The sequence below is a fragment of the Saccoglossus kowalevskii genome, chromosome 12, assembly GCF_978046115.1.
Source record: "Saccoglossus kowalevskii chromosome 12, keSacKowa6.1, whole genome shotgun sequence".
Taxonomy (NCBI): domain Eukaryota; kingdom Metazoa; phylum Hemichordata; class Enteropneusta; family Harrimaniidae; genus Saccoglossus; species Saccoglossus kowalevskii.
The window spans coordinates 20,704,305-20,765,252 of record NC_140652.1 but is presented as its reverse complement, the minus strand read 5'-3'; the positions used below and the strand labels follow the sequence as shown (position 1 = coordinate 20,765,252).

Below are 60,948 nucleotides of genomic sequence, written 5' to 3'. Positions count from 1 at the left end.
CCCCAACACAACAGGATCACCATTTTCGTGTTTTACTCTGGCATATTCTTTCAAGTCTTTCACAGAGTCACTTGATGTTACAATTTTCACTTTAACCTTCATTTCGCTCACAGTCTTCCTATTGAGAAATCACCATGATGTGTTGCTTGAAGTGCTCCTCCAGTTTCATCACACAGCTTCTTATGCACAACAGCAGTGGAGGTCCATTGTGACAAGTATCCCTTTGCCTTAGCTGAAGTGGCCTTTCGTTTACTGTGAAATGGCTTTTTTCCTTTCCTCCATATGTAGGCACCTCAAAATCTACTGATGTTTCTCCATTATCAGTGTGGTATTGTAGAAGTGCGACTGGATTTACAGGTTTTTCATTCTTGTCTGTCATATAAAAGGATGATTTTACCAAATGAAATTTCTTTTTGAATTTATGTGAATCAGAATTTCATTATCCTTAACAGGGCTGATTTTCGTGTTTGCACTTAGGATATACACTTGCAACACTCCATCAACCTCTTCACACTCCACCAATCTACAGCCTATAAGCTGGGTATGTAGAAATGTTCCATTAATGTCACTTCTTACGTCCTCTATACAAGTGAAATAATTGAGGTCCATAAGAAATGCAGCATTCTCCCGACATGTTGGGGGTACCTGCTTACACTTAGATTATTGATGATTTACTTTCTTTAAAATTTGAACTGCTTCTGTTGACGTGTACCTCTGACTTTTACCCATGGAATAGCAGGGAAATTTACTGTCACTATTCCAGTATTTCTGAGAACCAATATCATCATCATCACTGTCGGAGATCAAAATTGCTCCAATCTGAAATGAAACATAGCAACAAAATGATTTTTGTAGTTTTAATCACAGCGTGTTCAAAAGCCTACAGACTAAATTCAAACTTGCATCTTGAAGCATTGTTAACCCCTCGGCAGACACTATCAACCGTTGACACCATTGACAAAATAGTTATTTATATGGCCTGCTCTTTTCCGTGTCAAACCCTTCGATGAAAAAAATAATACTAATGTCAGATTGTATCTGCCTGGTCCAAATTACAGAAAATGTGAAAATATTTGCCGTAAATTATAGTTAGAAAGAATATTTTGCCGTCAAGGGTTAAAGACTTAAATGCCTGCCACGTAAACATCATTGAATTCATTTCTTATATTACTAGTAGGGTACTGTAAACTGTTTTAGAAACTAGTCATTGTGAAAAAAGCATTCATATTCGGATAGTTAGAATACTCCTGTTGAAAATATTCCAGAAATGCTCATTGGCATATGCTGATTTTTGCAGGATAAAACCACAGTACCACATAGGTTAACAATTCTAATTACCATATTATCAGCTGATAAATTACAATATTTATATATATGCATATGTATAGAAGTTAATTGCTACATGCATACTCAAGATGTGTGTCAAAAACTGTCAGTCGGCCATCTTTGATCTGATTGTGAAAAAAATTGTAATGGACAAGTATATTAACATGCATACCTCATGTACCAAATTTGAATGAAAACTGACAAAGCACATCATGTTTTCAAAAAAACAAGATGGCCACCAGTCGGCCATCTTCGATCCAATCATTAAATCATTGCATCTGCACAAGTCCCAAATAAAGTACTATGTATGTACAAAGTTTGAAAAGAATCAGTCCAGGGATATTCAAGATACAGTTTCGGACGAATAGACACATGCATAGACAGATGCATGGATCGAGACAAACCAATAAGGCCCCGTTTTGGACTTCATCCACTAGTCTGGAATAGCATTCATTAACACACAAAATGACCATCAGTCAGCCATACTTTTTCATATCAGTAAGTAATTTGGCATGCACATGCTGACACACAGCACTTGAAAATTGTTTTTGGAATTCTTTAAATGTATACACACTCATTATTTCCAAATCACCTGAGTTGATGAACCACTTGGTTGAGGATTAGCCAATTCATCTAAAATTTCATCATCCATTTCCTCGTTTGGAAAAAGTTCCCTTTTTACAGTGGCTGGTGTATTTATCTACAAAAAGCAAAAAAAAAGAAAAAATAATTATGTCAATGATTCCATTACTATTTGAATGAGCTAGAGTTTTTAAGCTAGAAATGCTGACCATGAAAGTACTGCCTGTTTCTGACTTTGTCCGAATGTCATTGGTGAGGATGGATGCATTAAACTAAAGTGCTTAGACATTTCTGACTCACAATCAACGTCTTTCTGACATATTGGACACTTCATGTATTTGGAAGGAGAATGTAACAATGTCACATGTGTCCTCAGCGTATTCTCATCTCGGAATGATGAACTGCTACAACCTTTCATAGGACATGGATACATCTAAACACAAAAATGTCATTGACGTGCTACATTCAGCAATAACGTTTTTTGTATCCTTTACAATAATTGGTCGCATGATGTTGTACCAAATTTGAGCAGGCTATGCATATATGAATGTTTTTCTACCAGGGAGGGGTGTGGGGCGAATAGAAAAAATAACCACAATATGGAGTACCATAGTTGGGAATCAGAAAGTGTTGTAGCATTCCTTGACGTCAAATTTCCATGTACTGTATACAGGGAAATTTGTCAGCAAGGAATGCCATTACACCATCAATCAATGCTCCACCCTTGAGGTATTTACACATTGTTATGGCCCTTCCCTTAGGTGGTAAATTTCATATGCGCATGCCAAGAAAAAAATATATCAAATTTTCCTACTCAGCCAACACTCCCATAGTAGAAAACATTGATAGGTACTATTGAGACCTTGAATGCCAGAGATTTTGCCCTGGAAATTGATTCTTTTAATGCATTTTTGCCATTTTTAATGAGATAATTGAACAATTGTATGTGCACGTATTTTTAGTATTTGTCAAGATGCCATGTATTTATGAACATTATCAAAATCATCAGTCACAAAGTTTGAAGACCATAGAAAAACATATTTTCAGGACCTGGTTTCGGAAACCCCAATATGCTGAATTTGTTCACAACCCAGACAGCCATCTTTAATAAGATGACAACAGTATTACATATATACTATGTACAGTATATGAAGTGAAAAAATCCAGGCTTGTCTACGTTTTGTGTTTTAAACAGAAATGGTCAAAAAACAAATCACTATATAATCCTATTTGGTGAATAGGAATAAAAAGTAAAGTACAAAGTACAACGTAAAACGGCTAATGAAATTTTGAGATTTTTTAACACAAAATATTGTGGCTGCTAAATGTGACAAAATTTAACTCATTTGAATAAAAATAAAAAAAGTTGCAGCTAACTCAACAACATAAATTACTTATGCATTTAGTGAGAACCTTCGCATAAAATTAATCACTGCATGTATACTAGTCTTACAATGATTTGTTTGGTTATTTTTTCCTGTCATCAATGTATTGTACAAAATTGGACTGGACTGTGTATGTAATATATACTTTCCAGATCAGAAGAAATGTATAATTATATTTATATGACTGAATAAATGCAGAAAAATATTGAAATCTAAGTTGGCAATATAGTTACCATGGCAACCGGCATTAATTGATCTGAACAAATGGGGAAACCCTTTTATTTATAGTGCTACATAGGTAAAAGTATATCTGGACACTCTCTACTCTTAATGCGGAAAATGAAAGCACCTGATATGTACACAATGAAATTAACATATGGCCATGCTTTGTAGCGCTACCTCAGGATTATTTATGGGACAGTTTGTCAAATATACGGACAAGTCCTACCTTTAGAAGTGCATATGCTTATTTACAGTGTTAGGGAAGCAAAATATACATCAAGCAAAGTACGTTTTTCAAATCGAACGTGAAAGAGCATGTCAATTTGTCCACTCCAATTGGAGCATGTGGCAAAAAAATATTGACGAACATGCGTCTGCTTGCTTGCATTAAAATATTCTTGTCGGATCAGCATCAAAATATACACTGGTGTTCAGGGAGGCTGGCATAAATAGTGACACTATACAATTGGCAAACCTTGAACTCTTTGATGTACCTCTATGTGTGTGGGCTCATGTGAGCGTCTTCTGCCATATGAAAATTGGTGCTTACAAGTCTTAGTAGGGGATTTGGATTATAACACGATCTAAATCCAACGTTAAACCTATAAACGTTCCATTGTTTTTAGCGCCAAACCCCTTTGTACAACAACAAATATTTCGTTGGTGTTTGTGAGCAATGATTGGTCAATGCATGGACTGCTCTTCCACTTCTGTTTTTTACTCCCTATAAATTTGAGCCCTGTTTAACCATAGACAGTATAGTAGTATAGTAACACCAATGTCAAACGCCGTATGCCCAACGTAAGCAGCGCTGGAATATTATGATGAGCAAGTAAACAATGACGTCATATTTACTTCCATGCGATGTCACTACTTTCGTATCGAACTACAAATATCTTTCCGCAATGCGCATCTTCCGAACACACAATAGTTATCAGATGTTCTAGTGAACGTGGTTCACTAGTAAAAAATATGACTTTTAATATATATATTCCTGTTTAATTGAATAAAATTAAAAGTTAGTTTCAGACGGAAGTAATGTTTCCGTACATGTTATATTCAGTCTGTACCCCGTTTTCGACAAAATATTTGAATATTTTTGTTTTCATGGTGCATGAATCTTATTATGTTATTGTTTACCGACTATGCTCGTTTTTTATTTTTTTCTGCCACGCATTTTTTTTTCAAACAGACTTTGAATCCGTATGTTCTCTCGTCTGTCACCATCTTGACAATAGCTCACACTCTTTCAACCGGAATTTATGTCTAAGGTTGTACCCCGTTTTCGACAAAATACTCGAATATTTTAGTTTTCATGATGCATGAATCTTCTTAGTATGTTATTTTCCACCGACTGTGCTCGTTTTTTGTTGTTCTCTGTCTTGCACTTATTTTGAAATTAACTTTCAATCCGTCCGTTTTCATGTCTGTCGTCATCTTGACTACTTATTCACACTCTTTCAAACGGAATGCATGTGTAAGTTTATACCCCGTATTTGACAAAATGCACGAATATTTTTGTTTTCATGATGCATGAATCGTCAATTTTTTTTTATTTTCACTGACTACACTTGTTTTTTGTTGTTCTCTGTCTCGCATTTTTTTTAATAGACTTTAATTCCGTCTTCCGTTTTCACGTCTGTCGCCATCTTGACTACACGTCCAGTCTTTAAGCCTGAATGCACGTCTACCTACGTTATACCCTGTTTTTATTAATAATTTCAACAAAATAACTCGAATACTTGTGAATAAATGAGGCACGATTGTCTTTATTATTTTATTTTCACTACTTTCGGTTTTTTGCTAGCGTTTCAAAGGGTTTCTTTTACGTGACGATCAAGAAAACGCAAATCTTCGCTATTTTCGATGTTGATATCCGGGCTCTGAATCACACACACAGAGTTGTTAACATGAATTGCTGTGTCTACTGCGATTGTTTAGTTTGATAATTTATAAACATATATTCAGTGTGAGACTGTTGCTTTCAAGTTGTATTAATACAAAGATGATTTAAACTTGTCCCTTTCGTTACCAACGTATTCAATATACGGAAATAGCATGTGTGTGCGTTTGCGTGAGTGAAAGATGCAGGCGAAATTTCTCGTCAGTTCTATTTATTTCGAACGCGCGTGGTCGGCGCCTTTGATTACGTTTATTTTGTTCTTTCATTCGCGAAATCTATTACTGGCACCGTTTATTTTGTCATGTCTCACAACTGAATGTCCAAGCTGACTTTGTTTTGGCTGTATATAGCTTTGTGGACAAGGGAGGTCATCTTGGTTGCCTAATTATCTAATTAAAATACCTGTCAGTCATCTCTACCTTAACGAGAAATCGAAATAAATATTTAGTTTATGTTAACGGTTAGTTTAAATCAGCTTAACTTTTTTCCAGCCTACCCTGCTACAATAGAATCGCTGGAGTTGCTTGTCCTTCCTACTATATTGTCTATGGTTTAACTTCGGGGTTACGTCCAAACGCCACCCTCTTGACTGGAGATCTGTGTTAGAAAATAAACCTGTGTTGTTGCGGTGTACGCAAGAAGATGAACTACTTATGTTTTTAACATCACTTCACCTATTAACAATTCACCCCTAGACGTGATAATTTCATTTCAATAGTAAAAATCAGTTCTCAAAAATCCAAATAATCACAACCTCACCAAAATTCATTTTTTATTCTTACCCACAAGCCACACCCAGACCACTCATCAAAACGAGTGGTCTGGGGTATACTAGTACTCTGACCCATGCCGAGGACTTCCTGTTTTAATGCTATATGATAAATCAGATTGACTATCACGTGAATCCAAAGACAATTGTCTTTGGTGAAACCAAATGAAAATCATTCTAAAATAACGTACTTATACCCAATTGATTCTGGAAAAAAATGACATTTGCAATAATAATCGACGAGCAGGTCCGGGTAGTAACGTTCGGTTGACGAAATAGACGATACAACAGTACTGATTGGACCTACATGAATGCTACTCTATTTCACATAACCAAATGTTGTTGTTTTTTGCTGTTGTACATTATCTTCGGTAATAACTCTGAAAGTGAAGTCTTATATCTTCAGCAGAACGTAGCCGTTAAAACTTGCAAAACGAGTCTGTTTCGATTCATCATCGCTTAAGCAGCATATAATTTATTTATTTTTTGACTCATTTAAAATATACGAACGGTGTCAATATTTAAAACTGCATTCTCAGCGTGCCTCAGAATGATATAGATCTTGGCCGATCTTATTTTTACAAAGGACCTGAATGTACAGCACTAATTTCACCCAACCTCCTGCTCGCTTCTGCTTTTCGATTATCATTTTTAATCGCTTTTGCAACCGCCAGTTGAATAATTTTCGCTTATTTTTTCGAACGCGCGAACCCAGAAATATCGCCCGTCTGCATGCTCGCATTTTAAATACATGGCCGTGACATCAATATGTTCCTGGTGTATCTGCTCTCTGCCCTAAGGAGTTAGCATTGCCTGTATCACGTAATTGTCTCGATAATTATGTTGTTGAAACGATATAGCAGCCCTGGATTCAAACGGAACACAGTCCCGCTGTACGTTCGCGAACGAAACAAAGTATGATGGTTTGGAAGTGTCGTTCGAAATTAAATAATGGTTAATACTCATTGAATCCTCAAACTTTAGCACTAAAACAACCATTTCGACAACTCATGTGCCAGTGTTCAGTGTTTGAACAAGCGGTCAGTGTTTTTAATAAGTGTTTCCGGTCGGAAATTAAGTGATATGTTATAAAATGTTATAAAAGCGAAATATTGGGCGAAATGAGTATTGATGCCCATTTATAGCTTGACATGCGTCACCAAATAGGGACATGGTTACAGTTGGTAGTACAATGGAAGGTACTAATCCATGGTAGTACCAGTACTAGTATACGCGGGAAGGGAGTCCAGAGAGGGAACAGGCAGCATCCCTTTTACGGGAAAACGTGAAATCGTGAAATCTCGACGGATTTGTTTCGTTCTCACATGTAATATTAGGTTTTGCGGGCTTCTGAGTTCAAAAATGATGACTAAATCAGCTAAAAAGCAAGCGTTTAGAAACATACCTATGCAGAATTTGGTTTGCCAGTACTTAATCCATTTTTAACACCTAGGCTACTCTATTGACATTGGTTGTTTATTTCATGGATTTGGCACTTGAGGTGGCTGATAAGCCGTGTCGAAAACGTGCACAAAACGACCATTCTGTGCACGTCTTCGACACGGATTAAAAACCAGTTGTAAGCACAAATTTTCATATGGCTCAAACAGCAAAAAGCCGCGCAACGCGCGCATTGATTTACCAGGAAATAATTGTGAGTATCGTCGTCGTCTCGAAGACTCAAAAGTGTCACGACACAGTGGCGAGAGATGGTAGGCTTTTAAAAATCGCACATGAATTGATATCCAGCTGAAATGTATGCAGCAAGTATCTAATGATACACAAAATAGCTGCACAATGCAAGAACTACTTTACATGACCATAGTACATTCACCAAATACGCCCGCTACGATCGTTCATATACAAAATACATTTTACCCACATTTTATTTTTAAGTCAGTAGATCATTAAGACGTGGATTATGATGTTTCAAATATATAAAAATGAAAAAAAAATGTTATTCAGTAATATTAATATTATATATTATCCTTTGATACTCTGAGGCTCTGATCTCAGAAAAGTCAACCACACCAAGCGAGACACTATCGCAAACTACACAGATGAGAGAGATGTACTTGTCAGCATCCCTCTTGTTAAAAAAAAAACTCGTTTCGAAACCATGACTTTCAGTTGCCATTCCCTTAGAGGAAAATGTCTGAGCCTTTCCAATGACTCTCGCTTATTTTGTTGAAATTCTTTCTGAATGTTTTTATGCAGAGTCGACGCTCTCAGTCCACATATTCTGCACGCATACGAACTGACAAGATGTAGATCAATCGTCTCTGCCACAACAAATTCGATTTCTTCGCATGTCGTAGTTCTGTTGATTCTACAAAACAGTCTCTTCCAGTTTTCTATATTTTCTTTTGGACTGCCACAAACAATGCACGATGTTTCCTTGGTTCGAGGCTATTTAATTTTTTGCTTTGCTATTTTGGTTGGAGTGACTGTATTCATTGTGTTCACAACGTGAACAACCAACGTGGGTCATTTAGAATAAATTTCCAAACTTTATGTTAATATAATTTATTTCGAGACGTCAGCATCAACTATGAATTATTCATATCAACTAGAAACCTGCAGACGTGGACAGTCTCTCGGGACTAAAGTCCCTCGCGTGAAAGGGTTCGCATTTCTCACAAAACGCATTCGGTGTTCAAATGTCAAGAAAACACAATTACATTAGGCCCGAGGACTTTCGACAGTCTATTCGTTGTGCAAAAATACACCATAAAATGATTGTAATTTGTACACGCCACCGAGTAAAAATTAGCTCTTCATTGTCGTCGTCACTACTACTACTACTGATTAGCGGCAAGTTTCTCTTCTTAATTCTATTATTATTTGTTATGGCTTTCAAATCATAATTATCGTGATACTGACGCGTGTACTCGGTTGTAACGCAATGTGAAAAGATTAAAACAGCGTGACATTCAACGAAAATAACTATCGGAATTATCAGCTCGAAAAGTCCGTATATCAACCAGTCGGCAACCAGTCCGCAATGACTGCTGCTGACACCATCAGACTCCCCGTGAACGCTATAGAATATGTTAGGTTCTAACCACTGCGAAATATCGAATACGCGGTAAGTGAGGCCCGAATTAGCGACGATTTTTAAAGGTGTTATTTGATAGCCGGATAGAATTTCCATCGTAATGGAAACGTTGTTGTGGTCGCGACGATCATTCAACAGGGACACATGACCAGAACACTGTCTACTTTCTGTCTGTCTGTCTAATTTCACATTAGACAAGTACAAATGGTTCCATTGAGACATACTATCGAAATAAACCAGTAATGGGGGTATACTCGTCACGTTGTCGGTCTTGCTGGTGTGTCACGATATTACGGAACGTGATGTTACATAAAGTTTTTACACCAGTCACAAACACCGGGACTCCTTCTAGACGATAGTAAAAATGCTGCATATTACGTAAATTAGATACACATTCACGGTTATCGAAAATTAAATTGCTAAGTTCTAAATTACCCAACGTTATCACAAACACATCCAGTAACGTTGGCGAATTTTGGATCACTGTAGACTGGACCCCCTCGTGTATGAGTAGTTCATGAGCTTTCATAATTACAAGATTTGTAAACTTATGATGTGGAGGAAGTAAAGCAGGGAATTTCGTAACAAAGTCTAACGGTGCGTCGTGTATGCGGCGATCACAATGCAGGATGTTTTCGTTATCCAGAAACAAGTTCAACTGTTGAACAATTGGGGCATGTTTACGATCGCGTATTCGGAGAGAATGTACGACGTCCCCATAATTAGAGCGTTGTAGGTCAGTGGTTCATCTCTTCTCGGCAGACAGTTGAACTTTGTTATAGTTTGATGACCTCCTTAATTTGTTTACAAGTCAAAGTACGTATGCGGTTATTCGTAGTAATTTATCCAGTTTGTTATAGTTATTTACATCCACAACGTATGCAAATATCGTCCAAAACTGGGTCAGAACCAGTAATATTGTCGCCTGTAACAATATTCCGGTACGACGGAATATAATCCAAGCGTAAAATGACTACTTAAGCCCTCCATGGCTCATTAACGGCGGTTTCAACAGCGGAATGCAATATGAAAAGAGGTTGTTGCAGAATCCTTTTTAACGGCGCGGTGCGGTAAATAGTGTCCGATATCTGGATCGGGGTAATTGACCTCAGAAATGGAACCGCATTGTTTCTGTTCGCTAATAATGTCATCGTATTTTGCGATAAGTTCCGGGGTGAGGTGACGAATCATACTTCGTGTGCGGCGTGTTGTCACGTCATAGTTTGTCGGTAATGGTGGGTGATCTTTTTTCCAATGTAATTTGGCAGTGTATTTACCATTGTCGATCGAAAGATATGGGTCCGTATAGGTTTCCAAACAGTTCATCGACTTCCGGGTTGTCTTTTGTTCCAATAAGCTCTAGATCCCACACATTTTGGATATTTGCTTCGTTCTTAGGGTGAATGTCAGGAAGTGTCCCTCTGTTTTGCGATTGAAATCAGGAATAAGAGAACACTTTAGAGTCTCTGAAATATGATTCTCTGTGGTCATGACGTGTAGAATACGAACATTAGTCCACGACTCGGCTCACACCAGACGGGCTGGATAACAAGTAGCCGAATTTTGATGAAACTGCGGTTGGACCAGTCTTGCCTGGAATTACTTTTGAACCAACGTATGACAAATATAAGTCGGCCCAAAACAAAAAATATGATGAAACTTCATCCTATCATAGCCCAACTAGACTTTTTTTAGATTTTTGAAATCTCATAAAATGTATTTAATAAAGGCATACAAGAAGCGTGGTGTATTAGAGCTAATCACGTCTGGGGGTACATCACTCTTCAAGCCACAACTGTTTGTCGTTGATGGCAGTATCATGATGCGTGAGTAATTGTACTTAACGAGCAATTTAAAAACAAGCTGTATGAGGGCGCTATATACAAATTCGGACTAATTTTATATTTTGGCAACTCTTATAGCTAATGCACATTTTAAATTGTAAACGGTTATACACACCATGTACGGATAAATATTATGAGGCAGTTCCCGGAAAACATCAAAATAAATGTAATTTACAATGGGCGTACTCTGCGTACATGACGTGGAAGAACACAAAAATACGCCGGAAACGTAAGTTGGCGTGTATTTCTGCATTCACGTTTCTTCCGTCCAACTTAATCAGCGGTTATTTAGAAGAATATGTTGAACGAAAATCTGCGTTTTTTTTTCAGAAATTGTCGTTGATTTACGTTGAACTGAATGGACGACAAACGTAGCATTTCAGGCTGACGGTTACGCGACGGATATACCACCCTTATAGTCCGACGGTTACGCGACGGTTTTACGGCATAACAGCCATGTAGCACATGCAGCTCAGGGCGTGCACTGCAATATGAAGTCAGATGACGCGCCCGGTCACATGATCACCTCACTCACGTGACCAATGTTAAAGCAAGTATTGGTGTGGGGAGCTCAAATACCCATAATATTTTTATATATTTTAATTATATATATATCAAGTATAAATGAGAATAGATGTTTTGTCGTAACGTATATATTGATTAATTACGACACCACGATTATCTGGACTACTACATTTATTTTTTATATCGGTCTTAGCAAAGAACCACAAAATATCAGTACCGAGGATTCTGCTATTCTAATTAGTCCACCACTGTTCTATCTCCCTTAAAAGTTTGTTCTATGTCAAAAATTAACGCTGTTTCGTTTTTCATTACTTTGCACAAAATAACGACAAATGCGCAACCATATCAAGTACGAAGTCTAAGCAGGTAGTGTCAATAGATCTGGTGTCGTGGCCTGGGGTGCGAAAACGAAAGTGGCTCCCCAAGGAAGTAGTTTACACGAATCAGCTCCCTGCACGCACCTAAATCGGGAAAGTAGTGTCACGTGAGTGTATTGGTCTATTGCAAACTCATTTATTTTAGTAAAAACACATCCAGTTGCGTTTTATGTTTGAGAATATTACTCAAACACCTTTTCAGTTATCAATTTATTCGTTCGATATTTTTTCAAAAATCTGCCCACGCTCGCTGCTAGAATCCGCCATTCATAATTTCCGACCAGAATAAAAAAATGCCGACCGGCGCTATGCAATTTGTTTGCAACTTGAATGCAAGCGATAGTGCACCATCAAGTAAAGTCTATTACAAGTACACTAAAACACTTCTTGATACAATTCCAGACAAACAAACTAACTAAACAAAGACAAATGAAGTTGAAATTATTGGGTCCCACAAGGAAAATAACTCTTAAAGTGATTTAACACAGTGAAAGTAAAGAACAGATAACTAACACAATTTTGTTGCTACATACTATAAAGATTTAGACATGCAAATGATATATTTTAACAATTTTCAAATTTACAATTGTTTGCATACTGGAAAATATTTTCAGTACCACATATAAACATGCCAGTTTTTTGTACCCTAAGCCAAACCTACATATCAAATGAAAATACGAACAACTGGTAGCCTGATTTGCAATCCGTTTATGAATTCTAACAATTATTTTGTTGTCCGTTGCCATGTTAATGGTAAGAATGGATTTGTTGATAACTTTTCCCACATGTAGGTGTGAAGAATCTATCAAGTTTGAATAAAGTCGGTTGAGTCTCGCATTTCCAATTACAATGAACTAAAACTTGTATAAGAGCTATTTGAAAGCTATTGTTGCATTTTGTACATTTTAAAAGAAATTGCAAGTCACGTTTGTATTCTGTTTAATTTTGAAAAAAAAAAAACGTATGAATATGACCAGAATTATCAAGTAGTGTTCTAAAACCGTTAAATGATGTGGCTTAAATGAGCCACACAATGTATGCGTTGTCAATGATAATTGCTTAACATTGCCGATAATTGCCGCAGTCTGTGACAGGTCTTAGGCTATCAAGAATGATCAATATGAAATTACAGAATATTTATTTTCCATATTAAACTTGTCATCCTGCTATCTACTTTAACTTCACTGTTGTCAATCTCAAAGCGATTGACATAAAAAAATATTACACTCAATCAATGTTAATAATACTTCTCGGGGCATACATTTGAGAGTAGAAGATTTATCTCTTCTTTTACCACGTGTTCAGGCATATGCACAGTCTTATTCGCAAAGGAGGAATAGTTAAGTTCCCAAACATCAATAAATGTCAACCACAACTCGGATTTAAAGACATTTTTCAATATATCATTGACGCCTCTCAACAAAAAATCGCTATTGCCAAGGTTCTTTTCCCATCCATCATGTTCCCGCGCATGCGAACCACGAATAATAATCTTTGAACCTGGACATCTCTTTTTATATTCATACAAGTGTTGTTTAATATATCGCAGTCTTTCATCAAATGCAGTCACAGTCCAATGTGTGTAATGAGCCCATGTGCCAAGTACTATTATAGTGTTACATGTTTTAATATTTTCCAAAATCTCGTATTCTAATGGAAAATGTTCTAGTGATAACTTTTGTTTAGTTGAGGCCAACGGGTGGAATAAAAAGAACAGAGTCATACCGTCGATGACAGCTTTTCCGCGCGTTTTCTTGTAAAGGAATTTTCGGATTTTTTTCGGAGTATTTTTATAATGTTCATCCCACGTGACATTATCGCTTGGAATACCAAGTAATTGATATACCTCTATAAACCACTGCCTTGATGTTGAGTCACCAAGAAAATATAACTCACTATATTCATTCAAACACATTCTACTAGACTTTCTGTTAAAACGAGTAGTTTGACAAACCAACGAATGCCAAGTGTTGTTGTTCCAGAAACCAGTAGGCTTGAATTCATCCATATATAGTCCGTCACTGCATATTGGAATTTTATTTAATAAAGATTGTAGTTCGAACGATGAGTCTGTTGATAAAGAGCACACCATTGTGAGTATGTGCATGATTAAAAAACAAAAGAAAAACTCACATGCACGAAAAAAACATGATACCAGTTATGATAACAGTTATGATTGTGTTACTTCCCTCGACATTACATATAAATGATAGCGTACAAGTAGCACTACAGTTTTTGTTCCCATGTATATCGTTAAATCCCCACGGTTTCTGAACAATACGATTAATAAACTACAAAATTACCACGCAGATTAGTGATTAATTGGGTAACCCATCTATGTTTAAAAGATGTAAACTGTGGATAAGTACAATGCAATACTTGTATAAAACCACCACATGAAGTAAGTAGAAAAATATATATGTATTTCACAGTTTTTTCAGTTCACCATGTTTTATAGAATAATTTAAACACCACACTTGTTTACATGACTGTCGGGAATGGCGTGTCAACCTAATAGAAGAGCCCCATCAAAATGTAATTTTAACGGCGCAAACTAAAGTGACAAACTAAAGAGATGTATAGTAATCTACTCACTATGTATGATCAAATTACTTGGGTTGCCGTTAATCTTCTGATAGGACCTGTTGATTAATAGTTGAAATTAGAAATCAGCTGAAAGTTGTACAAAGCAAAATTAAGGTTACAATGAAGCCCAATTATCCATTTTGTCTTGCACTTATATTTTCGCGTGGAGTTTATAATGAAATGTAAGTGAAGGAGGTCAATATTCTTGAAAGAGGAACTGCTCTAAATACTTCTCATCTCAAGTTCAAATCAAATCAAGTAAAGTCGTTTGCCTCGGTTTCTAAGTAAATATCCGAGTGGATTAATATGATCATGATTATAAAAACAACATTATTGACAGGATTTACAGTTCAAGAACACAAAAACACAAAATCACAAAAACATGGGTAAGCGCATCCTGCTCTGAATTTGAAACCTGAAATATTTCATCCTGAACATCCTGAGTCCTAATCAAATAGTTGTTCAGTTGTCTGTTAGAAGCCCGAGCTCTACACAAGTCAATAGGCAAGAACTTATCTGTGATTAATCGTGTGGCAGTGGCATCATAGTTAAGTTTATTACACCTGCCAAGTATGAATTTATGCCACAATTAGAATAATATTTTGTCAAACACACCACTGATATGGCCCTAGAAAAAATGATGAATAGTCGGATAAATCTGATTTAGCCATCTTAATGGAGGATTTCTTAACAAGCTATTAAGATTTTCAATAGATTGAATTCTAAAAACCAAATGATTTTAGGAGCAATTAAAGTTATATGAACTAAAAATTTTCAGTTTATATACAGATAAATTGACAGCAACACACAACAATTAATAATATCTCATTAGACGGTATGTTATATTGCTAGCATATGTAAATACCTGTTAAACATGTCTTCCAGATGTTGCTTATTGTCCAATGATACACTTGCTGTATGAAAAAATTTTAAGTCCCCACATGTCAGATTCACTGGTTTTTCACACAAAATGAGCGTTCTACCAAAATGTAGATTTCTCATGTGTTCACATTGATTTGCCCACGTCCCCTCACGACGCAGGTGACACACACTCGTCTCTTCTAAGCCACCTCTGCTGTAGACACCTTGCCACATCATTTTTTCCGTTTTTCTGAAGACGTCCTCAATGTACAGTGCGGCATCGCGAGTATGAACAAGCTGAATATCAATGAACGCTTCCCCACTCCATGCAGCGAAGAAGTATATACTGTATGTACCGTTGTCATAGTCAACTACATTGCCCATTACACTGGATTTGAGATTTGGATTGAACATCATTGGTTTCCATATATCACCACCAAGAACGCGTTGCCTTCCGTTATCATCTTTGGCATCTATCATGATGTGTATGTGATCAGCAAAGTGGTAATTTGAGATATTTCCTCTGATGCGAAATAAAGAGTTTTTAGCGCTGGTCATTCCCATACTTCCTAGCTCACCCAAGGTAATATTCCATGAAGGATGTTTTAAAACCAATCTGTTGCTCACGTTGTGTACTGGGAAACGCCATAGTGGGGAATTTGTGTTTGCTGAAAATACTTTCAGGTGCAAGGGCGACACGTTAAATCCAGAAATATGCTGCAAATGGGAATTACAGACAAAAAATACATTTATGTTAAATTGTATATTATGTGGATATTACGAGGATACCTCAAAGTATGCACGAAGACAGTGCAGCGGAAGTGTCAAACGATGCGCAGCGCAGTCTAGGTGCATATTTTCAGGTATCCTCGTAATAACCTTATTATTATTATTATTATTATTATTATTATTATTAATATTATTATTATTATTATTATTATTATTATTATACATCTTTTCCTTCCAAGGATACATCATGAGAATGCCGAAATCTAAAAAGTTTAGAACAGAATCAGCGAACTACTTTGTGGGAGTCCGGTTAAACCGTGGTGGCAGCCATGTTTGTTTTTATTATATTAGAGAACGCTTACGCGAGCAATCATTTCATATTTGGAATTCGCATTTTCTTATATAGTAGGAGGAAAATACCCCGTAAAATACCACAAAATTACGCTACACTGTAACTTATGGCGTTACGTCGACAGATGTATAATAATATTAATTATATAACACCTTATAGGTACAACACCAATTTACAGGTATACAATGTAGCATTATATTCGCCAAATATCAGCGACATTAAAGACGAAATATGCACAGTTTGTAAAAACAACTTTAAGTTTAGTGCCTGAACTTGCATTTTTGTCGAGTCTATCAAAAGTCTGAAATTGTTGGTAATTGTACGACATTTTACGACATGCGTAACTTTTTGCATTTGCCAATTTTATTTGCCGATACCTTATTATAAGGTATACACTCATGTGTTATTTTAAGTAATAATCTCTAATAAAACATTAAACATTAATTTGTGACATGTATGCAGGAGATTAGGAACATTTTCTATCAGCATTATCGATGGTAAAAACGTTTTACAATTTTTACATTTGAGATATACTGATCAAAAATGTACTTCTTCTTATGTTTTATGCTATCATAATAGTAATTCAGACAAATTACCGACGAGTTTCCATTATTGGATCAAGTGAGAATACAACACAAACGTAACGATTGAATGGCGCCCACAAAGTTGCAACTATGCGAAGGTGTTTTTCATTGATGATTACAGCGTCAACGTCCGGGATATTTTGTTGAGCGTGCTCAGTCCGGGCAGTGTATGGCGGGCTTAGTACAAAAATAATGTTTTAACATCACCAAAAAGTGCGACCCGTCTTTTTTGTCACTAACTTTGCTAGCAACAGAGCTCCGACGGAGTGATTTAATCGCAAAAAAAAAAAAAAAAAAAATGCCTCTCCGCCCTTCTTTTTAAAAGTAATTAAAACAGAATTATAAATAGCATACGCGGGCTTTAGTGTTCATCAATATTTCTGATCTTCACGTAGTCGTATATTTCAGTACAACGCATGCTATATCTCGATAGTTTGCAGTCGAGGGAATGTTTTTTGTGATAATCAGCAGTGCCGGGTCGTGTATTTCTAGTATATCACGCCGAAACTATTATAATACACAGAGAGATAGAAACAACCGACCTGAAGGTCGAAATAGCTGTGCTGTCGTACAATAAAAATGTGTTAGCCAAGTTAAGTAAGTCACAAAAAAGTAGTTTGGTTCTGATTATTAATAAAATAGCAACTAAACTAAAATTGTTCCAACAATATGCTCTAAAAATAAAGAATTAATGATATCGTAGCAAAAAAAAAATAATCTGCTAGACGGTTTTCGAGAAGAGGCCAAAACTGTAAATATTTTGATGGCGACGGACAATCGCATATATGAACAGCTCCGCTCCATCTTAGACGACAACAGCGTTAAAAATCGACACTTTGGTAAATACGTCATGGGCACTTGTATTTTCTGTTACGCTGTGTAGAACGTTCGCAAGTAAACGACATGCGAAAACACGCTGATAGTTATTTGTTGATGCAAATAACCAGGATTTATTAACGTGGAAGAACGTGTTCGTGTGGTTGAACACAGTCACTGACCAGTTATCTTCTTATAACAGAGCTGCACGCAAAACCGATCGACCAATAAGAATGCGATGAGATCACGCCTATGATTGATTGCAGGGAATAATAACGTACTGTGTGAACTTTGACCTAATAGTAGTTGTATTAGAGACAAATAGGAATAAATAAAATGGACTTACATGTATCATTACCAAAATAACTATCCCAACAAATCCAATAATGGTCATGATAAGCACCATCATCTAAAAAAAGAAAAAATAATGATTTGAAATAACAGGTGATTTAACACCGAATATTAGTGTGTGAACATGCAATGTTGACAAGACGTAACAACCTGTGTATTTGCGTCTTGTTTCCACCGACAGTTACTAATCTAACGATCATATTTCATGCATAAATTGTTAGATTTGTATATCAAAAGCCAAATACACAATGATTTGGATGCATAAGCTCTCCCCGTGGTTTGATATAATGGAAACGAACCAATTATCTTACGAGAATCCGCTATCCCATGACAAGCATGGCTGAATTAGTTACCGTGTAGATTGTACACTGACGCAATGTAAGCTCTTGAATAAGTTCACAAGGCCACACCGACTTAATTTTATAGATGACATCCGCGCGCGCATACGTTTTCGCCTGTTCTCAAACAGATCGGCTTTCTGTCCGAAACCTGCCGACTCATATTGTCGCAAAGCACTGGCTTGTCGTAAAATTCGTTTTGGACAAACACAAAACGTGCCAATTTTGTCGTAAATGATCTTCTGCACATGCGTATTGCGTTGCCGGGAAATACACCATGGCGACCACGCCACCAAAACACGTGAGCATAAAAGTTCAGAACAAATTGTTGTAGACTAGTACGCAATTGACGTCGGCCAGGGAGATGTATCGTTTACACAGCATATACGAGAGATTGGTAGTGGCAAGCGAGTTTCGCCCAGAGTAATTTGCTTGCACACACAGTCAGCAAGATACATGTACATAATTTTCTGCATCCAAATTTTTGTTGACTCTCTGTTGGTGTTTTTTTTAAGACTGAGCCTCTTATGATTTGTTACATAGTTGAAGTATCACTTTAAAAGCTGTAGTTTGAATGTCAAAGAAGTTAATTTCCAGGTTGCTGTTGACAAACTTATTGTTCATTTTTAATTCAATTATTTGTTTCAATACAACACAGTAAGTTTTTCTTTATTATTGAGTTGATGTGTATGCTTTTGGAATAGCTAACGTCTGCCTTATTCTCTTGCCTTTTCAAAATCAAAGAAGATGATACCTGTGACAGTAATACAGAACGAGATGTGTACATCAACATGTGCCTCCTACAAATAAAGACTTCTTGTTGTTTTTTTGATACACTGTGTTCTGTGGTTCAATTCGTAATACCAGCTCCGTAGTCCTGTGGTTTTAGCAGGATTTATTTTTTGGCAGGATATTTTTTACCTCGCCCTCTCGCATTAGTTTTGGGGTCTTCAGAGAATGTCATTCATAAAATTAAATCAGTGTGGTCTAAGTTCAGCTGTGTATCCAAGCAACCAGTGGTGTGAATGGGAATGGATAGTGAAATGAAAACATGGTATGAAGAGGTCAATCAGATTCGCATGGTAGTTGGATGATCTCACAGCGCATAGTTTCATTGTCTTGATCACCACGACAACGTGAATGCAAACATCATTCATCAGAGAGCTCGACACTTTCAGAGGGAGTGTTCAACTGTGTCAAATTTTACAATGTCGTCAGTACCAGTGTGATTGAATTTGATTCATTCGAGCTAACCTGTGTTGTCAACTATGTAGATATCAACAGTAACAGTTACAAACATTGACACCACAGTAAGTCATTATTTGTTGATCACAATCTATGTCAATGTCAAAAAATCGACCGTATGTGATAAATAAATAATTTTGCTCATTGACGGTCAACGACTTGTGTAACGAAACGCATCTTTCCTGGACCATGCACCCTGACCTCCCAAAGATTGAACGTACTGGCATCAGTGTGAAGCTCAAATGCCCCAATAAATGGTGTGTGTATTCAGTTTGTGAAATCAATGCAAGTCAGAGGGGCTACCATTTGTCATGGTGATCAAGACAATGGAACTATCCATGGGTAGTGAGATCATCTATCATACCTTACACTCTGCTTCAACTCTTACAGAAGGTTCGACCTGATGCTGTTTCACAACGGATGTCCTACTAATGTCACTTGTAAAACCAATCAATCATTAATTTCATTGTTGCATGTTGCTGTACTCATTATCAGGGCTGGTTACGTGCTCTTATACACGCTTCTAAAAACCGGTTTGAGAAGTGATATTAAAAATAGTAAAAAACAAAGATCACATCGACGAATTGAACTTTAAAATAAAACAAATTGATGTAATAATTTTGGCATGAATACAACGCAATATCACTCTGAAAACATGTTTAAACTTGCTTTTGTTATCCAGCAGACACACAAACACACACGTTTGAAGAGGTAAAGAGAGAACTTTTTCTATTATGTCAATCCTCGTGAATTGTAACTAGTAACTATGATATCCTAATTGTTGTGGGTAAGACTAATACTAGTAGAGGTACAGACAGAAAAGTAAGTTGAAGTGTGGAGTGAAAACATTCTCCATCAAGCGAAGCAATAACTACCATGTTAAATAAACACTGACCACTTCACACCAGACATCTAAATCATCAAAGCTTTCTGAACCACTGAGGAGATCGTAAATTTTACATAACAATACTTAACGCGTACCCAAAGATTTGGACTAGCTGTGGCGGTATTGTTTTATATTTTGCGTGTGTTTTGTTTAAAATGTTGTTGCCATGCCGTGAATATAGTGCCCATACCGTGGATATACATCACCAAACTATGCCCTTATGTAGTGATGAAAAGCCGTGAAAAAATGCCTGAAAACCGTCTGCTTATCGACAATTTTTAAAGCAAAATGTTATATCACACATAAATAATCATATCCAATGTTCATTAGTAAATATATAAAATGAGTAAATCATATAAAATGGGAAATTCAGGCCTCGAAGTTCACGACATTGGCCCAGTTGGACCGGTAAAAAAATGCAAAATAAAATTTTGTTTCACACAAAAATGTGTTTGTTCTTTTGTAAAATCAAAAACAGTTCAATCCCAGGATTGTTATGTGCTTATTTTGAAAAAAAACGCTTGATAAGTCTTGCTATCGCAAAGTTCTGAATATATAAATCATTCCGCATTCATCAATCTGAACTTTCAACCTTCATGTAAGTAAATAGTATTATGTACGCCTGTGCGTAATAATATATTCGCGTGTGCGACCACCTTTCAGTGACTCATTCATTGTTATGTTGAGAGCTTATGTAAATTCATAAAACGTCATTAGTTTATTGAAATTTAAAAAAGCGGGTAAAAAGGTGAGAAAGGTCTGTGTTGACGATAATGTATCAACTTGTGTGCAAAAAGGTGATGAACACTGCTCCACTAGTGGAAAAGACATTTAGGTGACTATAATTAAACATTTGGGTTGCTCAGGTAAAATATTTTGTGGGCAGGGTACCTATACCCAGAGTATAAAAATAAACTTCGAGGCCTGTAACATAGTGTCGGCCTCATAGTGGCATCCATATTACCTTTTCAGTTAATTAATTGGATTTCACCATGGTTCGCTGACTCCCTTGCACAACTGGAATTGCAAAATGAATTCTGAACACGTAATGGAAACTTATAACATATAGAAAAGCACATAGTGTGCCGAATAGGTGACAACATCTATGCTTAGAAACAGAAACAACGTCATCATATAATTAAAGTGTTTGTGAACTTACCTTTGGTATGGCACATGGTTTCATTGTCATAGAAATAAGAAAAACAGTTGAATAACTTTCAGTGTACTTTTAGTTCTGCTTTAACGCGTTTCCAGACTTGAATTGGGCCAAACCAATAATTTAAATATGAATGAGAGGCTTGACGATACCAGCTAGTCACCACACGTGTTTATGCTCAGATGACATTGTATGAGTGAGAGCTTTCATTTGTTGTGTAGACTGTCGACAGTGCTTGAATAATACCAGCGAGACAGGTGTAGTCGACTTTTCAGAGAGTCTCAGAGGCCGAGGACAGTACTCCCACTTTTCCTCATGTACAAGACAAATGTCATATGGAGGTGCTGCAGGTGGATTCTTATTAAATTGCACACCTCATTTGTAGCATTCATCTTTCAAACTATCTTTCATAAAGCACACAATAAAAGGATTATCATTGTGCCAAATTTGTTGGAACCGAACACAAGTGGAAGTTGCCTGTGGTGATGGTGTAGGTCTATAAGGATACTTGCTCTGTGTGTCTTTCTTGCCATGTTTAGACGTATCAACAGGTTCTACCAGTTTAGTTGTGTTTAAATTAAACAATAACCATTTCAGATGACTTCGACTTTATCAGCCAGACAGATAGAATATGCACCTATTTTCTCAGCTTTGTAATGGTATCACCCACAGGTAACATGATCACTGTATTCATGACATATGTAGAAGTTAGATTTCACGCTGCGTGATGCAACACACCACTCACTGCAGTGCTACTTTTGTTTGTACAGCCCCTGCATTGTTAAGAAGATCCTCAGCTGCTTTGCAAACCATTTCAGAAACCTTGACATTGACGTCAATGAACTTGTGGAGATACTCTTTGACATCAACAGTGAGGCTCAACTATTCATGCTCTGGCTCTGGTAAAAGGAGTTCAATCTGCTTCTTTGAGTAAACATCATTGAGGCTCATTTGGTTGAACTGGGATACGTAATCTTTCCTTTGCTCTTCATTCCAGTCGAACCAATCAGATTGGTTCACACCAAGATGCTCAGCTATGTCGGCCAACTCATATTCATCGCTTAGACCAATCAGTGCCATCATGAGCTCATGTTGCTGGCGTTTAACAACTGATTCAAACACTTCTGTTGTTACTTCCATTTTTTCTTAGTTTTAATCACTGCTTGGTAAGAAGTAAATTAGTAGTTTCAGACTGATTAGTGTAACATCGCAGTGGAACACCACCATCATCTATCAGCTTCCCTGCCTTCATTCGAGCTGATCTAATTATAGAATGTTTAATCATCTCGTGTGTTTATCCAAGTATATCCAATACTGAGACTGATAACCATCAACATTCAGCTTCAGAATCTCCTTCTCCGTTTCAGCCATTGGGACTTTCAACTCTTTAAGTCTTCGTTTGAAATCCTTCTTATCCACAGCATCCACTATACCTCTTCGGGACTGTCCTTTCTTCCAAATGTCTTCACGAGAAAGAAACTCTGGTCAGCAACATCTTTGATTCCGATTTTTTTAGAAACATATTGCAGTTTGCACGGAAATGGAGAAAACACCTCAAGCCAACAGCCTTTGGAAACTATTCTGCCAGTTCCTGTACTAAGTCTTTCTCTCCATCTGTTAGATAACTTCTCAGTTTTTCTCTCAGCTCTCTTTTGAAGAATGTGATACAGCATACAATTTTCTGAAAGGTGGTATAATCTTTGCAGTGGTGTAGTCCAACAGGTCCTAGAAACACTGGTGGTTGGCCCGAAATCTTGATTTTTAACAGCAAGTGCCTGTAAGTGAAGGGGCGAGATTCACATTTCCCAATCATGAATGTTGGATCAACTCAAAGTGGATAGCTTAAAATCTCCTCACTACAAAATCGTTTCATATCAAAAATTTGCTGTTTTGTACCAAGTACCCACATGTCACAAGGATACGTCTTATGCCCCAACACAACAGGATCACCATTTTCATGTTTTACTCTGGCATATTCTTTCAAGTCTTTCACATAGTCACTTGATGTTACATTTTTCACTTTAACCTTCATTTCTCTCAGGGTCTTCCTATTGAGCAATCACCAGGATGTGTTGCTTGAAGTGCTCTTTCAGTTTCATCACGCAGCATCTTATGCACAACAGCAGTGGAGGTCCCTTGTGACAATTATTCCATTGCCTTAGCAGAAGTGGCCTTTCGTTTACTGTGAAATGTTTTTTTTTCCTTTCCCTCCATATGTAGGCACCTCAAAATCTACTGATGTTTCTCCATTATCAATGTGGCATTGTAGAAGTGCGACTGAATTTACAGGTTTTTCATCTTGTCTGTCATATAAAAGGATGACTTTACCAAATGAAATTTCTTTTTGAATTTATGTGAATCGAAATTCATTATCCTTAACAGGGCTGATTTTCGTGTTTGCACTTAGGATATACACTTACAACTCTGTATCAACCTCTTCACACTCCTCCAATCTACAGCCTATAAGCTGGGTATGTATAAATGTCCCATTCATGTCACTTCTTATGTCATCTATACAAGTGAAAGAATTGAGATTCATAAGAAATGCAGCATTCTCTCGACATGTTGGGGGTACCTGCTTACACTTAGATTGTTGATGATTTACTTTCTTTAAAATTTGAACTGCTTCTATTGGCGTGTACCTCCGACTTTTACCCATGGAATAGCAGGGAAATTTACTGTCACTATTGCAGTATTTCTGAGAACCAATATCATCATCATCACTGTCGGAGATCAAAATTGCTCCAAAATCTGAAATGAAACATAGCAACAAAATGATTTTTGTAGTTTTAATCACAGCGTTTTCAAAAGCCTACAGACTAAATTCAGACTTGCATTTTGAAGCATTGTTAACCCCTTGGCAATCACTATCAACTTTTGACACAATTGACAAAATAGTTATTTTTATGGCCTGCTCGTGTCCGTGTCAAACCTTTTGATCAAAAAAATAATACTAATGTCAGAATGTATCTGCGCAGTCCAAATTACCGAAAATGTGAAAACATTTGCAGCAAATTTTAGTTGGAAAGAATATTTTGCTGTCAAGGGTTAAAGACTCAAATGTCTGCCACATGAACAATATTGTATCCATTTCTTATATTACTAGTAGGGTACTGTAAACTGTTTTAGAAACTAGTCATTGTGAAAAAAGCATTCATATTCGGATAGTTAGGATACTCCTGTTGAAAATATTCCAGAAATGCTCATTGGCATATGCTGATTTTTGCAGGATAAAACCACAGTACCCATAGGTTAACAATTCTAATTACCATATTATCAGCAGATAAAATACAATATTTATCGATATGCATATGTATAGAAGTTAATTGCTACAGGCATGCTCAAGATGTTTGTCAAAAACTGTCAGTCGGCCATCTTTGATCTGATTGTGAAAAAAATTGTAATGGGCAACTATATTAACATGCATACCTCATGTACCAAATTTGAATGAAAACTGACAAAGCATATCATGTTTTCAAAAAAACAAGATGGCCACCAGTCGGCCATCTTCGATCCAATCATTAAATCATTGCATCTGCACAAATCCCAGATAAGGTACTATGTATGTACAAAGTTTGAAACGAATCAGTACAGGGATATTCAAGATACAGTTTCGGACGAATAGACGCATACACAGACAGATGCCCCGTTTTGGACTTCATCCACTAGTCTGGAATAGTATTCATTAAAATACAAAATGGCCAGCAGTCAGCCATATTTTTTCATATTAGTAAGTAATTTGGCTTGCATATCATACATTTCCTCGTTTGAAAAACAATCTCTTTTCACAGTGGCTGGTGTATTTACAAAAAGAATCAAAAAAGAAAAATTAATAATGTCAATGATTCCATTACTATTTGAATGAGCTAGAGTTTTTGAGCTAGAAATGCTGACCATGAAAGTACTGCCTGTTTCTGACTTTGTCCGAATAGGGGCAATCATACAACCTTGATACAAACCTGAGATGCAGGATTTCCTGTGTTTTCCAGACCATTATTGGGAGAAAAAGTCAGGTCAATCACTGTACTGTCCAGGTCTTTCCTTCGTTTCATGTCAGTTGACTCTGATTTAATTGCCATTGGTGCGGATGGATGCATTAAACTAAAGTGCTTAGACATTTCTGACTCACGATCAACATCTTTCTGACATATTGGACAATTCATGTATTTTGAAGGAGAATGCAACAATGCCACATGTGTCATCAGCGTATTCTCATCTCAGAATGATGAACTGCTACAACCTTTCATAGGACATGGATACATCTAAAAACAAAAAACTCAACAACATACAAGTTTGACATGTAATGATCCTTTAAATTACTTATACATTTAGTGAGAACCTTCGCATAAAATTAATCACTGCATACATACTAGTCTTACAATGATTTGTTTGGTTATTATTTCCTGCTATCAATGTATTGTGCAAAATTGGACTAGACTGTGTATGTAATATATATTTCCAGATCAGAAGAAATTGATAATTATATTCATATGACTGACTAAATGCAGAAAAAACATTGAAATCTAAGTTGGCAATACAGTTACCATAGCAACCAGCATCAATTGATCTGAACAAATGGGGAAACCCTTTTATTTATAGTGCTACATAGATAAAAGTATATCTGGACATAGTCTTCTCTTCATGCGGAAAATGAAAGCATCTGATATGTACACAAGAAAATTAACAAATGACCATGCTTTGTGGCGCTACCACAGGATTATTTACTGGACAGTTTGTCAAATATACGGACAAGTCCTACCTTTAGAAGTACATATGCTTATTTTACAGTGTTAGGGAAGCAAAATATACATCAAGCAAAGTACGTTTTTCAAATCGAACGTGAAAGAGCATGTCGATTTGTCAACTCCAATTGGAGCATGTGGCAAAAAAATATTGACGAACATGCTTGTGCTTGCATGCATTAAAATATTCTTGTCGGATCAGCATCAAAATATACACTGGTGTTCAGGGAGGCTGGCATAAATATTGACACTATAAAATTGGCATACCTTGAACTTCTTGATGTACCTCTATGTGTGTGTCGGCTCATGTGGACGTCTTCTGTTCAAACAGCAAAAAGACGCACAACGCGCGCATTGATTTACCGGGAAATAATTGTGAGTATCGTCGTCGTCTCGAAGACTCAAAAGTGTCACGACACAGTGGCGAGAGATGTCAGGCTTTTAAAAATCACACATGATATGACATCCATCTGAAATGTATGCAGCAAGTATCTAATGATACACAAAATCGCTGCACAATGCAAGAACTACTTTACGTGACCATAGTACATTCACCAAATACGCCCGATACGATCGTTCATATACAAAAATACATTTTACCCACATTTTATTGTTCAAGTCAGGAGATCATTAAGACGTGGATTATGATGTTTCAAATATTTAAAATTATAATATTAATTATATATTATTCTTTGATACTCAGTTTCTAAGGCTCTGAGCCCTGACCTCTAAGGCTCTGAGCCTATGAGGCCCTGACCTCTGAAAAGTCAACTACACCAAGCGAGACACTATCGCAAACTACACAGATGGGAGAGATGTACTTGTCAGCGTGCCGTGTTAGCATTCCTCTTCTAAAAAAGAACTCGTTTCGAAACTAGGACATTCAGCTGCAATTCCCTTAGAGAAAAATGTCTGAGCCTTTCCAATGACTCTTGCTTAGTTTGTTGAAATTTCTTCCTGAATGTTTTTATGCAGAATCGACGCTCTCAGATCACATATTCTGCACGCATACGAACTGGCAAGATGGAGATCGATCGTCTCTGCCACAACAAATTCGATTTCTTCGCATGTCGTAGTTCTGTCGATCCCGCAAAACAGTCTCTTCCAGTTTTCTATATTTTCATTTTGACTGCCACAAACAATGCACGATGTTTCCTTGGTTCAAGGCGATTTAATATTTTGCTTTGCTATTTTGTTTGGAGTGACTGTATTCATTATGTTCATAACGTGAACAACCAACGCGGGTCATTTAGAATAAATTTCCATACATTATGTTAATATAATTTATTTTGTGACGTCAGCATCAACTATCAATTATTCATACCAACTAGAACCCTGCAGACGTGGACAGTCTCTCGGGACTATAGTCCCTTGCGTGAAAGGGTTCGCATTTCTCACAAAACGCCTTTGGCGTTCAAATGTCTATGAAACACAATTGCATTAGGCCCGAGGACTTTCGTCAGTCTATTCGTTGTGCAAAAATACATCATAAAATGATTGTAATTTGTACACGCTACCGAGTAAAAAATGGTTCTTCATTGTCGTCGTCACTACTACAACTACTGAGTAGCGGCACGTTTCTCTTCTTAGACATCATTTTCCTATTATTATTTGTCATGGCGTTCAAAGCATAATTATCGTGATACTGACGCGTGTACTCGGTTGTACGTACCGCAATGTGAAAAGATTAAAACAGCATGACATCCAACGAAAATAACTATCGAAATTATCAGCCCGAAAAGTCCGTATATCAACCAGTCGGCAACCAGTCCGCAACGACTGATGCTGACACTATCATACTCCCCATGAATGCTATGGAATATGTTAGGTTATAACCACTGCGAAATATCGAATACGCGGTAAGTGAGGCCCGAATTAGAGACGATTTTTAAAGGTGTTATTTGATAGCCGTCACGTTGTCGGTCTTGCTGGTGATCACGATATTACGGAACGTGATGTTTTTACACCAGTCACAAACACCGGGACCCCTTCTAGACGATAGTAAAAATGCTGCATATTACGTAAATTAGATACACATTCACGGTTATCGAAAATTAAATTGCTAAGTTCTAAATTACCCGACGTTATCACAATCACATCCAGTAACGTTCGGGGTGAGTTGACGAATCATACTCCGTGTGCGGCGTGTTGTCACGTCATAGTTTGTCGGTAATGGTGGGTGATCTTTTTTCCAAGGTAATTTGGCAGTGTATTTCCCATTATCGATCGAAAGATACGAGTCTGTGTAGGTTTCCAAACAGTTCATCGACTTCCGGGTTGTCTTTTGTTTCAATAAGCTCTCGATCCCACACATTTCGGATATTTGCTTCGTTCTTAGGGTGAATGTCAGGAAGTGTCCCTCTGTTTTGCGATTGAAATCAGGAATAAGAGAACACTTTGGAGGCTCTGAAATATGATTCTCTGTGGTCATGACGTGTAGAATACGAACAATAGTCCACGACTCGGCTCACACCAGACGGGCCGGATAACAAGTCGCCGAATTTTGATGAAACTGCGGTTGGACCAGTCTTGCCATGAATTACTTGTGAACCAACGTATGACAAATATAAGTCGGCCCAAAACATAAAATATGATGAAACTTCATTCTATCATAGCCCAACTAGACTTTTTTTAGATTTTTGAAATCTCATAAAATGTATTTAATAAAGGCGTACAAGAAGCGTGGTGTATTAGAGCTAAACACGTCTGGGGGTACATCACTCTTCAAGCCACAACTGTTTGTCGTTGATGGCAGTATCATGATGCGTGAGTAATTGTACTTAACGAGCAATTTAAAAACAAGCTATATACGAATTCGGACTAATTTTATATTTTGGCAACTCTTATAGCTAATGCACATTTTAAATTGTAAACGGTTATACACACCATGTACGGATAAATATTATGAGGCAGTTCCCGGAAAACATCTAAATAAATGTAATTTACAATGGGCGTACTCTGCGTACATGACGTGGAAGAACACAAAAATACGCCGGAAACGTAAGTTGGTGTATATTTCTGCATTTACGTTTCTTCCGTCCAACTTAATCAGCGGTTATTTAGAAGTATACGTTATAAACGTTGAAGGAAAATCTGCGTGTTTTTTTTCAGAAATTGTCGTTGATTTACGTTCAACTGAATGGACAACAAATGTATCATTTCCGGCTGACGGTTACGCTCAGGGCGTAATATGAAGTCAGATGACGCGCCCGGTCACATGATCACATCACTCACGTGACCAATGTTAAAGCAAGTATTGGTCTGGGGAGCTCAAATAACCAGAATATTTTTATATATTTTAATTGTATATATATCAAGTATAAAAGGGAATAGATGTTTTGTCTTAACTTATATATTGATTAATTACGACACCGCGATTATCTGGACTACTACATTTATTTTTTATATCGGTCTTATCAAAGAACCACAAAATGTCAGTACAAAGGATTGGTTCTGCTATTCTAATTAGTCCACCACTGTTCTATCTGCCTTTGTTCTATGTCAAAAATTAACGCTGTTTCGTTAGTCATTACTTTGCACAAAATAACGACAAATGCGCAACCATATCAAGTACGAAGTCTCAGCAAGTAGTGTGAATAGATCTGGTGTCGTGGCCTGGGGTGCGAAAATGAAAGTAGCTTCCCAAGGAAGTAGTTTACTCGAACCAGCTCCCTGCACGCACCTACATCGGGAAAGTAGTGTCACGTGAGTGTATTGGTCGATTGCAAACTCTTTTATTTTAGTAAAAACACATCCAGTTGCGTTTTATGTTTGAAAATATTACTCAAACACCTTTTTAGCTATCGATTTCTTCGTTCGTTATTTTTCAAAAAATCTACCCATGCTCGCTGCTAGAATACCTCATTCAGAATTTCCGACCAGAATAAAAAATGCCGACCGGCGCTATGCTATTTGTTCGCAACATAAATGCAAGCAATAGTGCACCATCAAGTAAAGTCTATTGCAAGTACACTAAAACACTTCTTGATACAATTCAAGACAAACAAACTAAACAAGGACAAATGAATTGAAATTGTTGGGTCCCACAAGCAAAATAACTCTTATAGTGATTTAACACAGTATAAGTAAAGAACAGACAACTAAAACAATTTTATTGCTACATACTATAAAGATTTAGACATGCAATTGATATATTTATAGAATTTAACAATTTTCAAACTTTGGAAAATTTACAATTGTTTGCATACTGGAAAATATTTTCAGTACCACATACAAACATGCCAGTCTTTTGTACCCTAAGCCAAACCTACATATCAAATGAAAATACGAACAATTGGTAGCCTGATTTGCAATCCGTTTATGAATTCTAACAATTATTTTGTTGTCCGTTGCCATGTTAATGGTAAGAATGGATTTGTTGATAACTTTTCCCACATGTAGATGTGAAGAATCTATCAAGTTTGAATAAAGTCGGTTGAGGCTAGCATTTCCAATTACAATGAACTAAAACTTGTATGAGAGCTATTTGAAAGCTAGTGTTGCATTTTGTACATTTTAAAAGAAATTGCATCAAAGTCACGTTTGTATTCTGTTTAATTTTGAAAAGAAACCGTTTGCGTATGACCAGAATTATCAAGTAGTGTTCTAAAACCGTCATGCATTTTTGTTAATTCACATTTACAGACATGAAGTATATTGTGAGTTATATGATTTGGCTTAAATGAGCCACATAATATATGCGTTGTCAATGATAATTGCTTAACAAAGCCGCAGTCTGTGACAGGTCTTAGGCTATGAAGAATGATCAATATGAAATTACAGAATATTTATTGTTCATATTAAACTTGTCATCCTGCTATGTACTATAATTTAATTGTTGTCAATCTCAAAGCGATTGATATAAACAATTATTACATTCAATCAATGTTAATAATACTTCTCGGGGCATACATTTGAGAGTAGAAGATTTATCTCTTCTTTTACCACGTGTTCAGGCATATGCACAGTCTTATTCGCAAAGGAGGAATAGTTAAGTTCCCAAACATCAATAAATGTCAACCACAACTCGGATTTAAAGACATTTTTCAATATATCATTGACGCCTCTCAACAAAAAATCGCTATTGCCAAGGTTCTTTTCCCATCCATCATGTTCCCGCGCATGCGAACCACGAATAATAATCTTTGAACCTGGACATCTCTTTTTATATTCATACAAGTGTTGTTTAATATATCGCAGTCTTTCATCAAATGCAGTCACAGTCCAATGTGTGTAATGAGCCCATGTGCCAAGTACTATTATAGTGTTACATGTTTTAATATTTTCCAAAATCTCGTATTCTAATGGAAAATGTTCTAGTGATAACTTTTGTTTAGTTGAGGCCAACGGGTGGAATAAAAAGAACAGAGTCATACCGTCGATGACAGCTTTTCCCCGCGTCTTCTTGTAAAGGAATTTTTGGATTTTTTTCGGAGTATTTTTATAATGTTCATCCCACGTGACATTATCGCTTGGAATACCAAGTAATTGGTATAACTCTATAAACCACTGCCTTGATGTTGAGTCACCAAGAAAATATAACTCACTATATTCATTTAAACACATTCTACTGGACTGTCTGTCAAAACGAGTAGTTTGACAAACCAACGAATGCCAGGTGTTGTTGTTCCAGAAACCAGTAGGCTTGAATTCATCCATATATAGTCCGTCACTGCATATTGGAATTTTATTTAATAAAGATTGTAGTCCAAACGATGAGTCTGTTGATAAAGAGCACACCATTGTGAGCATGTGCATGATAAAAAACAAAAGAAAAATTAACATATATGAAAACAAAACAAAACATGATACCAGTTATGATTGTGTTACTTCCCTTGACATTACAGATAAATGATAGCGTACAAGGAGCACTACAGGTTTTGTTTACATGTATATCGTTAAACCCTCACGGTTTCTGAACAATACGATTAGTAAACTACAAAATTAACACGCAGATTAGTGATTGATCAGGTAACCCATGTATGTTTAACAGATTTAAACTGTGGATAAGTACAATTCAATACTTATATAAAACCACCACATGATGTAAGTAGAAAAATGTATATGTATTTCACAGTTGTCTCAGTTCACCAAGTTTTATAGAATAATTTAAACACCCTACTTGTTTACATGACTGTCGGCAATGGCGTGTCAACCTAATAGAAGAGCCCCATCAAAATGTAATTTTAACGGGCAAACTAAAAAGATGTATAGTAATCTACTCACTATGTATGATCAAATTACTTGGGTTGCCGTTAATCTTCTGATAGGATCTGTTGATTAATAATTGAAAATAGAAATCAGCTGAAAGTTGTACAAAGCAAAATTAAGGTTACAATGAAGCCCAATTGTCCATTTTGTCACGCACTTAAATTTTCGCGTGGAGTTTATAATGGAATATGAGTGAAGGAGGTCAATATTCTTGAAAGAGGAAGGGTTCTAAATAGTTCTCATCTCAAGTTCAAATCAAATCAAGTCAAGTCGTTTGCCTCGGCTTTTAAGTAAATATCCGAGTGGATTAATATGATCATGATTATAAAACAACATTATTGACAGGATATACAGTTCAAGAACACAAATTCACAAAAACAATAGAGTATAGAGTTCTAAACATGGGTAAGCGCATCCTGCTCTGCATTTGTAACCTGAAATATTTTATCCTGAACATCCTGAGTCCTAATCAAATAGTTGTTGTCTGTTAGAAGCCCGAGCTCTTCACAAGTCAATAGGCAAGAACTTATCTGTGATTAAGCGTGTGACAGTGGCATCATAGTTAAGTTTATTACACATGCCAAGTATGAATTTATGCCACAATTATAATATTATTTTGTCAAACACACCACTGACATGGCCCTAGAAAAAATGATGAATATTCGGATAAATCTGATTTAGCTATCTTCATGGAGGATTTCATGGAGTTATATAAACTAACAATTTTCAGTTTATATACAAATAAATTGATTGCAACACACCTGGTGCAATAAATATTAAATACAAATAATAATATATATAAGCATCCACTCCAATAATTTGTTGCAAGATTTACGAAGTTAAACCAAGACCAGAACTATAGTGCTTTCCATATGACTTGCAGAACATTGTTGTAATCATAACATTATAAGTCAATGCCACTATGAAGCTGTCCTATGATTAATTTCCCTGAAGGCGGATGTTATATATATTTTAGGACTGGAAAACTACTTACAGACGCACAGCATAGTGTACAAGTCATCTAAATATGAATTATCGCCTGCACTTTGGGTACACAATTAATTTTATCTCATTAGACGGTATATTATATTGCTGGCATATGTAAATACCTGTTAAACATGTCTTCCAGATGTTGCTTATTGTCCAATGATACACTTGCTGTATGAAAAAATTGTAAGTCCCCACATGTCAGATTCACTGGTTTTTCACACAAAATGAGCGTTCTACCAAAATGTGGATTTCTCATGTGTTCACATTGATTTGCCCACGTCCCTTCACGACGCAGATGACACACACTCGTCTCTTCTAAGCCACCTCTGCTGTAGACACCTTGCCACGTCATTTTTTCTGTTTTTCTGAAAACGTCCTCAATGTACAGTGCTGCATCGCGAGTATGAACAAGCTGAATATCAATGAACGCTTCCCCACTCCATGCAGCGAAGAAGTATATACTGTATGTACCGTTGTCATAGTCAACTACATTGCCCATTACACTGGATTTGAGATTTGAATTGAACATCATTGGTTTCCATATATCACCACCAAGAACGCGTTGCCTTCCGTTATCATCTTTGGCATCTATCACAATGTGTATGTGATCAGCAAAGTGGAAATTTGAGATATTTCCTCTGATGCGAAATAACGAGTTTTTAGCGCTGGTCATTCCCATACTTCCTAGGTCACCCAAGGTAATATTCCATGTATGACGTTTCAAAGCCATTCTGTTGCTCGCATCGTTTACGGGGAAACGCCATATTTGGAAATTTGTTTTTGCTGAAAGCGCTTTCAGATTCATGGTCGACATGTGCTGCAAATGAGAATTACAGACAACAGGTTCATTTCTGTTATATATTATTTTTTTATAAAAAATCATTAGTACATTAAATATACATTATTATATAAAAGTTTTACATTACAACATCAGCTACATAGTAACATTACAAATGGACTATACATAGTTTTGTATAATTACTGCTTGAAGTATATAAAAAGTATGTAAACTTGCATTATTGACTAGCTTTATCAAACGCTTGAATGGCAATCTTCTAAAAAAAACACTTATCCACTGAAATTTAATTTTGCGGGCGCAATTTGCAGAATTGGGAAACTGGGAAACGCCATAGTGGGGATTTTGTGTTTGCTGAAAATACTTTCAGGTGCATGGGCGACACGTTAAATCCAGAAATATGTTGCAAATGGGAATTACAGAAAAAAAAAATACATTCATGTTAAATTGTATATTATGTGGATATTACGAGGATACCTCAAAGTATGCACGAAGACAGTGCAGCGGAAGTGTCAAACAACGCGCAGCACAGCCTAGGTGCATATTTTCAGGTATCCTCGTAATAACCTTATTATTATTATTAATATTATACATCTTTTCCTTCCAAGGATACATCATGGGAATGCCGAAATCTAAAAAGTTTAGAACAGAATCAGCGAACTTCTTTGTGGGAGTCCGGTTAAACCGTGGTGGCAGCCATGTTTGTTTTTATTATATTAAAGAAGGCTTACGCGTGCAATCATTTCATATTTGGAATTCTCATTTCCTATATGGTAGGATGAAAATACTCCGTAAAATACCACAAAATTACGCCACACAGTAATTTATGGTGTTACGACGACAGATGTATAATAATATTAATTATATAACACCTTATACGTACAACACCAATTTACAGTTATACAACGTAGCATTATAGTCACCAAATATCAGCGACATTAAAGACGAAGTATGCACAGTTTGTAAAAACAACTTTAAGCTTGGTGCCTGAACTTGCATTTTTGTCTAGTCTATCAAAAATCTCAAATTGTCGGTAATTGTACGACATTATACGACAAGCGGAAATGTTTGCATTTGCCAATTTTCATTTGCCGATACCTTATTATAAGGTATACAATCATGTGTTATTTTAAGTAATAATCTCTAATAAAACATTAAACATTAATTTGTGACATGTATGCAGGAGATTAGGAACATTTTCTATCAGCATTATCGATGGTAAAAACGTTTTACAATTATTACATTTGAGACATACTGATGAAAAATGTACTTCTTCTTATGTTTTATGCTATCATAATAGTAATTCAGACAAATTACCGACGAGTTTCCATTATTGGATCAATTGAGAATTCAACACAAACTTAACGATTGAATGGCGCCAACAAAGTTGCAACTATGCGAAGGTGTTTTTCATTGATGATTACAGCGTCAGTGTACGGGATATTTTGTTGAGCATGCTCAGTCCGGGCAGTGTATGGCGGGCTTAGTACAAAAATAATGATTTAACATCACCAAAAAGTGCGGCCCATCTTTTTTTTCACTAACTTTGCTAGCAACAGAGCTCCGACGGAGTGATTTAATCGCAAAAAAAAATGCCTTTCCGCCCTATTTTTTAAAAGTATTTAAAACAGAATTATAAATAGCATACGCGGGCTTTAGTGTTCATCAATTATTCTGATCTTCACGTAGTCGTATATTTCAGTACAACGCATGCTATATCTCGATAGTTTGCAGTCGAGCGAATATTTTCTTATGATAATCAGCAGTGCCGGGTCGTGTATTTCTAGTATATCACGCCGAAATTATTATAATACACAGAAGGATAGAAACAACCGACCTGACGGTCGAAATAGCTGTGCTATCGTACAATAACATTGTGTAAGCCAAGATAAGTAAGTCACAAAAAAGTAGTTTGGTTCTGGCTATTAATCAAATAGCAACTAAACTAAAATTGTTCCAACAATATGCTCTAAAAATAAAGAATTAATGATATCGTGGCAAAAAAAAATCTGCTAGACGGTTTTCGAGAAGAGGCCAAAACTGTAAATGTTTTGATGGCGACGGACAATCGCATATATGAACAGCTCCGCTACGTCTTAGACGACAACAGCGTTAAAAATCGACAATTGGTTAAATACGTCATGGGCACTTGTATTTTCTGTTACGCTGCAAAACCGATCGACCAATAAGAATGCGATGAGAACACGCCTATAATTGATTGCAGGGAATAATAACGTACACTTTGCTGTGTGAACTTTGACCTAATAGTAGTTGTATTAGAGACAAATAGGAATAAATAAAATGGACTTACATGTATCATTACCAAAATAACTATCCCAACAAATCCAATAATGGTCATGAAACGTACCATCATCTAAAAAAAAATGATATGAAATAACAGGTGATTTAACACCGAATATTAGTGTGTGTACATGCAATGTTGACAAGACGTAACAACCTGTGTATTTACGCCTTATTATCCACCGACAGTTACTGACCTAACGATCGGCTTCCATGCATAAATGGTTATATTTGTATATCAGTAGCCAAATACACAATGATTTGGATGCATAAGCTCTCTCTGTGGTCTGATACAATGGAAACGAACCAATTATCTTACGAGAATCCGCTATCCTATGACAAGCATGGCTGAATTAGTTACCGTGTAGATAGTACACTGACGCAATGTAAGCTTTTGAATAAGTTCATAAGTTCAGCTGCGTATCCAAGCAGCCAGTGGAGTGAATGGGAATGGATAGTGAAGGGAAAACATGGTATGAAGAGGTCAATCAGATTCGCATGGTAGTTGGATTATCTCACAGCGCATAGTTTCATTGTCTTGATCATCACAACAACCTGAATGGAAACAGTCATTTATCTGAGAGCTCGACACTTTCAGATGGAGTGTTCAACTGTGTCAAATTGTACAATGTCGTCAGTACCAGTGTGGTTGGATTTGATTCATTTGAGCTAATCAGTGTTGTCATGTTGCATTCAACTTTGTAGATATCAACAGTAACAGTTACAAACATTGACACCATAGTAAGTCATTACTTGTTGATCACAATCCATGTCAATGCCAAAAACTCGACCCTATGTGATAAATAAATAATTTTGCTCATTGACGTCAACGACTTGTGTAAGCAAACGCATCTTTCCTGGACCATGCACCCTGACCTCCCAAATATTGAACGTACTGGCATCAGCGTGAAGCTCAAATGCCCCAATAAATGGTGTGTGTATTCAGTTTGTGAAATCAATGCAAGTCAGAGGGGTTACCATTTGTCATGGTGATCAAGACAATGGAACAATACATGGGTAGTAAGATCATCTATCATACCTTACAACTATGCTTCAACTCTTACAGGAGAGTCGATCTGATGCTGTTACACAAAGGATGTCCTACTGATGTCACTTGAAAGACCAATCAATCATTATTTCATCTAATATTCACACCATTATTAATCATATTCGCATCATTTCATCTAATATACACACCATTTTCATTCATATTTGCATCATTTTTTTTGGTATCCACACTACTTTTTTTCATATTCGCATTATTTCACCTCAAATTTTTATTGTTGCATGTTGCTGTACTCACCATCTGGGCTGGTTACATGCTCTTATACACGCTAATTGGCTGGACATTAAATTATAAATTAACAGAAGACATAGACAAACCATGTATTTGCAACTTTAGCAGAACTTTCTCCCAGCTTGTTGTGAACGAGGGTTTTCAGCCATGAAACGTATCAAACAGACTGGCGTAGTAGTTTAAATATTCCCACCTTGGATATGCTCCTACGAATCTCTTTAGAAGGGCCAGAAAGTGGTGAATTTGTGGATGTGAGAGCACTGGAACAAAGGCATGCTTCTGCCCAGAGAAGACGCCTTCTTGAAGGGTCCATGTCCAAAAGGAACTGCACGATAACATGTAGATGACTTTAATTACAAATTTGGGTTGGGTAGGTAAAATATTTTGTGGGCAGGTTTTTTTCACCCAGGGTACCTGCCCAATAGGACAGGGCAGGGCAGGTAGAAATAAAAATAAACTTCGAGGCCTGTAACATAGTGTCGGCCTCATAGTGGCATCCATATCACCTTTTTAGTTAATTTGATTTCGCCATGGTTCGCTGACTCCCTTGCACAACTGGAATTGCAAAATGCATTCTGAATACGTAATGGAAACTTATAACATATAAAATAGCACATAGTGTGCCGAATAGGTGACAACATCTATGCTTAGAAATAGAAACAACGTCATTATATAATTAAAGTGTTTGTGAACTTACCTTTGGCATGGCACATGGTTTCATTGTCATAGAAATAAGGAAAACAGTTGAATAACTTTCAGTGTACTTTTAGTTCTGCTTTAACACGTTTCCAGACTTGAATTGTGGCCAAACGAATAATTAAAATATGAATGAGAGGCTTGACTATACCAGCTAGTCACCACACGTGTTTATGCTCAGATGACATTGTATGAGTGAGAGCTTTCATTCATTGTGTAGACTGTCGACAGTGCTTGAATAATACGAGGTGTGGCTGACTTTTCAGAGATCAGAGCCTCAGAGGCTCAGAGGCTCATAAGTCAGAGACTCAGAGGCATGTGCTGGTATTGTGAAAGCCCCTTGTTTTATATGCGTATGAAACGATGATTATTTGAAGATAAATTGAAATATATAAATACAATTCATTCTCGCTAACTAGAGTGTGATGTGTTTCTACTCGCTTGAAAACCATATTTATGTAGAGTGGATAAGTATGTCATAAATATGCTGATTTTCGTAGGATAAAACCACAGTACCCATAGGTTAACAATTCTAATTACCATATTATCAGCTGATAAAATACAATATTTATATATACGCATAGAAGTTAATTGCTACAGGCATGCTCAAGATGTTTGTCAAAAACTGTCAGTCGGCCATCTTTGATCTGATTGTGAAAAAATTGTAATGGACAAGTATATTAACATGCATACCTCATGTACCAAATTTGAATGAAAACTGACACAGCATATCATGTTTTCAAAAAAAAAACAAGATGGCCACCAGTCGGCCATCTTCGATCCAATCATTAAATCATTGCATCTGCACAAGTCCCAGATAAGGTACTATGTATGTACAAAGTTTGAAAAAAATCAGTCCAGGGATATTCAAGATACAGTTTCGGACGAATAGACGCATGCACAGACATATGCTCCGTTTTGGACTTCATCCACTAGTCTGGAATAGCATTCATCAAAACACAAAATGGCCAGCAGTCCGCCATAAATCAGTAAGTAGTTTGGCATACATATCATCCATTTCGTCGTTTGAAAGATGTTCTCTTTTCACAGTGGCTGGTGAATTTATCTACAAAAAGCAACAAAAAGGAAAAATTAATTAAGTCAATGATTCCATTACTATTTGAATGAGCTAGAGTTTTTGAGCTGGAAATGCTGTCCATGAAAGTACTGCCTGTTTCTGACTTTGTCCGAATTGGGGCAATCACACAACCTTGATACAAACTTGAGATGCAGGATTTCCTGTGTTTTCCAGACCATCATCAGGAGAAAAAGTTAGGTCAATCACTGTTCTGTCCAGGGCTTTCCTTCGTTTCATGTCAGTTGACTCTGATTTAATTGCCATTGGTGCGGATGGATGCATTAAACTAAAGTATTTAGACATTTCTAACTCACAATCAACGTCTTTATGACATATTGGACGCTTCATGTATTTTGAAGGAGAATGCAACAATGCCACATATGTATTCAGCGTATTCTCATCTCATCTCATTTTTGTATCCTTTACAATAATTGGTCCCATGATGTTGTACCAAATTTGAGCAGGCTATGCATCTATGATTTTTTTACCAGGGAGGGGGGTGTGGGGCGAATAGAAAAATTAACCACAATATGGAGTACCATAGAGGGGAATCAGGGGAATTTGTCAGAAACGAATGCTATAACATCATCAGTCAATGCTCCACCCTTGAGGTATTGACGCATTGTTATGGCCCTTCTCTTAGATGGTAAATTTCATATGCGCATGCCAAGAAAAAATATATCCAATTTTCCTACTCAGTATTGAGACCTTGAATGCCAGAGATTTTGCCCTGGAAATTGATTCTTGATAACGCATTTTTGCCATATTTTAATGAGATAATTGAACAATTGTATGTGCATGTATTTTTAGTATTTGTCAGGATGCCATGTATTTATGAACATTATCAAAATCATCAATCACAAAGATTGAAGACCATTGAAAAACACATTTTCAGAACCTGGTTTCAGACACGCCAATATGCTGAATTTGTTCACAACCCAGACAGCCATCTTATCGTACAGTATATGAAGTGAAAATATCCAGGCATGTCCACGTTTTGTGTTTTAAACAAAAATGGTCAAAAAACAAATCACTATGTAGTCATATTTGGTGAAAGGGTCTAAAAAGAAAAGTAAAACGGCTAAAGAAATTTTGAGATTTTGTAACACAAAATATTGTGGCTGCTAAGTGTGACAAAATTTAAATCATTTGCATAAAAATAAAAATAAATGCTGCTAACTCGACAATATACACGTTTGACATTTAAGGCATCCTTAAAATTACTTATGCATTTAGTGAGAACCTTCGCATAAAATTAATCACTGCATGAATACTAGTCTTACAATGATTTGTTTGGTTATTTTTTTCTGCTATCAATGTATTGTACAAAATTGGACTAGACTGTGTATGTAATATTTATTTCTAGATCAGAAGACATTTATAATTATATTTATATGACTGAATAAATGCGGAAAAATATTGAAATCTATGTTGGCAATACAGTTACCATGGCAACCAGCATCAATTGATCTGAACAAATGGGGAAACCCTTTTATTTATAGTGCTACATAGGTAAAAGTATATCTGGACACTCTCTACTCTTAATGCGGAAAATGAAAGCACCTGATATGTACACAATGAAATTAACATATGGCCATGCTTTGTAGCGCTACCACAGGATTATTTATGGGACAGTTTGTCAAACATACGGACAAGTCCTACCTTTAGAAATACAGTGGCGAGAGATGTCAGGCTTTTAAAAAACACACATGAAATGGCATCCAGCTGAAATGTATGCAGCAAGTATCTAATGATACTCAAAATCGCTGCACAATGCAAAAACTACTTTACGTGACCATAGTACATTGACCAAATACGCCCGATACGATCGTTCATTTAAAAAAAATACATTTTACCCACATTTATTGTTCAAGTCAGTAGATCATTAAGACGTGGATTATGATGTTTCAAATATTTAAAAATTATAATATTAATTATATATTAGTCTTTTATACTCAGTTTCTGAGGCTATGAGCCCTGACCTCTGTGGCTCTGAGTCTCCGAGGCTCTGACCTATGAAAAGTCAACCACACCAAGCGAGACACTATAGCAAACTACACAGATGAGAGAGGTGTACTTGTCAGCGTGCCGTGTTAGCATTCCTCTTGTCAAAATGAACTGGTTTCGAGACTAGGAATTTCAGTTGCAATTCCCTTAGAGGAAAATGTTTGAGCATTTCCAATGACTCTTGCTTAGTTTATTGAAAGTTCTTCCTGAATGTTTTATGCAGAGTCGACGCTCTCAGTCCACATATTCTGCACGCAAACGAACTGACAAGATGTAGATCGATCGTCTCTGCCACAACAAATTCGATTTCTTCGCATGTTGTAGTTCTGTTGATCCCGCGAAACAGTCTCTTCCAGTTTTCTATATTTTCTTCTGGACTGCCACAAACAATGCACGATGTTTCTTTGGTTCTAGGCTATTTAATATTTTGCTCTGCTATTTTACTTGGAGTGACTGTATTCATTGTGTTCATAACGTGAACAACCAACGCGGGTCATTTAGAATAAATTTCCATACATTATGTTAATATAATTTATTTCGTGACGTCAGCATCAACTATGAATTATTCATATCAACTAGAACCCTGCAGACGTGGACAGTCTCTCGGGACTAAAGTCCCTTGCGTGAAAGGGTTCGCATTTCTCACAAAACGCATTCGGCGTTCAAATGTCTAGGAAACACAATTACATTAGGCCCGAGGACTTTCGACAGTCTATTCATTGTGCAAAAATACATCATAAAATGATTGTAATTTGTACACGCTACCGAGTAAAAAATGGTTCTTCATTGTCGTCGTCACTACTACTACTACTGAGTAGCGGCAAGTTTCTCTTCTTAGACATCATTTTCCTATTATTATTTGTTATGGCGTTCAAAGCATAATTATCGTGATACTGACGCGTGTACTCGGTTGTACGTACCGCAATGTGAAAAGATTAAAACAGCATGACATCCAACGAAAATAACTATCGAAATTATCAGCCCGAAAAGTCCGTATATCAACCAGTCGGCAACCAGTCCGCAATGACTGATGCTGACACCATCAGATTCCCCTAGAATGCTATAGAATATGTTAGGTTCTAACCACTGCGAAATATCGAATACGCGGTAAGTGAGGCCCGAATTAGCGACGATTTTTAAAGGTGTTATTTGATAGCTGGATAGAATTTCCATCGTAATGGAAACGTTGTTGTGGTCGCGACGATCATTCAACAGGGACACATGACCAGAACACTGTCTACTTTCTGTCTGTCTGTCTACTTTCACATTAGACAAGTACAAATGGTTCCATTGAGACATACTATCGAAATAAACCAGTAATGGGGGTATACTCGTCACGTTGTCGGTCTTTCTGGTGTGTCACGATATTACGGAACGTGATGTTACGTAAAGTTTTTACACCAGTCACAAACACCGGGACTCCTTCTAGACGATAGTAAAAATGCTGCATATTACGTAAATTAGATACACATTCACGGTTATCGAAAATTAAATTGCTAAGTTCTAAATTACCCAACGTTATCACAAACACATCCAGTAACGTTGGCGAATTTTGGGTCACTGTAGACTGGACCCCCCTCGTATATGAGTAGTTCATGAGCTTTCATAATTACAAGATTTGTAAACTTATGATGTGGAGGCAGTAAAGCAGGGAATTTCGTAACAAAGTCTAACGGTGCGTTGTGTATGCGGCGATCACAACGCAGGATGTTTTCGTTATCCAGAAACAAGTTCAACTGTTGAACAATTGGGGCATGTTTACGATTGCGTATTCGGAGAGAATGTACGACGTCCCCATAATTAGAGCGTAGTAGGTCAGTGGTTCATCTCTTCTCGGCAGACAGTTGAACTTTGTTATAGTTTGATGACCTCTTTAATTTGTTTACAAGTCAAAGTACGTATGCGGTTATTCGTAGTAATTTATCCAGTTTGTTATAGTTATTTACATCCACAACGTATGCAAATATCGTCCAAAACTGGGTCAGAACCAGTATTATTGTCGCCTGTAACAATATTCCGGTACGACGGAATATAATCCAAGCAAAACATGACTACTTAAGCCCTCCATGGCTCATTTACGGCGGTGACAACAGCGGAAACGAATATGAAAAGAGGTTGTTGCAGAATCCTTTTTAACGGCGCGGTGCGGTAAATAGTGTTCGATATCTGGATCGGGGTAATTGACCTCAGAAATGGAACCGCATTGTTTCTGTTCGCTAATAATGTCATCGTATTTTGCGATAAGTTCCGGGGTGAGTTGACGAATAATACTTCGTGTGCGGCGTGTTGTCACATCATAGTTTGTCGGTAATGGTGGGTGATCTTTTTTCCAATGTAATTTGGCAGTGTATTTCCCATTGTCGATCGAAAGATACGAGTCCGTGTAGGTTTCCAAACAGTTCATCGACTTCCGGGTTGTCTTTTGTTCCAATAAGCTCTAGATCCCACACATTTTGGATATTTGCTTCGTTCTTAGGGTGAATGTCAGAAAGTGTCTTCTCTGTTTTGCGATTGAAATCAGGAATAAGAGAACACTTTAGAGGCTCTGAAATATGATTCTCTGTGGTCATGACGTGTAGAATACGAACATTAGTCCACGACTCGGCTCACACCAGACGGGCTGGATAACAAGTAGCCGAATTTTGATGAAACTGCGGTTGGACCAGTCTTGCCTGGAATTACTAGTGAACCAACGTATGACCAATATAAGTCGGCCCAAAACAAAAAAATATGATGAAACTTCATTCTATCATAGCCCAACTAGACTTTTTTTTAGATTTTTGAAATCTCATAAAATTTGTTTAATAAAGGCGTACAAGAAGCTTGGTGTATTGGAGCTAAACACGTCTGGGGGTACGTCACTCTTCAAGCCACAACTGTTTGTCGTTGATGGCAGTATCATGATGCGTGAGTAATTGTACTTAACGAGCAATTTAAAAACAAGCTGTATGAGGGCGCTATATACGAATTCGGACTAATTTTATATTTTGGCAATTCTTATAGCTAATGCACATTTTAAATTGTAAACGGTTATACACACCTTGTACGGATAAATATTATGAGGCAGTTCCCGGAAAACATCAAAATAAATGTAATTTACAATGGGCGTACTCTGCGTACATGACGTGGAAGAACACAAAAATACGCCGGAAACGTAAGTTGGCGTGTATTTCTGCATTCACGTTTCTTCCGTCCAACTTAATCAGCGGTTATTTAAAAGAATATGTTGAACGAAAATCTGCGTGTTTTTTTTCAGAAATTGCCGTTGATTTACGTTGAACTGAATGGACGACAAACGTAGCATTTCAGGCTGACGGTTACGCGACGGATATACCACCCTTATAGTCCGACGGTTACGCGACGGTTTTACGGCATAACAGCCATGTAGCACATGCAGCTCAGGGCGTGCACTGCAATATGAAGTCAGATGACGCGCCCGGTCACATGATCACCTCACTCACGTGACCAATGTTAAAGCAAGTATTGGTGTGGGGAGCTCAAATAACCAGAATATTTTTATATATTTTAATTATATATATATCAAGTATAAATGAGAATAGATGTTTTGTCGTAACGTATATATTGATTAATTACGACACCACGATTATCTGGACTACTACATTTATTTTTTATATCGGTCTTAGCAAAGAACCACAAAATATCAGTACCGAGGATTCTGTTATTCTAATTAGTCCACCACTGTTCTATCTCCCTTAAAAGTTTGTTCTATGTCAAAAATTAACGCTGTTTCGTTTTTCATTACTTTGCACAAAATAACGACAAATGCGCAACCATATCAAGTACGAAGTCTAAGCAGGTAGTGTCAATAGATCTGGTGTCGTGGCCTGGGGTGCGAAAACGAAAGTTGCTCCCCAAGGAAGTAGTTTACACGAATCAGCTCCCTGCACGCACCTAAATCGGGAAAGTAGTGTCACGTGAGTGTATTGGTCTATTGCAAACTCATTTATTTTAGTAAAAACACATCCAGTTGCGTTTTATGTTTGAGATTATTACTCAAACACCTTTTCAGTTATCAATTTCTTCGTTCGATATTTTTTCAAAAATCTGCCCACGCTCGCTGCTAGAATCCGCCATTCATAATTTCCGACCAGAATAAAAAAATGCCGACCGGCGCTATGCAATTTGTTTGCAACTTGAATGCAAGCGATAGTGCGCCATCAAGTAAAGTCTATTACAAGTACACTAAAACACTTCTTGATACAATTCCAGACAAACAAACTAACTAAACAAAGACAAATGAAGTTGAATTATTGGGTCCCACAAGGAAAATAACTCTTAAAGTGATTTAACACAGTGAAAGTAAAGAACAGATAACTAACACAATTTTGTTGCTACATACTATAAAGATTTAGACATGCAAATGATATATTTTAACAATTTTCAAATTTACAATTGTTTGCATACTGGAAAATATTTTCAGTACCACATATAAACATGCCAGTCTTTTGTACCCTAAGCCAAACCTACATATCAAATGAAAATACGAACAACTGGTAGCCTGATTTGCAATCCGTTTATGAATTCTAACAAATATTTTGTTGTCCGTTGCCATGTTAATGGTAAGAATGGATTTGTTGATAACTTTTCCCACATGTAGGTGTGAAGAATCTATCAAGTTTGAATAAAGTCGGTTGAGTCTCGCATTTCCAATTACAATGAACTAAAACTTGTATAAGAGCTATTTGAAAGCTATTGTTGCATTTTGTACATTTTAAAAGAAATTGCATCAAAGTCGCGTTTGTATTCTGTTTAATTTTGAAAAAAAAAAACGTATGAATATGACCAGAATTATCAAGTAGTGTTCTAAAACCGTTAAATGATGTGGCTTAAATGAGCCACACAATGTATGCGTTGTCAATGATAATTGCTTAACATTGCCGATAATTGCCGCAGTCTGTGACAGGTCTTAGGCTATCAAGAATGATCAATATGAAATTACAGAATATTTATTTTCCATATTAAACTTGTCATCCTGCTATCTACTTTAACTTCACTGTTATCAATCTCAAAGCGATTGACATAAAAAAATATTACACTCAATCAATGTTAATAATACTTCTCGGGGCATACATTTGAGAGTAGAAGATTTATCTCTTCTTTTACCACGTGTTCAGGCATATGCACAGTCTTATTCGCATAGGAGGAATAGTTAAGTTCCCAAACATCAATAAATGTCAACCACAACTCGGATTTAAAGACATTTTTCAATATATCATTGACGCCTCTCAACAAAAAATCGCTATTGCCAAGGTTCTTTTCCCATCCATCATGTTCCCGCGCATGCGAACCACGAATAATAATCTTTGAACCTGGACATCTCTTTTTAAATTCATACAAGTGTTGTTTAATATATCGCAGTCTTTCATCAAATGCAGTCACAGTCCAATGTGTGTAATGAGCCCATGTGCCAAGTACTATTATAGTGTTACATGTTTTAATATTTTCCAAAATCTCGTATTCTAATGGAAAATGTTCTAGTGATAACTTTTGTTTAGTTGAGGCCAACGGGTGGAATAAAAAGAACAGAGTCATACCGTCGATGACAGCTTTTCCCCGCGTCTTCTTGTAAAGGAATTTTTGGATTTTTTTCGGAGTATTTTTATAATGTTCATCCCACGTGACATTATCGCTTGGAATACCAAGTAATTGATATACCTCTATAAACCACTGCCTTGATGTTGAGTCACCAAGAAAATATAACTCACTATATTCATTCAAACACATTCTACTAGACTTTCTGTTAAAACGAGTAGTTTGACAAACCAACGAATGCCAAGTGTTGTTGTTCCAGAAACCAGTAGGCTTGAATTCATCCATATATAGTCCGTCACTGCATATTGGAATTTTATTTAATAAAGATTGTAGTTCGAACGATGAGTCTGTTGATAAAGAGCACACCATTGTGAGTATGTGCATGATTAAAAAACAAAAGAAAAACTCACATGCACGAAAAAAACATGATACCAGTTATGATAACAGTTATGATTGTGTTACTTCCCTCGACATTACATATAAATGATAGCGTACAAGTAGCACTACAGTTTTTGTTCACATGTATATCGTTAAATCCCCACGGTTTCTGAACAATACGATTAATAAACTACAAAATTACCACGCAGATTAGTGATTAATTGGGTAACCCATCTATGTTTAAAAGATGTAAACTGTGGATAAGTACAATTCAATACTTGTATAAAACCACCACATGATGTAAGTAGAAAAATATATATGTATTTCACAGTTTTTTCAGTTCACCATGTTTTATAGAATAATTTAAACACCACACTTGTTTACATGACTGTCGGGAATGGCGTGTCAACCTAATAGAAGAGCCCCATCAAAATGTAATTTTAACGGCGCAAACTAAAGTGACAAACTAAAGAGATGTATAGTAATCTACTCACTATGTATGATCAAATTACTTGGGTTGCCGTTAATCTTCTGATAGGACCTGTTGATTAATAGTTGAAATTAGAAATCAGCTGAAAGTTGTACAAAGCAAAATTAAGGTTACAATGAAGCCCAATTATCCATTTTGTCTTGCACTTATATTTTCGCGTGGAGTTTATAATGAAATGTAAGTGAAGGAGGTCAATATTCTTGAAAGAGGAACTGCTCTAAATACTTCTCATCTCAAGTTCAAATCAAATCAAGTAAAGTCGTTTGCCTCGGCTTCTAAGTAAATATCCGAGTGGATTAATATGATCATGATTATAAAAACAACATTATTGACAGGATTTACAGTTCAAGAACACAAAAACACAAAATCACAAAAACATGGGTAAGCGCATCCTGCTCTGCATTTGTAACCTGAAATATTTCATCCTGAACATCCTGAGTCCTAATCAAATAGTTGTTCAGTTGTCTGTTAGAAGCCCGAGCTCTACACAAGTCAATAGGCAAGAACTTATCTGTGATTAATCGTGTGGCAGTGGCATCATAGTTAAGTTTATTACACCTGCCAAGTATGAATTTATGCCACAATTAGAATAATATTTTGTCAAACACACCACTGATATGGCCCTAGAAAAAATGATGAATAGTCGGATAAATCTGATTTAGCCATCTTAATGGAGGATTTCATAACAAGCTATTAAGATTTTCAATAGATTGAATTCTAAAAACCAAATGATTTTAGGAGCAATTAAAGTTATATGAACTAAAAATTTTCAGTTTATATACAGATAAATTGACAGCAACACACAACAATTAATAATATCTCATTAGACGGTATGTTATATTGCTAGCATATGTAAATACCTGTTAAACATGTCTTCCAGATGTTGCTTATTGTCCAATGATACACTTGCTGTATGAAAAAATTTTAAGTCCCCACATGTCAGATTCACTGGTTTTTCACACAAAATGAGCGTTCTACCAAAATGTAGATTTCTCATGTGTTCACATTGATTTGCCCACGTCCCCTCACGACGCAGGTGACACACACTCGTCTCTTCTAAGCCACCTCTGCTGTAGACACCTTGCCACATCATTTTTTCCGTTTTTCTGAAGACGTCCTCAATGTACAGTGCGGCATCGCGAGTATGAACAAGCTGAATATCAATGAACGCTTCCCCACTCCATGCAGCGAAGAAGTATATACTGTATGTACCGTTGTCATAGTCAACTACATTACCCATTACACTGGATTTGAGATTTGGATTGAACATCATTGGTTTCCATATATCACCACCAAGAACGCGTTGCCTTCCGTTATCATCTTTGGCATCTATCATGATGTGTATGTGATCAGCAAAGTGGTAATTTGAGATATTTCCTCTGATGCGAAATAAAGAGTTTTTAGCGCTGGTCATTCCCATACTTCCTAGCTCACCCAAGGTAATATTCCATGAAGGATGTTTTAAAACCAATCTGTTGCTCACGTTGTGTACTGGGAAACGCCATAGTGGGGAATTTGTGTTTGCTGAAAATACTTTCAGGTGCAAGGGCGACACGTTAAATCCAGAAATATGCTGCAAATGGGAATTACAGACAAAAAATACATTTATGTTAAATTGTATATTATGTGGATATTACGAGGATACCTCAAAGTATGCACGAAGACAGTGCAGCGGAAGTGTCAAACGATGCGCAGCGCAGTCTAGGTGCATATTTTCAGGTATCCTCGTAATAACCTTATTATTATTATTATTATTATTATTATTATTATTATTATTATTATTATTATTATTATTAATAATATTATTATTATTATTATTATTATTATTATACATCTTTTCCTTTCAAGGATACATCATGAGAATGCCGAAATCTAAAAAGTTTAGAACAGAATCAGCGAACTACTTTGTGGGAGTCCGGTTAAACCGTGGTGGCAGCCATGTTTGTTTTTATTATATTAGAGAACGCTTCCGCGAGCAATCATTTCATATTTGGAATTCGCATTTTCTTATATAGTAGGAGGAAAATACCCCGTAAAATACCACAAAATTACGCTACACTGTAACTTATGGCGTTACGTCGACAGATGTATAATAATATTAATTATATAACACCTTATAGGTACAACACCAATTTACAGGTATACAATGTAGCATTATATTCGCCAAATATCAGCGACATTAAAGACGAAATATGCACAGTTTGTAAAAACAACTTTAAGCTTAGTGCCTGAAATTGCATTTTTGTCGAGTCTATCAAAAGTCTGAAATTGTTGGTAATTGTACGACATTTTACGACATGCGTAAATTTTTGCATTTGCCAATTTTATTTGCCGATACCTTATTATAAGGTATACACTCATGTGTTATTTTAAGTAATAATCTCTAATAAAACATTAAACATTAATTTGTGACATGTATGCAGGAGATTAGGAACATTTTCTATCAGCATTATCGATGGTAAAAACGTTTTACAATTTTTACATTTGAGATATACTGATCAAAAATGTACTTCTTCTTATGTTTTATGCTATCATAATAGCAATTCAGACAAATTACCGACGAGTTTCCATTATTGGATCAAGTGAGAATACAACACAAACGTAACGATTGAATGGCGCCCACAAAGTTGCAACTATGCGAAGGTGTTTTTCATTGATGATTACAGCGTCAACGTCCGGGATATTTTGTTGAGCGTGCTCAGTCCGGGCAGTGTATGGCGGGCTTAGTACAAAAATAATGTTTTAACATCACCAAAAAGTGCGACCCGTCTTTTTTGTCACTAACTTTGCTAGCAACAGAGCTCCGACGGAGTGATTTAATCGCAAAAAAAAAAAAAAAAAATGCCTCTCCGCCCTTCTTTTTAAAAGTAATTAAAACAGAATTATAAATAGCATACGCGGGCTTTAGTGTTCATCAATATTTCTGATCTTCACGTAGTCGTATATTTCAGTACAACGCATGCTATATCTCGATAGTTTGCAGTCGAGGGAATGTTTTTTGTGATAATCAGCAGTGCCGGGTCGTGTATTTCTAGTATATCACGCCGAAACTATTATAATACACAGAGAGATAGAAACAACCGACCTGAAGGTCGAAATAGCTGTGCTGTCGTACAATAAAAATGTGTTAGCCAAGTTAAGTAAGTCACAAAAAAGTAGTTTGGTTCTGATTATTAATAAAATAGCAACTAAACTAAAATTGTTCCAACAATATGCTCTAAAAATAAAGAATTAATGATATCGTAGCAAAAAAAAAAAAAATCTGCTAGACGGTTTTCGAGAAGAGGCCAAAACTGTAAATATTTTGATGGCGACGGACAATCGCATATATGAACAGCTCCGCTCCATCTTAGACGACAACAGCGTTAAAAATCGACACTTTGGTAAATACGTCATGGGCACTTGTATTTTCTGTTACGCTGTGTAGAACGTTCGCAAGTAAACGACATGCGAAAACACGCTGATAGTTATTTGTTGATGCAAATAACCAGGATTTATTAACGTGGAAGAACGTGTTCGTGTGGTTGAACACAGTCACTGACCAGTTATCTTCTTATAACAGAGCTGCACGCAAAACCGATCGACCAATAAGAATGCGATGAGATCACGCCTATGATTGATTGCAGGGAATAATAACGTACTGTGTGAACTTTGACCTAATAGTAGTTGTATTAGAGACAAATAGGAATAAATAAAATGGACTTACATGTATCATTACCAAAATAACTATCCCAACAAATCCAATAATGGTCATGAAAAGCACCATCATCTAAAAAAAGAAAAAATAATGATATGAAATAACAGGTGATTTAACACCGAATATTAGTGTGTGTACATGCAATGTTGACAAGACGTAACAACCTGTGTATTTGCGTCTTGTTTCCACCGACAGTTACTAATCTAACGATCATATTTCATGCATAAATTGTTAGATTTGTATATCAAAAGCCAAATACACAATGATTTGGATGCATAAGCTCTCTCCGTGGTTTGATATAATGGAAACGAACCAATTATCTTACGAGAATCCGCTATCCCATGACAAGCATGGCTGAATTAGTTACCGTGTAGATTGTACACTGACGCAATGTAAGCTCTTGAATAAGTTCACAAGGCCACACCGACTTAATTTTATAGATGACATCCGCGCGCGCATACGTTTTCGCCTGTTCTCAAACAGATCGGCTTTCTGTCCGAAACCTGCCGACTCATATTGTCGCAAAGCACTGGCTTGTCGTAAAATTCGTTTTGGACAAACACAAAACGTGCCAATTTTGTCGTAAATGATCTTCTGCACATGCGTATTGCGTTGCCGGGAAATACACCATGGCGACCACGCCACCAAAACACGTGAGCATAAAAGTTCAGAACAAATTGTTGTAGACTAGTACGCAATTGACGTCGGCCAGGGAGATGTATCGTTTACACAGCATATACGAGAGATTGGTAGTGGCAAGCGAGTTTCGCCCAGAGTAATTTGCTTGCACACACAGTCAGCAAGATACATGTACATAATTTTCTGCATCCAAATTTTTGTTGACTCTCTGTTGGTGTTTTTTTTCAAGACTGAGCCTCTTATGATTTGTTACATAGTTGAAGTATCACTTTAAAAGCTGTAGTTTGAATGTCAAAGAAGTTAATTTCCAGGTTGCTGTTGACAAACTTATTGTTCATTTTTAATTCAATTATTTGTTTCAATACAACACAGTAAGTTTTTCTTTATTATTGAGTTGATGTGTATGCTTTTGGAATAGCTAACGTCTGCCTTATTCTCTTGCCTTTTCAAAATCAAAGAAGATGATACCTGTGACAGTAATACAGAACGAGATGTGTACATCAACATGTGCCTCCTACAAATAAAGACTTCTTGTTGTTTTTTTGATACACTGTGTTCTGTGGTTCAATTCGTAATACCAGCTCCGTAGTCCTGTGGTTTTAGCAGGATTTATTTTTTGGCAGGATATTTTTTACCTCGCCCTCTCGCATTAGTTTTGGGGTCTTCAGAGAATGTCATTCATAAAATTAAATCAGTGTGGTCTAAGTTCAGCTGTGTATCCAAGCAATCAGTGGTGTGAATGGGAATGGATAGTGAAATGAAAACATGGTATGAAGAGGTCAATCAGATTCGCATGGTAGTTGGATGATCTCACAGCGCATAGTTTCATTGTCTTGATCACCACGACAACGTGAATGCAAACATCATTCATCAGAGAGCTCGACACTTTCAGAGGGAGTGTTCAACTGTGTCAAATTTTACAATGTCGTCAGTACCAGTGTGATTGAATTTGATTCATTCGAGCTAACCTGTGTTGTCAACTATGTAGATATCAACAGTAACAGTTACAAACATTGACACCACAGTAAGTCATTATTTGTTGATCACAATCTATGTCAATGTCAAAAAATCGACCGTATGTGATAAATAAATAATTTTGCTCATTGACGGTCAACGACTTGTGTAACGAAACGCATCTTTCCTGGACCATGCACCCTGACCTCCCAAAGATTGAACGTACTGGCATCAGTGTGAAGCTCAAATGCCCCAATAAATGGTGTGTGTATTCAGTTTGTGAAATCAATGCAAGTCAGAGGGGCTACCATTTGTCATGGTGATCAAGACAATGGAACTATCCATGGGTAGTGAGATCATCTATCATACCTTACACTCTGCTTCAACTCTTACAGAAGGTTCGACCTGATGCTGTTTCACAACGGATGTCCTACTAATGTCACTTGTAAAACCAATCAATCATTAATTTCATTGTTGCATGTTGCTGTACTCATTATCAGGGCTGGTTACGTGCTCTTATACACGCTTCTAAAAACCGGTTTGAGAAGTGATATTAAAAATAGTAAAAAACAAAGATCACATCGACGAATTGAACTTTAAAATAAAACAAATTGATGTAATAATTTTGGCATGAATACAACGCAATATCACTCTGAAAACATGTTTAAACTTGCTTTTGTTATCCAGCAGACACACAAACACACACGTTTGAAGAGGTAAAGAGAGAACTTTTTCTATTATGTCAATCCTCGTGAATTGTAACTAGTAACTATGATATCCTAATTGTTGTGGGTAAGACTAATACTAGTAGAGGTACAGACAGAAAAGTAAGTTGAAGTGTGGAGTGAAAACATTCTCCATCAAGCGAAGCAATAACTACCATGTTAAATAAACACTGACCACTTCACACCAGACATCTAAATCATCAAAGCTTTCTGAACCACTGAGGAGATCGTAAATTTTACATAACAATACTTAACGCGTACCCAAAGATTTGGACTAGCTGTGGCGGTATTGTTTTATATTTTGCGTGTGTTTTGTTTAAAATGTTGTTGCCATGCCGTGAATATAGTGCCCATACCGTGGATATACATCACCACACTATGCCCTTATGTAGTGATGAAAAGCCGTGAAAAAATGCCTGAAAACCGTCTGCTTATCGCCAATTTTTAAAGCAAAATGTTATATCACACATAAATAATCATATCCAATGTTCATTAGTAAATATATAAAATGAGTAAATCATATAAAATGGGAAATTCAGGCCTCGAAGTTCACGACATTGGCCCAGTTGGACCGGTAAAAAAATGCAAAATAAAATTTTGTTTCACACAAAAATGTGTTTGTTCTTTTGTAAAATCAAAAACAGTTCAATCCCAGGATTGTTATGTGCTTATTTTGAAAAACAACGCTTGATAAGTCTTGCTATCGCAAAGTTCTGAATATATAAATCATTCCGCATTCATCAATCTGAACTTTCAACCTTCATGTAAGTAAATAGTATTATGTACGCCTGTGCGTAATAATATATTCGCGTGTGCGACCACCTTTCAGTGACTCATTCATTGTTATGTTGAGAGCTTATGTTAATTCATAAAACGTCATTAGTTTATTGAAATTTAAAAAAGCGGGTAAAAAGGTGAGAAAGGTCTGTGTTGACGATAATGTATCAACTTGTGTGCAAAAAGGTGATGAACACTGCTCCACTAGTGGAAAAGACATTTAGGTGACTATAATTAAACATTTGGGTTGCTCAGGTAAAATATTTTGTGGGCAGGGTACCTATACCCAGAGTATAAAAATAAACTTCGAGGCCTGTAACATAGTGTCGGCCTCATAGTGGCATCCATATTACCTTTTCAGTTAATTAATTGGATTTCACCATGGTTCGCTGACTCCCTTGCACAACTGGAATTGCAAAATGAATTCTGAACACGTAATGGAAACTTATAACATATAGAAAAGCACATAGTGTGCCGAATAGGTGACAACATCTATGCTTAGAAACAGAAACAACGTCATCATATAATTAAAGTGTTTGTGAACTTACCTTTGGTATGGCACATGGTTTCATTGTCATAGAAATAAGAAAAACAGTTGAATAACTTTCAGTGTACTTTTAGTTCTGCTTTAACGCGTTTCCAGACTTGAATTGGGCCAAACCAATAATTTAAATATGAATGAGAGGCTTGACGATACCAGCTAGTCACCACACGTGTTTATGCTCAGATGACATTGTATGAGTGAGAGCTTTCATTTGTTGTGTAGACTGTCGACAGTGCTTGAATAATACCAGCGAGACAGGTGTAGTCGACTTTTCAGAGAGTCTCAGAGGCCGAGGACAGTACTCCCACTTTTCCTCATGTACAAGACAAATGTCATATGGAGGTGCTGCAGGTGGATTCTTATTAAATTGCACACCTCATTTGTAGCATTCATCTTTCAAACTATCTTTCATAAAGCACACAATAAAAGGATTATCATTGTGCCAAATTTGTTGGAACCGAACACAAGTGGAAGTTGCCTGTGGTGATGGTGTAGGTCTATAAGGATACTTGCTCTGTGTGTCTTTCTTGCCATGTTTAGACGTATCAACAGGTTCTACCAGTTTAGTTGTGTTTAAATTAAACAATAACCATTTCAGATGACTTCGACTTTATCAGCCAGACAGATAGAATATGCACCTATTTTTTCAGCTTTGTAATGGTATCACCCACAGGTAACATGATCACTGTATTCATGACATATGTAGAAGTTAGATTTCACGCTGCGTGATGCAACACACCACTCACTGCAGTGCTACTTTCGTTTGTACAGCCCCTGCATTGTTAAGAAGATCCTCAGCTGCTTTGCAAACCATTTCAGAATCCTTGACATTGACGTCAATGAACTTGTGGAGATACTCTTTGACATCAACAGTGAGGCTCAACTATTCATGCTCTGGCTCTGGTAAAAGGAGTTCAATCTGCTTCTTTGAGTAAACATCATTGAGGCTCATTTGGTTGAACTGGGATACGTAATCTTTCCTTTGCTCTTCATTCCAGTCGAACCAATCAGATTGGTTGACACCAAGATGCTCAGCTATGTCGGCCAACTCATATTCATCGCTTAGACCAATCAGTGCCATCATGAGCTCATGTTGCTGGCGTTTAACAACTGATTTAAACACTTCTGTTGTTACTTCCATTTTTTCTTAGTTTTAATCACTGCTTGGTAAGAAGTAAATTAGTAGTTTCAGACTGATTAGTGTAACATCGCAGTGGAACACCACCATCATCTATCGGCTTCCCTGCCTTCATTCGAGCTGATCTAATTATAGAATGTTTAATCATCTCGTGTGTTTATCCAAGTATATCCAATACTGAGACTGATAACCATCAACATTCAGCTTCAGAATCTCCTTCTCCGTTTCAGCCATTGGGACTTTCAACTCTTTAAGTCTTCGTTTGAAATCCTTCTTATCCACAGCATCCACTATACCTCTTCGGGACTGTCCTTTCTTCCAAATGTCTTCACGAGAAAGAAACTCTGGTCAGCAACATCTTTGATTCCGATTTTTTTAGAAACATATTGCAGTTTGCACGGAAATGGAGAAAACACCTCAAGCCAACAGCCTTTGGAAACTATTCTGCCAGTTCCTGTACTAAGTCTTTCTCTCCATCTGTTAGATAACTTCTCAGTTTTTCTCTCAGCTCTCTTTTGAAGAATGTGATACAGCATACAATTTTCTGAAAGGTGGTATAATCTTTGCAGTGGTGTAGTCCAACAGGTCCTAGAAACACTGGTGGTTGGCCCGAAATCTTGATTTTTAACAGCAAGTGCCTGTAAGTGAAGGGGCGAGATTCACATTTCCCAATCATGAATGTTGGATCAACTCAAAGTGGATAGCTTAAAATCTCCTCACTACAAAATCGTTTCATATCAAAAATTTGCTGTTTTGTACCAAGTACCCACATGTCACAAGGATACGTCTTATGCCCCAACACAACAGGATCACCATTTTCATGTTTTACTCTGGCATATTCTTTCAAGTCTTTCACATAGTCACTTGATGTTACATTTTTCACTTTAACCTTCATTTCTCTCAGGGTCTTCCTATTGAGCAATCACCAGGATGTGTTGCTTGAAGTGCTCTTTCAGTTTCATCACGCAGCATCTTATGCACAACAGCAGTGGAGGTCCCTTGTGACAATTATTCCATTGCCTTAGCAGAAGTGGCCTTTCGTTTACTGTGAAATGTTTTTTTTCCTTTCCCTCCATATGTAGGCACCTCAAAATCTACTGATGTTTCTCCATTATCAATGTGGCATTGTAGAAGTGCGACTGAATTTACAGGTTTTTCATCTTGTCTGTCATATAAAAGGATGACTTTACCAAATGAAATTTCTTTTTGAATTTATGTGAATCGAAATTCATTATCCTTAACAGGGCTGATTTTCGTGTTTGCACTTAGGATATACACTTACAACTCTGTATCAACCTCTTCACACTCCTCCAATCTACAGCCTATAAGCTGGGTATGTATAAATGTCCCATTCATGTCACTTCTTATGTCATCTATACAAGTGAAAGAATTGAGATTCATAAGAAATGCAGCATTCTCTCGACATGTTGGGGGTACCTGCTTACACTTAGATTGTTGATGATTTACTTTCTTTAAAATTTGAACTGCTTCTATTGGCGTGTACCTCCGACTTTTACCCATGGAATAGCAGGGAAATTTACTGTCACTATTGCAGTATTTCTGAGAACCAATATCATCATCATCACTGTCGGAGATCAAAATTGCTCCAAAATCTGAAATGAAACATAGCAACAAAATGATTTTTGTAGTTTTAATCACAGCGTTTTCAAAAGCCTACAGACTAAATTCAGACTTGCATTTTGAAGCATTGTTAACCCCTTGGCAATCACTATCAACTTTTGACACAATTGACAAAATAGTTATTTTTATGGCCTGCTCGTGTCCGTGTCAAACCTTTTGATCAAAAAAATAATACTAATGTCAGAATGTATCTGCGCAGTCCAAATTACCGAAAATGTGAAAACATTTGCAGCAAATTTTAGTTGGAAAGAATATTTTGCTGTCAAGGGTTAAAGACTCAAATGTCTGCCACATGAACACCATTGTATCCATTTCTTATATTACTAGTAGGGTACTGTAAACTGTTTTAGAAACTAGTCATTGTGAAAAAAGCATTCATATTCGGATAGTTAGGATACTCCTGTTGAAAATATTCCAGAAATGCTCATTGGCATATGCTGATTTTTGCAGGATAAAACCACAGTACCCATAGGTTAACAATTCTAATTACCATATTATCAGCAGATAAAATACAATATTTATCGATATGCATATGTATAGAAGTTAATTGCTACAGGCATGCTCAAGATGTTTGTCAAAAACTGTCAGTCGGCCATCTTTGATCTGATTGTGAAAAAAATTGTAATGGGCAACTATATTAACATGCATACCTCATGTACCAAATTTGAATGAAAACTGACAAAGCATATCATGTTTTCAAAAAAACAAAATGGCCACCAGTCGGCCATCTTCGATCCAATCATTAAATCATTGCATCTGCACAAATCCCAGATAAGGTACTATGTATGTACAAAGTTTGAAACGAATCAGTACAGGGATATTCAAGATACAGTTTCGGACGAATAGACGCATACACAGACAGATGCCCCGTTTTGGACTTCATCCACTAGTCTGGAATAGTATTCATTAAAATACAAAATGGCCAGCAGTCAGCCATATTTTTTCATATTAGTAAGTAATTTAGCTTGCATATCATACATTTCCTCGTTTGAAAAAAAATCTCTTTTCACAGTGGCTGGTGTATTTACAAAAAGAATCAAAAAAGAAAAATTAATAATGTCAATGATTCCATTACTATTTGAATGAGCTAGAGTTTTTGAGCTAGAAATGCTGACCATGAAAGTACTGCCTGTTTCTGACTTTGTCCGAATAGGGGCAATCATACAACCTTGATACAAACCTGAGATGCAGGATTTCCTGTGTTTTCCAGACCATTATTGGGAGAAAAAGTCAGGTCAATCACTGTACTGTCCAGGTCTTTCCTTCGTTTCATGTCAGTTGACTCTGATTTAATTGCCATTGGTGCGGATGGATGCATTAAACTAAAGTGCTTAGACATTTCTGACTCACGATCAACATCTTTCTGACATATTGGACAATTCATGTATTTTGAAGGAGAATGCAACAATGCCACATGTGTCATCAGCGTATTCTCATCTCAGAATGATGAACTGCTACAACCTTTCATAGGACATGGATACATCTAAAAACAAAAAACTCAACAACATACAAGTTTGACATGTAATGATCCTTTAAATTACTTATACATTTAGTGAGAACCTTCGCATAAAATTAATCACTGCATACATACTAGTCTTACAATGATTTGTTTGGTTATTATTTCCTGCTATCAATGTATTGTGCAAAATTGGACTAGACTGTGTATGTAATATATATTTCCAGATCAGAAGAAATTGATAATTATATTCATATGACTGACTAAATGCAGAAAAAACATTGAAATCTAAGTTGGCAATACAGTTACCATAGCAACCAGCATCAATTGATCTGAACAAATGGGGAAACCCTTTTATTTATAGTGCTACATAGATAAAAGTATATCTGGACATAGTCTTCTCTTCATGCGGAAAATGAAAGCATCTGATATGTACACAAGAAAATTAACAAATGACCATGCTTTGTGGCGCTACCACAGGATTATTTACTGGACAGTTTGTCAAATATACGGACAAGTCCTACCTTTAGAAGTACATATGCTTATTTTACAGTGTTAGGGAATCAAAATATACATCAAGCAAAGTACGTTTTTCAAATCGAACGTGAAAGAGCATGTCGATTTGTCAACTCCAATTGGAGCATGTGGCAAAAAAATATTGACGAACATGCTTGTGCTTGCATGCATTAACATATTCTTGTCGGATCAGCATCAAAATATACACTGGTGTTCAGGGAGGCTGGCATAAATATTGACACTATAAAATTGGCATACCTTGAACTTCTTGATGTACCTCTATGTGTGTGTCGGCTCATGTGGACGTCTTCTGTTCAAACAGCAAAAAGACGCACAACGCGCGCATTGATTTACCGGGAAATAATTGTGAGTATCGTCGTCGTCTCGAAGACTCAAAAGTGTCACGACACAGTGGCGAGAGATGTCAG

General features: G+C 36.6%; 3 protein-coding genes across 4 annotated transcripts; all 3 read right to left on the bottom strand.

The window, feature by feature from the left end:
• Nucleotides 1-685: 685 nt before the first annotated feature.
• On the bottom strand, nt 686-18,324 carry LOC146735617 (NXPE family member 3-like). Of its 2 annotated transcripts, XR_014931140.1 has the most exons (6): nt 18,266-18,324; nt 15,443-16,155; nt 14,587-14,633; nt 13,888-14,061; nt 1,919-2,026; nt 686-819 (listed from the first exon to the last, which is right to left on the bottom strand). XR_014931140.1 is itself a non-coding variant. In XM_085506174.1 (4 exons), the coding sequence occupies exons 1-4, from the start codon at nt 18,311-18,313 to the stop codon at nt 13,229-13,231; spliced, it is 1,641 nt and encodes a 546-aa protein (XP_085362300.1). In that variant the 5' UTR covers nt 18,314-18,324; the 3' UTR covers nt 12,959-13,228. The 2 variants fall into 2 exon arrangements, 1 of the variants encoding a protein (XP_085362300.1); XM_085506174.1 differs by lacking the exons at nt 686-819; nt 1,919-2,026 and having other exon boundaries at nt 12,959-14,061.
• Nucleotides 18,325-30,725: 12,401 nt separating this feature from the next.
• LOC102805729 (NXPE family member 1-like) lies at nt 30,726-39,989 on the bottom strand. The gene is made up of 5 exons (XM_085506488.1): nt 38,929-39,989; nt 36,945-37,007; nt 33,957-34,654; nt 32,863-32,909; nt 30,726-32,357 (listed from the first exon to the last, which is right to left on the bottom strand). The coding sequence occupies exons 1-5, from the start codon at nt 38,956-38,958 to the stop codon at nt 31,525-31,527; spliced, it is 1,671 nt and encodes a 556-aa protein (XP_085362614.1). The 5' UTR covers nt 38,959-39,989; the 3' UTR covers nt 30,726-31,524.
• Nucleotides 39,990-46,767: 6,778 nt separating this feature from the next.
• Nucleotides 46,768-56,014, bottom strand: LOC146735616 (NXPE family member 3-like). Its single transcript, XM_085506173.1, has 5 exons — nt 55,774-56,014; nt 52,140-52,202; nt 49,294-50,006; nt 48,438-48,484; nt 46,768-47,912 (listed from the first exon to the last, which is right to left on the bottom strand). The coding sequence occupies exons 1-5, from the start codon at nt 55,801-55,803 to the stop codon at nt 47,080-47,082; spliced, it is 1,686 nt and encodes a 561-aa protein (XP_085362299.1). The 5' UTR covers nt 55,804-56,014; the 3' UTR covers nt 46,768-47,079.
• Nucleotides 56,015-60,948: the final 4,934 nt, after the last annotated feature.

What these genes read in the sequence shown, in the direction of transcription:
- LOC102805729 (XM_085506488.1), bottom strand. Translation starts at nt 38,958, where the DNA reads ATGACAATGAAACCATGTGCCATGCCAAAG. An exon ending in TTATTTTGGTAATGATACAT is followed by an intron (nt 34,655 to 36,944) that starts GTAAGTCCATTT and finishes TCTCATTTGCAG; the next exon opens with CACATGTCGACCATGAATCT. An exon ending in CTGGAAGACATGTTTAACAG is followed by an intron (nt 32,910 to 33,956) that starts GTATTTACATAT and finishes ATTAATCAACAG; the next exon opens with ATCCTATCAGAAGATTAACG.
- LOC146735617 (XM_085506174.1), bottom strand. Translation starts at nt 18,313, where the DNA reads ATGACCATTATTGGATTTGTTGGGATAGTTATTTTGGTAATGATACAT. An exon ending in CTGGAAGACATGTTTAACAG is followed by an intron (nt 14,634 to 15,442) that starts GTATTTACATAT and finishes ATTAATCAACAG; the next exon opens with GTCCTATCAGAAGATTAACG. An exon ending in AAGTAATTTGATCATACATA is followed by an intron (nt 14,062 to 14,586) that starts GTGAGTAGATTA and finishes CTTTATCAACAG; the next exon opens with ACTCATCGTTCGAACTACAA.
- LOC146735616 (XM_085506173.1), bottom strand. Translation starts at nt 55,803, where the DNA reads ATGACAATGAAACCATGTGCCATACCAAAG. An exon ending in AACCATGTGCCATACCAAAG is followed by an intron (nt 52,203 to 55,773) that starts GTAAGTTCACAA and finishes TTCTTTTTTTAG; the next exon opens with ATGATGGTGCTTTTCATGAC. An exon ending in TTATTTTGGTAATGATACAT is followed by an intron (nt 50,007 to 52,139) that starts GTAAGTCCATTT and finishes TCCCATTTGCAG; the next exon opens with CATATTTCTGGATTTAACGT.